This window comes from Strigops habroptila, chromosome 14, assembly GCF_004027225.2.
Source record: "Strigops habroptila isolate Jane chromosome 14, bStrHab1.2.pri, whole genome shotgun sequence".
Lineage (NCBI taxonomy): Eukaryota > Metazoa > Chordata > Aves > Psittaciformes > Psittacidae > Strigops > Strigops habroptila.
The window spans coordinates 8,501,620-8,554,689 of NC_044290.2; the positions used below are offsets into that span (position 1 = coordinate 8,501,620).

The window sequence follows — 53,070 nt, forward strand, 5'->3', positions numbered from 1 at the left end:
TGCTGGGGTTTCTCCAGCCCTCTGTGCCCGGGGGCCATACCCTTGGGCTAAGCTGCACTAGCAAACCCACCAGCTGATGGTGGGTTCCTGGGCAGAACTGGCCTGGGACTCTTCCTGGCTATGGTCTGAAAGTCAGCATCAGCAAGAGACTATTATCAACAGCCCGTTTGGGTGCGGGCCCCCTTCCTTTTGGTGGCTGAGAGACTTTTAACAGGACAGTTGTGGCCAGACTGACCTGGTTGGCCGTGCCATGGTTCATTTTCTAGGAGCCATGTAGCCTCTTCTAGCCAGAGCTCCTCCCCTGGTGTTCTCCTCCTGGTGTTCTCCCTTCCTTGCGCCAACCAGCTTAATACGTGAGTTGTCACATCAGGACCCCCCTTCTGAGTTGCTCTGGGGGTGTTTTCCCAACGTGCTTGTCTGGCTGTGTGATGTGACCAGGCAGCGCTGCCATCCTCCTCACTGCCAGCCTCAGCCAGAGGATGGTCCCTTGCCACTCAAGATGGGTGAGATGTGGCAGCCTGTATAAGACTTTTTAATGACTAATTGTTTTATTTTATATACTTAAAGCCAGTTAGCTGCTTTAATTTCCTTGTTCTCCAAGGTCTCTGCATATAAATGCTACTGAGGTCACCATAATGAGGCAAGTCAGTGCAGCATCAAACGTTACTACTCCAACTATTAGCTACTATTAGCTCCTACGTCTCTGAATGGTGGGAGGCTCGTTTTCAAAGCAGCCTCCGTGCAAAGTCTGCATAATGTGTTTGCTTATAAAACCTTGTAATTTTCAAATGGACCTAGTCAAGATGAACAGGACCTAAATGTACCATCTCCTAAAAATAACTCTGTCTTACCAGCTCCTCTGCTGATGTTGGGAGTGGGAGGGAGGCGAAGTGATGCTCTCAACTGAGGATTGCTAACAAAGTGGAAATGTAAAGCCAGTAACTGCTGTTCTTCCTGATCTGTTCATGGCTGATGGTATCTCCCAAACACTGGGTGCAACTGTGCTGTGGCGCAGCATCTCTCACGGGCAGGATGGCTGGGATGGATCCTGACAATTAGTCATGGATTCGTTCTCCTGTACTTCACAGTTAATACTTTCTTAGGGACCTCTCGTCATTTTCAAGATGGTGATCAGCCTGATCTTGGTTTTCAGAGAAAAAAATGAAACAAGCTTCTTTCTGAAGGCAACCCCCCCCTGTAGGTGGTCTCTGGAAGCTGGAATGCTTTGCCAGTATTTCTTCGCATCAGCTCATTCATTTCAGGGCCACATTGGTATCAGTTATTTTCCTGCCATCATGTCCACTGGCTCATGTACCTGGAGTCAGCTCCAGCTCTGGGAAGTGAACAGTGCAGAGGGTCCTTGGGGCCGTGGTGTGTTTTTGGCTGCTCTGAAGGCAGCCCTTCATCTTTTTCAAACTACCAAGAGCAAACGCTGCTGCCATCTAAAACCAGAGGCTGAAGCTCTTGTCTGGGCAGAGCTGGATGGCAGCTGCTGTTAAATGTGCCAGAGTCTCTCCTGCGAGTGGGTGTTATTCATTTGGTAATACCAGTCCATTCCAGCTGAGGATCCGTCCCTTTGTTTTGTGTACAGGACAATTTGTTTTCCATTTTTGTTTCTGAAAGGAAACTGTCAAGACAAAATTCACACTTAAAAAAATTAAGGGAAACAGCCCTTTGTCTGTTTCTAACAATCCCCTTCGATGACTAAAGCTGAAAGAATTCTAGAAACTGCAGTCATTTTCTACCTTCGGTTTGGTTTTGTGCCATTCTTGCATTTTCTGAGTTTCAAATCCAATGCACCAAAAGACTTCAATCCCAAATCACCCCGATAACATCAGTGTAAACTTAGAGATAGATCTGTGCTCTGATGATGAAAATCTGATTGTGCTTTATCTAGCAGTGGAGCTGGGGCAGCAGGGAGCTGAGAGCAGCTTGGGCAGGAATCCCGTCTTCTAGCACCCGCTGTCTGAGAAGGAACACATAGAACATATAAAGCCTCCACAAAGGGGATTCCCTGGAGCAGCACATTCCCATCCTTGCTGGATCTGCCAAGGACATGATGCCAGTAGAATGAAATCAGGGTGAAATACCCTCCCCAAGCTGAAACCTTCAGTGACTGACTGATTACCTGCTTTGCTGCATGCTGGGGGTGCTCTGTCTGCTGTGGTGGGGTCTGCTTGAGCTTGTGGTCTCCCTGGGGCGTTGGTACAACAGCAAGTGCTGAGGGGATGTGGTCCTTGCCTGGGGCTCCTTCCAGCTACAAAGAGTTGTTTATTGTCAATCTAAGGAAAAGGAGGGGAGAACTTTTGAAAATAATACCAGCATGTATCTCATTTTTAGTCCTAAAAACTACGTGATGCTCATTACAAAGGAATTGATTCCTTAAATGAATGAAGCAGCGATGAGTGCTGCGTTCAGTGTGGGACTGCTGACGCTCTGAGTCACGCTTTGCTTCTTTCAGGCTCTGGCTTTTATGCTTCATTTAGGACACCAACGTCATTAGCATTCAGAGGCTGCTGCTTTTTCTTCTTCTTATTATACTGCTGTTGTAATTTTTTTCAAAGATGCAAATAATATTTGGATCAGAATCACTGCTCATGTTTTATTACCAAATCAGGGCATAGGGTTTGCTTTCATTTGACTTGCAAGCCTTAGAAGAGATTCTAAATGAAGGTAAGGTGTGGCTTTGTACAGTAAGGACAGGCTCTTGGGGGTTTCTGGATGCCAGTTTGCTTTGTACTCCGGGGGGTCACCCCCTGTTAGCACCGGTGAGGCTGGGGACCATCCCAGCACCCTACAGAGAGAGTGTTTATGGGCAGAAACAGAGCAGAATTGTGGGAATCTGCCTATGGTTTCTATTGAGTCTACCTCTGTCAAAATTCCAAAAGTATTGATGAATTAATAGGAAAGCCTTGCTCCTCGCCCTAAGGATGGGCTGGGAACGGCTGAGCTTTCCAGGAAGATGTGTGAATGATGGTTGAAAATTCCCAGCCAATTTCTTGGCACCTTTTAGTAGGGAACTTACAGATCTTTTTCAGATACTGCTTCAGGTAAAAGCTGTTGAGAAATCAGTAGTAATTCCCTAATGAACAAACCAGCTTGCTTCATAAATTAAAACCAACAGTTGCTGCGAAACTGGGCAGATGTGTGTGACCTGCCCCAGCTGGGTGCTGCTCCAGGCACCCCGGGGATTGCAGGTTATGGTGCAAGAGAGCAGGATGTGCAGCGCTGCCTTTGCATTGAGCTGGTCAGCCCTGGGGTCTCTGCCGCCCCTGGACAAAGCACCAGTGCTCTTCTGATTGCCACGTGCATTTGCAGGATGAGGTGTTGCTGCCTTTTGCCCCTGCTCTGGGGTATTTCAGGGCTGCCTGCAGCGAGCTGTGCCAGGCCGTGTTTGATGGCATCTCTGCAGCGGCAGACGAACCATCTGGCGTTACGCTCAAACACAGCGTGGCGTTTGCTTAGGAGGGAGCCTGCGGGGATGACAAAGCAGTTCCACTGTGTCACGGCTGGCACCGGGACTGGCGCTGGGCACATCAGTAGACGTGTGTGCCAGCATGAGCCGGCACAGCCATGCTGCAGAGAAGGGACCCTGTGAGACTCTGCCCTCCTAGGGACGGACTGAGCGGCAGCAAGAAAAATGAGGGACTTTCAGGGGCAGCTGTGTTTTACTAACCCAGTCATAATGCCCCTAAAAATCCTTATTGTTCTTGCAATGGTCAACTGTGACCTCCAGCACGGGGAGGCCTGCAAGGAAAGCACTTGGGGCAGCGCAGGCGTGGCAGGGCAGGTCTACCCTCGGAAAGGCTTGATGGCAAGTGGGAGCAGTGTTTCAGGCTGGAGCAAGAGGTTCTGTTGGAGTGGAGCTGAAAAGATGTGTTGTTGTGAATTGTGGTTATGCAGCATGTACTGTGTATGAAGCTCAGGGCACAGGAACTGCAACACAAAGTGGGGGAAAGGAAACAAGCCAAGCGCTTTCCTGCCTGCTGTGCCTGTCTTGCGTTCCCTGCCCCAGCAGAGTGAAATGCAACTGGAGAGATGCACAACCCGACCCCAGAGGAAGAGCCCAAACCACCCCCAGTCCCTGTTTTACTCCTCTTTCAGCTGACTGCTCTAAGTCTCTGCTCAGCCATAGCACCCCCCTCTGAGCCTTATTTTCTACTCTAATTTTCCAGATCACTCCAGAATGCAGTAATTGCATGCAAAGAAGCAATTTGTTAAATAAAACTGTAGTATTAAATTATTTGCCATCTTTATGCACTCTTAATGCTTCATTTCTGTTTCTGAGAGCTTCTATACCTTGAGTAAAAGTTGTTATTTTTCACTGAACTCTGCAACAATGATCAAAGCTTTTATCTTTTAGGAACTCCACCTGGGGCTATGGAGAGTCAATGTGGCCCCACACCACCAACAGCCCCTTTTTGCACTCTCTGGTTGGATTACTTATTACTTTTCTGGGAAGTTTTTGTTTAAAGCTTTTATCAAGTTTATAAATGAACAGATATGTTTATCAATTAATTTTGCTTTCTAAGCCTATGCCAACAGATTAGAAATGCATGCTTATTTTTTGTCTATAGTGACTACATAGACTTGCTTTTACATACCACTTGCCTATTTTTGATTGGGTTATATGGCTCTGGAGCAAGATTTATTCATTTGTTATTTGTTATTCTCAGGAGCATTTCATCTGCTTTCCTTAAAGCTGAATTCTCTGTAAAGGAGAAGTGACGAGAAACCCTGCAGTGAGTCCCAGGTCTCACTGAACGTTGTGAGGACGCTGCCGTAGTGACAGTGCTCCAGTTAAGGTATGGTATGAACCAGGAGCTGTACCAGCTGCTGTGGAATGTGCTCACATGAAGTCATCCTGCCACAGCTATTGCAGAATCCTCAGCTTCACGGTGTAAGCAAGCCCTAAAGGACAATCCTTGTCTCAGTGACTGTGACTAGATAAGATGAGACAATGGGCACAAGAAAGGCATGTTACTATCAGCTGAGGATGAGTACTGATCAACCAGCTGGGAACAAAGAAACTTGGGCTACTCAAGGCCCCACAGAACTGCCCTGGAGTGTCCTTCCCTGTGGCTGATTCCAGGAACTTTTGGAACTGTTTCTTTCAGGAATTACTGCTTTGAGACCTTTGATTTCTGAGACTGCCCTGTTACAGGAAGGCCCAGACCCTCTGCTTCTCTCCACAAGGATTCCTTCATCTGGCAACTCTCATGTCTTCATCTGATACTTGAGATCGAAGAGCTTGAATGCTCCTTGGCAAAATGGGTGGATGGAATTAGTTCATTCTGTTCTGATCCTGATACCTACTAATCACCTCAACTGCTAATGGGCTGCAGAGCAACAACCTACTACAGTGGAATATTTTGTGCTGAAAACAGGAAGATCGGGAATGAGGGTTTGTAACTTTTTTGGATGTGTTTCTATGTTTCAATTTTTATTTTTAGTATCACCACCTTACTCAAAGTAAGAATATATGTTAAAATAAACACATTTTTGCTCTGAAATACTGGAATACGCCTCCCCAGGTTCTTCCTATCTCAGCTCTGCCCTATGAAGAGAACCCACTCATGGATTTTAAAGCCAGAACGACGAGTCTGAACCTCTAACATTGGATGTGCACAGAGCAACTCCTGCAGCTCATCCTGAAGCCAGGGCCCTGATGAATGGATCTTTTTCTTATGTGCTGTAGGAACTCTGCCTGTACAAACGTCTGCCAAGCTGTTCCAGTGCTTTGTGTCCTTGTGGCCTGCACCTTACTCAAGCTGCAAGTTTCCGGTTGGGCATCTTGTGCAGCCTCTGGATGAAACCCTTCATGTATGTGACTGCGTGTGGTGAACAGGCGAGCGCAGCACGGGGGGTTGGTGCTATTTTTATCCCAGCTGTTCCCAAAACAGCTCTCCCAGTCAGGCCGGTCACACGCACCCCTCCAGTTGCCGCGCTGCCCGTCAGAGCGGAGGGTAGGTGCAGCAGAGCTCTGCGGGACGCTGGGGACGGGGCCAGGGGCTGATCTGCAGGATCCCTCGTGCCTATCCCGCGGGTGGGATCCAGCCCTGCAGGTCCCTCTTTAACACTTCAGGACATTCCCAGGAGACCCATGACTCTGTTTCTTGGTGCCCAAGCCAAGCCACTAAGATTGCAAGAGCAAATTTAGGTTTGATGTTTATTTTTTAGGTTCAGTGTCATTTAGTACCTCCAATTGGGCCTGGAAAAAATGCAGGAATACCTAAAATAAAGGTGTTTTGAAAAGTACACGCAGGCATTCATGGTATTTTTCAGACTCAGTCTCAGGTGATGCCATCAGCTTCTACTGCAGTTAATCTCTGACCCAGCCTTCCACGAGGTTGCCATCCCTAGTCTATGCTAAGCAGTACAAACATTAAAATAGACCCTACTGAAATAAAACACCCTGGTACTCACATGCACAGAATTCTTTCCCTGAAAAATGGGTAACAGCAGATGAACTAAACTTGAGCCACCATTCATGTTACTTTGCACATCCTTGGAAGGCGCACAGCATTTAGACTGGCAAGAGTGTTACAAGAGCCCACAAAGACTAGACCTAAAGCAGCGAAGAGCAAAGGGTTTGGGGTGAGATCCCAACAGAGAAAAGAAAAGAAGTCAAATTTCCCTTCAAGTACAAGCAATTCTATGAATGTCACTTCAAGCACCAGTGTTCAGGGCTGCAAGGAGCCTCTCACTGCAGGGGACACTTTCTGAACTGCCCTGTACTATTATCAGCTGCTTTCAGTGCACAACTGTCCAGAATAGTTTAATGGGGTACACTCAATCAAAGAGAAATTGTGTGTCAGCCACATAAATGGAATAAAGCCAGTGCAGGAAATAATACATTTTGGAGGCAAATCTGTTGCTTTCTTTTACTGAAGCCCTTTGGTACTTAGCTGTAGTTTCTAATGAACAGCTGCTTCACAGAGGAAATACAGTTATTTAGGCAAACTTTGGTCATAATTTAAACATGCCATTTCCAGCAAGCCTGAAGAAATCCAAGCTCAAGGAACCTTTAGCTTTAGCAGGTCCTTGTTGGGCTTTATCTTTTTAGTTCAACCAGAATCAGCCCTATTTAACTAAGAGAACATTTGCAGGAGTTGGTGGGAAAGAAACAGCCCCTTCTCCAGTGGGATGGCTGGGCCCTGTTCTGGTTATATTGCCTGGGGTTCAGAGGTTCATATTTGGTACTTTCCAGAAAGGAGAACCAAAACACACACAGACACACCCCCTGCAAAGTGACCAGATTCGCTCAGTCTCACGTTAAGCACACACATTCATCAGCTGATTCAGGAGAGCTGAGGTGAGCCTTTCTCTGCAGCATCAAGTTTGAATACTCTGTTCTGTCCATGCAGCAGGACTGCTGTGGCTAACCTAGCGCCTGGCAGGCAGACAGGCCTCTTGTTACTGAGGCTGATGCTGCTTTATGTGCAGCTCTTTGTTTTTTAAAAAGGAAGAAAACCCCAATCCCTGCTCTTTTCTGACTAGTAATTAAAAAAGATTGTGGTATTCCAGGTAAATAATGCCAGGTGTAATGAGTTAAATCCCACCTTATAATTGTCAGACGTCCTCTTGACCATCTGTCATGGTGCCCATCACCTGTGTGACACACACAGACAGGATCCTTGATGACTCATGTACCTGCAAAACATTCCCTACTTTTTAAGTTCATTTTCCTGTAAAGGTCACCCACTGTTTCTATGTAAGACTGGTCCTTTAAATACGGTAGCAGCACGTTGCTCGACAAAGAATGCAAACAGAGAAATGCAGCACTGTGGCAACCTGATTTGTACATCAGGGCACCAGTAAGCCCTTTGAGATGGGCATCGAGTGATTGATTTCTTTTTATTAGTCTGCAATTAAGATATGGCAATGACATTTCCTCTGCATACCCCCAGACTCCTCAGGCTGTTCATGTGCCTCGTGAGAGAAGCTGAGCAGCTCAAGGCTTCCCTGTGCTCCTGACTGTGTGCATGAGCCATGTGTTTTCTCCTTCAAGTTCCTGTGACTTTTGTTCAGCATTTTAAAGGAAAAAATAAAGACAGATTTATGGTTTCTATAGCCTGTAGTTTACAAATATACTCCCAGTTCCTAGATGATCCACTGCTGATGATTCATTCTCCCACAACGGGCTGACATCCATCAATAGTGCCAGCATATACAAGAGGCATTTCTAATCATTACATAATCAAAGTTGAACAGTAAAGAACTAATGATAAGTAGGGTCTAATGACATATCTCCAGTGCTCCAGTACACAGGACAGGTTTTGGTCACAGACGTTACACACTCATCCCACGCTACAGGTTACAATATAGTCTGATATTTATGTCTAGCAGCACATATCTATGGTACATGTAGTACCAAGTGTTTTGCCCCAAGATGAGAAGCAAATCTATGGCTTCTAGCATGTGGACTTCCAAGTAGTTACAGCTTGTTCTTAATTGGGGAAAGAAAGCCAAAGGAAATCATGTGCATAGGAGTCAAATACCATTTTTAGGAGTGGGAACTGCATGTGTATTATTTCAAAAGGGATTAAAATAGCCAAGGACTAAGGCACACTAATGATTAATGGTCTCTTTCTGTGAGCTGCGGACACGTCCTACAGAATCTGGCCCTTCTGCAGTACAGTTTGGCCCAGCACGTTTTAAAGGCACAAACTGGTTGGTTATTTTCCTTTACGTTGTGAATCAACTATGTCACGTGTCTTGAAATATTAGCTCCTGTTTCTGTAGTGTGGGATGTACACACGTAGCTCTAAGGCAGCCGGACCCAGCGAGCAGGGGTGTATCCCCACAGCCGGCAGCCCGAAGACGCTGCAGTGGGCGCTCACACCATACACTGAGCCGGGTGCCGCAGCTGGAACAAAACCAGCCCAACATTTATGTTAAAGCCATTCAGCCTTTCTGACTGTCCTTGCCCACATTCTGTGACTGTGCTACTTCCTAACCCCTGCCTGTCCCTCCGGCCAGCGGCTGGCTGTGCCACTGAGCAGTGCCTCTCCTCAGCAGGAGCAGGCAAGCTCTTGATGGAGAATCTTGCAAGGGGGGTAATTATTTAACACCCACTCTGCGCTGGCCAGTCTCAGCAGGGTAAGGAGAGCCTGCAGCTCTGCAGCAAGGCTGGCACTCTGGCTGCCTGATGATCTGCTGCTAGAGAAGCTCCACAGGGCCCTGTGGGTGCTGGGGAAGGCTGAAACCCAAGAGGAGCTGAGCTGGGGGCTGCTTCACGCTCCACCCTCGCTTGCTGTGTGGCAAAAAATGTACAGGCTTAACCTCTGTGTGCCTCCCACCCTGGCTGCACCAGAGAGAGGAGCCTCCGTCTGGCTCAGTGGGCTTCTGCAGCTCTTAATTGATTTGTGCTGCTAAACAGCCTCACCAGAAATGAGTACAAGGTGTTAAAGAAGGATGCGTTAGTGGGAAGGATCCTGCTGAAACAAAGCTTAGATAGAAAACACGTGCGTGCTGAGAGTGCACCCTCTCCCCAGTCCTGCTCCCGGCCCTGTGCAGGGTGATTAATGCCTTACAGACACACTGGCTGGTTTTCAGTACCTCTGCCTTGTCCTCGAGCATCCCTACGGCCTGACGGTCCCGCGGGGTTTCGATGCAGGAAGGAGGCCAACCAAGAAGCTGAGTGGCACCATTAATGCAGCTGCCCTATTCCAGCATCCTGCCAACACCACTGATGTGCCCATTAAGGGTGTCTTTTCCTGCACAGAGAAAAACAGTACAAGGTATTACTATAAGAAAACTTGAAAATGACATAAGTGAGGAACTTCTGGGAATTCCTCAGGTTTTTCCAGCTGCAGAGGAGGGTGAAAATTGTCAGCTATAAAAATATTATAGTTTATGCTGTTAAACAAATCATCATTTGTCAACAGGTAGCTGAATTCTATCCAATTGTGCTGGCAGAGCCAGAACTGATTTTTTTCCCAATACTATTGTATAGTTAACAGCTGGCAGAAAACTGGCAACCGAGGCTGTGCTGGATGAATAACCCTATGAGCCTCGGAGCAGAAGGCACAGTATCTCATGGAGCAACTGCAGCTCGTGCTGGAATGTGTTGAACAAACGCTTGTTAACAATCCGTGCACAGGCAGAGAACTGCTTGATGAAAAAGTACTGGAAAAATGTCATTTAAATAAGACACAGATTTCCTCAGGTTATCAAAAGAACAAGCCAGGGTTTATGTCTATGAATACTAAACTGCAGCAGCAAAGCAGCAAATGTTAGCATTTCTCACTCATTGAAATGGAGAGTCTGGTAATAATGAGTGAAATGTCCCAACCAGTTCTAAGATAGGAAAGGCAAGCCAGAAAGCCAACAGGGAGAAATGTTTTTATATTGGTTTCACAGCTCCCAAATTCTGCTGGAAAATTTTCCACTCTTCCAGATGTTTTCTGGGGGAGAGGGAGAGAGATGCTGTGATTTCGAGTGCTGTGCTGCTTCTAAGCTGATCAGACCACACTGCACCAGCTGGGAGAAGGCAAGGTAATAAGTGAAAATGCCCCACCAGGACATACTGCCTCGGGCTGGAGCTAAACGCCTTGTACAGCAGCGTATTACTGCCCTGTGATCTGTACTTAACACTGCTCTGGTTTGGTCTCTGCTTTGCAGGCATTTTATTTTTATCATGGGTAAGAGCAGGAATGTGTGTGTCTCTGTGAGAGAAAGAGCATGGGGCTGCAGGCTTCATCTCACTGCAAATAATATTTTGGCAGGAAACCTGCAGGAGATTAAATTAGGGGCCTAGTGACTGAATATTAAAACATTTCAAACTCTGAGTTCCTTTAAATAAGCAGCTACAAAACAAGGAGGCAGTCTGACAAAATTAGCAGGTCCAAATGCTACAGGAATCCACCACGGGTCACTTCTTTAGTGATGCAGATTTAAAAGGACCTTTTCTATTATTTTTATTAGAAGCCGTGGATGTCAACATGCTATTTCCTCAATGCATTTTGGGTCCAGATTAGCTAAAGTTTTAGATGTTGGCAGACTTGCTACAATAGAAGGGAAATGCCAATGGAATAACTTTAAACATGATCCAATCCCTGATGATTCATTGGATGTGTTAAAATTTCCTTTGAGACCGTGTAAGTAATGCAGGGACTGGAGTGCAGAGTGCCTGTGACTCAGCTCTCTGCGAGGCAGCGGGAGGATGTCAGAATTACTCACTGGGACAGGAGGAATCTCATTTATCTATTTATAGGCAAGGCTGAGATGAGCTTGTACCATTAAAGAGCTGAGTTTGCCAGTTCCCATAAGGGGAGGAGGAGGGAAGGACCTCACTTTAGTTGTGGAAATAAAAGCCTCAGTATCAGCCTCCTTTTTCCCCCCATTTCCAAACCTGGCGACTGGGCTGCTCCACGTTCTCGCGCTCGCAGCAGCCTGTGCCACGAGCAGAGCAGTGCTGTGAGCCCCTGCCCTGCCGTGGGGCACTGGGATCGCCTCGTTCCGTGCCCAAGGTCGGGGAAATTCCTGCCACTGCAGGAGCATCGCTGTGTCATGGATCTGCCTACAAAAGTGCTTGTTAGAGGCCAGTGCCCACTTTGCCAAAATCCTGCCTGCTGCACGTTTCTCTTTGAAGATGTAGAGCATTATCCCCTGGCTGGGCATTTGACTGACGGGACATCGGCTTGCGAGGAGAAAGATGGTGACATTTTTGGATAAAAAGCAAGAGCTCAAACCCACAGCAGAAACAGAATCAGCTAGGCTGGAAAAACCTTTAAGATCATCAAGTCCAAACGTTACCCTGGGACTGCCAAGACCACCACTAAACCGTGTCACTAACGGAGTGATACTAAAATGTTTTAGTAGCCCTGGTTCTGTAATACCACCAGCACTTCATGGCACATGCTTTGCTGTAGCTTGCTTGGTAAGAAACACAGAGATTAGTACTTGGTAGGGGCAATGCAGGTCTTGGTCATTCACTGCACTGCTTCATCGCTGGGAAGACATCTGTGGTGGTGGTGTGGGCTGCTCTTTTCAGAGCCCTGCATGTAACCATCACCACGGCTGCCTCCTTACCCGTAAAGAAGTTATCTAGGAACACATGGCTCTGGATTACTGATCCAGTCTCTCACTATTACAGTCCATTACATCATATCACGCTTTTTGGCAGGCTATTGCAGCACTTCATTTTAAATTTCCAGCCTTAATATCATTTGTTCTTGTGCCAGCATCATAATTTAGTTTAAACAATTCTCTTTTTTCTCTGATCTTTACCTATCAGATGTATTTACTGAAAACAATCCTATCTCCTCTAGTCTTTGTTTTGAGAATCTAAACAAATGAAGCTCTTCTAGTCTCCTCTTGTTCTAAACCCTCTGATCATCCTCAGTGCCCTTCTCTGTACCTGCTAATCCTCCCTGAACATGAGTGAACCTGTATCTTCTAGGATTGTGTTTGCCTTTCCATATCAGATCAGTGGCTCACAGTTATCCCTTGGAGCAAGTAATTCTCTATGGTTTTTTTCCACCACCCTGCTTTTGTCATTCTCAAGTGAGTAACGTGATATTCTACTTATTAATTTCTAACTGCACGTCTTTCTACTTTGTCTATTCTATCTCAGACAAATTCTGTCCTTCACTTATTGCTGATTGATGTCCTGATCCTCCTCTGTATTAACAAAGCCTGTGTCCTCCGCAAGTTTCTTTACTACATTCCTACTGCTGAGCCAGAATCAGTAACGAAACAAGTAAGACTGGCTCAAGACTGACCCTTGAGGAGTTCCACTTATTAACTGCCTCTGTCTGGCATTTCTCCTTTCCACAGAGCTCACTGTCATTTGCTTTCAGTTCTGCATTTGCCATCCACACTAATCCCCACCTTCTCAACTTCAGCTACTAATTTCCCATGTGGTGTAATATCAGATTCTCGACTCAAGTCTGGATGGAGTAAATCACCTGTATTTCATTTGTCTAGGAAAAAAGTATCAGTCATCAAAGAGAAATATGAGGTTAAGCTGAGCTCCTTTAATGTGCCAGTTCTCTCCAAATCCCGGGATGGAAATCTGCCAGTGCACCTTGATCTGAGCACACTGAATTCTTTAAGCTTTTCTTTCCATCTTACATGTGATAATTTTTATTCCCTTACGTATGTTCCTACTAGAAATCCTGTCTTTGCCCTGCTGTTCAGTATGATCACCTCTATTGAAAATGCAGGCAAAGTGGTTTTAATTAATTTTTAGACCATATGTAGACTGGTCTAATCTTAACCCCATTCTCACTACATAGTGACCACATTTCTTCTCTTTTTCTCCTTTTTATTTATCTACCTGAACCCTTCTGCCATCTGTTTAATTTCCTTTTCAAAGTCTGAGTCACGACTCTACTTTTGACATTTCTCATTCTACCCCTACATCTCCTGACCTCTGCAAACTGAAGCTGTATGACCGAGGCAAATAACTGCCTCCAGTCTTCTGCCCCAATACTCTTCTTGATGCTGCCCTTGTGGCAAAGATGACAGAATAGCTCATAAAGCAGGTCCAGAACTGCTGGGCTGAACACGTCACTGCAGTGTTCAGGACCTGCTGCGTAAGCTGCTTAGTGAGCCCTGTGGCAGGGTGATGGGCTCCAGCAGAGAGCAAAGCAGGTGCCTGTTCCCTGCCGTGGTTCCCCTCCAAACATCTGATTTCAAGCCCTGTGAACTGAACACCCTCTTGCTGATGAGACCTTCTGCCCATTCCTTGTCTGCTCTCATTTAACACCCCCCATGGCTTTGGGGCTGGTTATTTATCCCGCCAGTTCTGGAGTGTTTCCCTTCAGGGCTCGTCCTCCTGCATGTTCCAGCTAGTTTTGGAATCCAGTTTCCAACACATTCAATTCCTCAGCTCTCCAGTGCAGCTGATTCCACTAATTAGTTCCCTTAATTTCTCAACATTTGTCCTTTTTAAGATGAATATGTTTGGTGTGTGACTACAGACAGTGCTGGAGATTCAGCCCTAATGAGGTACCTTTAAAAGCTCCTGTTTCTTTACCAGAGTCTTCAGAGGCTCTGGGTGACTCACAGCTTGGTGCTTTAGAGACACTAAAAGATCTGCACCTGCCTTTCGGTGTGTGTGAGACGCTGTATGACCATAACACTCCTCAGTATTAACCAGCATTTTCATTTTATAGATAACTGAGACATAAAGAGCCTGAAGATCACATTTCAGTATCAGAACATACTACACTGTACAAGGAATTAGCCAAGTGCCTAAGGTGAAGTACAAAGCTTCCTAACCCCACTGAGATCACTGCAGCAGTCCAACCTTGCTCAGTTGAAAAGCAGGTGTCTGTGCCAAGCTACTTGCTTTGAATTCTGCCTAGCTCTTGAAGAAAGCAAAGCACAACCAGGCTGCAGATCGCCCTGTCCCAGACACGCAGCCCAGACAGGCAGCAGAGCCCCAGCTGAGACTGTACAAGGCTACCATTAGAAAAGAGGAGCTGTGCCCTCCAGACACTGCTAAAACATATTACTCACCTCAGCCCATTTAAAACCCCAAAACCCCAGCCCTTACTGTCACTCAGGTTCTCTGTATTCAAAGTGGGATTTGACCCTCAGCAGTGGGCCACTGACCTGCTCACCGGTTTTCCCCACTCCCTTGGAATCCTCTGGGATCCTGCCCAGGACACACATCCATGCTGTACCTGCCTTCTCAGCTGCACAGCCCTTGCTTCCCAAAACAGTGTGACACTGCCACAGCACTAAGGCCATGCTGCCATCCCAGGCAGGTAGAAGCTACCTTCCACTGGCAAACTGCTGCATGCTCAAAGGCTGTAGAAAGAGACGAAGTGGCAGAGCAAAGCTCATTTCTCTCCTTTCCTCTCCATTAATATACTTGAAAATACTTTGGAGTGGGAGAAAAATGTGCCCCTTTCCCAAAGCATGTCTGCCTTAAATGCCCGCCGCTCTGCTGGGCACCTACTGACCTTGACAGTGTCACAGGACTCGTGTTTTTCTAGAAGAGGAACCTCCTTGTGAACAGGCTCTTTGCTTTGGGAAGCACAAAGCAGGCTTGTCTTCCAAGTGTCCAAGCCTCCTTTTCACTTCTGTTTATTCCTTCACTAGCATTTATTTTTGGCCCTGAAAGAAAAACCCAACTCCACATTAAAGGGATGGTGTCCAGTTAAACCCAGGGGCTGCACCACCCTCTGCTCCCCTTTGCAGGGGAAGGCAGTGGAGGAGACCAACAAAAAATACAAGAGAAAAATCTATTGCCTGTTGGGCACAAAACTGCTTTTGCTTTCTAGTGAGAAGGCAGCAGAGCATCCTCAGAGCAACTGGTCAAACAGGCCAGAGCCTGGATGCCTGAGGCTTCTCTGTGATCACAATAACAAGTCCACAGGACACATTTCCGTATGTGCTAGAAAGCCCTTCCAGCTGGGACTGCTCAGGGGAGCAAGACAGCATGTTCCATAATGTCACACTCAGTTTGTGGTGGGTCTCACTCTTTGGCTACCCCAGATGTTACAACATCACTTATCAATGATAGCAAATCAGAAAGACACCCTTTCGAGCCTCTCCACAATGACCCCACAGACCTTTTGGCTACCAGAGAGTCAGCACTTCAGGACAAGACTTCTTATGCTGTGGGAAAGAGCTTAGGAGGGGCTGCAGGTGATGGCTGCCTCCTGAGACCAGTGCCAGCTGTGCACACACTCCTTCCCTGCTCAAGGCTAGTGCTAAGCCAAACAAAAGCATTTAGGCTACCAGCGGATTACCCCTCACCTGTTTGACTTTGCAGAGGAGAAGTACTCACAGATCCAGTGCCAGCTCCGCGCCTGTCACCTCCCAGCACAGAACTGCAACTGTGTGTGGCCCAATGCAGCTGCAGAGGGGCCGTCGAGGGGCTCATGAAGCTCAAGTCCGAGGCATAAAGTTCAAGGCAGAGGTCCTGTGCTGACAGTGTGTGTGGTCAAGACCAGCATTCCTTCAGGGAGAGGCAGAGGAGGAGAGCCGGACTGCATCAAGAGCTCTTTGGACTGGATCTGCAAGAGGAAACAAGCTCACTTTAGCAACAACCGCATTTTGGGCCACCCATCAGCATTCAGCATCTCATGCCAGATACCTGTGCTCCCTTCCTATAGCACACTGACTGAGTTGGGCACCTGAGAACAAAGTTATTAAACCACCTTACTCTCAAGACCTAGTGACAGCAACTGCAGCCCTGTTCACTGAAGTCAATGGGACTCTGGCCACAGGCCTGATTGCTCTCCTTCCTACATCAATACCTATCTTTTAGGTCCATTGGCTTCCACAAAATTAGAGCTGTCAGGTCTTGGATGTCCATGAGGGCATGGCTGGGCCAAAAGAAATGGGGGTAGCAACACCTGGACATGATAGAAACTGAAACCTTGGGAAAGTCTGGGTCTGCCTTGCACACACAGAGCAAGTTAGCAGAATATTAATAACGCATCACTCAGAATAAGTGCCTCTGGATGCCTGGCTGACTTTGGCAACGGGCACTTTGAGAAGGATGAAACTGCATTTTTGTTGCTGAGAATCTTCCTCCAGTAATAAGATGTGCCCCATGGGATGCTGGTAACATCGTGGTAGTGTCTGCAGAGAGCAGCTGGGGGTGAGGGTCTTAAACTGCTAAACTCTATATGCCAAACACTTACCTCTGAATATCACAGTCCAGACACAGGATTTGCAAGCACAGAGACAGCCACAAGTAGGATGTTCTCCAAATAGCCCATGAATCTAGAAAGAGAGAGAGAAAAAAGAGATTTTATATTCTTTACTTTGCATATAAAACATCATTAAAATAATGAGAAAACCAGATGCATTGTATCAGTAACTGACAAATTAAGAATTCAGTCAGGGTTGTTGAGGAACCCACAGCCTCCCTGCAATACCAATAATGAGTATTTATAGCCTACTATGCAAGGAAAGCATCCAGAAAAGCTGAATGATTAGAACGTAATATAGTCATCCCAAGGGAGAAGTCTAGTGCAAGGTGCAGGCAGCCAAGATCTCACACCATCTTCTTGTCTTGAATTATAAACTCTATTGTAAGTCCTGTTCATGTATTTTGTACAGAATGTCTTGGTTCCTCTGCAGCAAATACCCATTTTATTCCTGCTGAATTTCACTGAAGTTACCAGATTTATACTTAAGCTCAGAGGCAGACCCATATTCCTGCTTTATATATAAATCTCTCAGCTGCCTATTCACAAGGATGTGCAGCTTGGCAAAAGAATGACTTGACAGAATGAGCTGGGTGGCAGAGTAACTGTTAGTCTTGATGATATTACCAGAGCATCTGGACAAGTTACATGCAGTACTAACACAAGGTATGAGCTCTTGAAAAAGCTAACAAAGGAAATACATAGGGTGGGAGGTAAGGAAGAGCCACAGAAAAGAGAAGTAGCTGTACAACATCACATAGCAGAGGCAGGAGCAGATCCCTTGTCCCTCAGCCCTCTCCAGCTTCATGCTGCCTTTTAATACTTCCTGTATCTGCATGTGGATGTGATGTACCTTAGGTAGAAGCTCAATCCAGAAGAAGAAAATACTTCTCTTCTTATTTGTCAAGAGAAGCAGCTTTCTGTTAGTTCTGCCAACAAATTCTTTCCCGTGATTAGTACCTGTCTCCTGTGCTGAAGACATCAGTCTCTTCATGGATCAAATCCTAATAAAACAAAGCTCTCTCCTTAGAACAGAACATGTTTTCCATTTTTCCTGCTAACATTCCTCCTCACAATTGCCCTTGTTTAGCCCTATGATAATTTTATGATGCAGTCCCAACATAACTCACAGTACTTCCCATTATTGTGTGCCACAAGTGTTTACAGAGCCATTTTTGTGGTAGATACCAGCCTTTAGACATTCCACATTTCCTGTTTCACTGGAGCCAATCGCACACTGCTCAGTACTGAAATGCAAGTCCCTGATTAATTTATACACAGCAAAGTACTTCAGTCATTGCAATGATAATGTAATGGAGAACAGCCCATTAGCAAAAATTCACTGTATCTAACATGGACAAATGATTTTCTTTTCATGTTTCCATCAGTATTAAGATCCATTAATCATCTCTAAAAAAACCCCTGCCCTGATCAAACTGCCTTTACACTTTTCCACTAGTACCCTATGAGATAACTGGGCCAGCCTTCCTTGCTTTCTCTCGCAGCAAAGAAACCTCTCTTACATGCACAGAAGAACGGGGTTTCACCACCGCATGGGACTTCACAACTGGTCCAACTCCACTAATATTCTCTTTCTAGAATCAGAATAGCCCAGTTTTAACAATAAGAAATCAAGATTCAATTCAGTATGTTCTGAAGGAGTGAAAATTCCTAGCAACAGTTGAAAGGGAAGTGGAATTCATAAATGCCTCTTTCATCTTTATCAAATTACTCTTCGGTGCAGTTACATTTATTAATAACAACATCCCTTAAACCACATTGTGAAAATCCATTAGCAAGAAATGCTTTAAAATGTTCAACAGGCTGTAACTGATGATTTATCAAAAGCTAAAACAATTAAATGCTATAAGCAGAGTGGGCATTTTTACGGGCTAAGGAGCTGGCCAGAGGCTGTTATGATATATTCAGAAATGGACTGTTTGTATGGCGTAACTCCCCTTTGGCTTTAATTCCATCGCCTACATTAGCAAGGGGTCATACAAGCTAATAGTATTCTTAGAGTTCTTCTTCATCTCACTTCCGTACGTACTCCCCCCTAAAAATGCTGATGTTCATTTCAAAGTCATCACCTGCAGTATCTGCTCTGAGGTACCAGACTGCTGCTCTGAATGGGGATCGGAGAGAGGGAACCTGTGAGCGGATCACTGCTCGCAGAGGAAGCTCTGCCTCACTGCAACAAACCCTAACAAGCAAAGCCCTTTAAGAAGCTGTTTAACTACCCCCATGAGGCTCAGACTTACCAAGACTGACCTGGGAGCCATCACCGCATTGTTTTCTCTTTCAGCACACCCCCCATTTCCCCTGCAAGTTCACATATTCCTCTCTTTCATTTCTTCACTTGTGTTTTTAAAGCTCAGTTTAAATGTCAATCACTGCTCAGTAATCACTATGGAAGCACTAGATACTGAGCCTAAATTCAGGTGAGGGGTTTGTCAATCTTCACACAACACATGGCCGGGCCTGGCTGTTGTGCACACCCTGCACCACGGAAGGTTTGTTCAGGTCCCAGAGGGTCGTTACAGATGGACTGACTGCGTCGTCCTTCTCTCGGTTGCTTCCAGTTTGCAGCAGAGAACAATAATGGCACAGAGAGCTCGGCACTGCTCCGTGCTCATTCCCCAGCCGTGACTGTATCCATCACAGCCTCCCGCTGCAGCAGCGTAAGGAGGGTTTTGACGACGTTCTCTTTGTTGCTGCAGAAGGCACAGCCCGAGCCGGGGATTACAGGGAGAGGGGGCAGGGGCAGGAGATGCAGTCGCAGCAGGGAGCAAGTGAAACAGCAGCTCTGGGGTCTCAGTCCACTTTGTGGGCTGCACACAGGGTGTCTGCGTTAGGGGTTTGCTTACTTGCTGACAGATCAGCCCGTACAGGTTCTCCTCCCAGATTTGATATTCCCTAAATCTGTTATAAGATGCCAAGGCAGGGTCAGATGATTTCTGAGGCACACACAGTGCAGCCCAAATGCAGCCCAATCCCTCTAGAGTGAAAAGTTCTTTGCACCTTTAAGGTCTTAGATTTAACCACCCCCAGGGTAATAGACAGACCTGTAACACAGATGACCCTGTTCATTTGTTGGGTGCAACGGTGGCAGATCAAATCAGTGGCAGAGTGTATCTTGTGCAGTCACACACAAGCCTACTAGTAGAGTGTTTTCTGTCCCAGGGGAGACTCTTGACTGAGCACAACTAGAAAACACATCATTACATGGGCCAGAGCACAGAGGTCTGCAGCTACAGCTGCCTGGTGCTTACCTGGTGAAGTGCAGCACATGGAGCAGGAAAGAATTTAGGAATCAATTGTACGTTCCCACCCCGCCACATCCCTGCTGCAGAGCTTGTGGCTTGCAGGCTTGGACAGAGGAAAAGACTAAAATTTCCCAGGTGTAAAGACAGACTGTGTGGCAGGAAACATTGAAAACTGGATGTCAGTGCTCGAGCTGGTGGGCCCAACTCGTCCAGCCAGATGAAAGCAGTCCGGACCAGTGCTGGTGAGACAATACTTGGCATCTCGCAGGCGCGATCATTCTTCACGGCAACATCCCCCTCCTGGTTCGTTTTCTGCTTTCTCCGTTGTTGACCTCCAGTGATGGAGGAAAGGGGCTGGACGTGGAGAGGAAAAAGAGAAGGCAGTGGATGGTGCTGGGAGCAGGAGAGGGGCCTGTAGGAATGGGAAAGAAAGGGAACAGCTGTGGGGCTGGGAGGGAAATGGAGACAGGGGAATGAAACAGATACGCTTCCCCTTTGGGAGGATGGGCCGAGCCAGTCTGAACAAAACCGGGCTACAATGAAAGGGAGGAAACCAAAGAGAAGAAAGATGGAACAAGGGAGATCACAGAGAACAACAGGAAGCAGTGCTAAGGGGACAGAGATGAAGGATGGGGCTTGTTGGGGAAAAAACAAACAGAGAAAAAAACTTCGGGAATATTGTGTAAAAGACAGAGAGAATAATAAGAAAAAGCCCTATAAAAGTGCCAGTTACCCAGCTGCTGTAAGTGAAACTCCAGCACACTTCAGTCAACACCACACCACTGATCAGCAGCAGGGGAGGAGGTTTTTTAATTGCTGGAGGGCTGTTTTTTAATTGCATGGAAAGGCTTTCAGCAGCACAGAACATGAACTCCAGCTTCCACTGAAGTCAAAGGGCTTTAGAGGTGCTTACAGCCACAGAAAAACAAGACTCAGCTTGATTAAGCCCATGAGACAAGATGCCACATCACGACCTTGAGAACAACCAGCCTGTCACCTTGTCTGACTTGCACCTTGAGACATGGGGTGGTAACACCAGTGCATGGGGAGGGGGCACACGGCCACCCCTGTGCCCAGGGCGACTGCCCCGCTCTGCCTGGCATTGGATTGGCTTTGGCTTTGTTCTCCCTGATGAGCACTGAGCTCCTTGATTTACGTATCTAAGCTTGAGCTGGGTAAGAGGCATCCGCTTTGCTGGTTGAAGCGAAATGTTTGGCTTATTGGCATGGCTTGTTTGATTTGGCTCTTAGTGCTCAGGCGGTGTTATGAGAGAAAGCAATAAGAACGCATTAAATACTAGGAAACTACATTAAAACAACATGGAGCATGCAGTGCAAACCAAGAAAAGCAAGGGGGCTGAGTATGGAGACTGCCATTCCCTCCTTCAATCATCTCTTCTACATGAATATGGAGAGTGTTACCGTGGAGGGGTGGAGGGCTGGTGGTCACTGCATGGCTGGGCAGTGCCAGATCTCTATCCAAGGTTGGCTCCTTCCGCCAGTGCCAGCGTGGCTGCTGAGGTCCAAAGTGGGGGCATTATTTAGCTCTGATGCAAGTTGACAGTTCCAAAGTACTGAGCTCCCAAAACTGAAGGCTCTGTCAGAGTTTTGCTTCAGTGCAATCTCCCAGAGAAACACGTGTCCATCCTCAGCCATATGTCCCTTCAATCTATGTAAACCATCATTAAGAGAAGTCTGTGCTCCACTGCTCACCTAAAGTGTTCTTCCTCTCCAGGTTTGTGGGTTGTGTGCTGTATGCAACCTGTGTCAGGCTGCAAATACTGACTGGATTGTCGCAGATGTTGAACTTAACCCATCATCTTCAAATCCTAATTCACCTCAGCAACACATCTCCATCCGCTGCTACGGCTCACTAGGTGCATTTCAGCTCTTCCACCGCTTGCTTATGGCTTCTTGCTCATCTCTGCAGCCCTTTGCAAACCTTGAGGCTTGTTCCACACAAGTGCCTTTCCTCCACTTGCAGCTCATCACACCCTGGACAATCACATGCCTCAGCAGCCACCCGCCCACTGTGCAGGCTGACAGCAGCTCAGCTCCTACACAACCCTGCTGAGCTCCTTCCACACCGAATCCTTCACTTGCCACGCTTTTGCCAAGACATCATTTTGTTTTGACCACAGAATAAGAGGCAGATCCCCACCGCCACAAGGAGGGACTGAGCAATGACACATCTATCACCTGTCCAGGCCAGTGCTCACTGCTCTGCCCCAGCTTTTGCAGCTCAGTCACATTTCTTGGTCTCTGCTCTGGTCTCCAGACAGGACTCCTGAGGCCCTGGGATCATTGATGTGCCCGTTTTGCAACTGATGTGAGCAACAGCTGTATTCTTGCGTTTCTTCTGCGCCATGGAAACCACAACTGCACGCTATGTCTGGGCAAAAGGCAAGGTGCTTACTGGGAAGCCTGGATTTCCTAAGGAAACAAAGCTTTACGTGGGATCACAGCATGTGTGTGTGCGTGTGAGTAGTTCTTGAACATGTCAGACAATTTCAGCGAGACAGAGGGTTTCTCAAAGCTCAGAAGCTCCCAGAGGTGCACTGGAGATGACAGATGGAGGATACAGACACCATTAGTATTCCCCGAGGAGAAGGCAGCAGGGAATGCTCCCTCCACATCAGACAGCAGAGACGCCACAAGGGTGAACACTGCTCATTAGACCCACGGATCTTGAAATTACACGTTAATAATCTCTGTGTGCCTGATCACCTTCTCCTGCTGCTGCTGCTGTCTGGAGCTGGGCCCTGCACTCCTATTACACTAACAGCTTTCCTCTCTCACCTGTCCATCACCCCAAGGCCTCAATCTCTGGCCATGAGGGTCCCTAAGTATTATCACAAAATCAGTAACACAGAGAACAGCGAGAGGATCAAGGCGCAGGGTGACGGGCGCTGCAGCGGGCGACCGCTGTCCCTCAGTGCATCCATTGTTCCTGTTCAGAGAAGCAGCTTCAAGAAAGTGGTGTAAATTACAGGAACTGGATCACTGGCTTCAACAATGTCAGCACGTCCCTTTGAGGGCATTCACTCCCCTACACCATGAAACGACAAGTTATTATTTAACAGCAGACCTCACACAGAGGAATGTTTTTCTGTATTCATGACCTCTAACAAGTATAGCAATTGTTTACCAGCCTCTGAGCAATCCAGCAGTAGCTATAATGTAATAATTATAGAGAAACCTTCCTAAAAATATATTTCTGGTGCATCAGCAGAAGTCAGCAGGCCCCTCCAGCTGGCACTGAACATAGGAGTTAAGCCCAATTTGAGAATCAGATTGTGCACTACATTTTGTGCAGCTGTGCCAAGACTCCGGCAAGGAGCTCTGGAGCAGATGCCTTGTGGTGTTGGAGGAAGGACAAGAAGTAGCGGAGAAGCAGACAGGGGTAGCCACAGGTTCTTTCCTCAATGGTTAACAACAACGGGAAGCATCAGGCCCATTTTCAAGCTGAGGTTCTGGAAATCAGAGCACTAACGTTTTCTGAGCTGGCTATCGACCTGTTGGTGTCTAGGTTTAGAGGTCCAGTCTGAGCCCAAGCTGTGCTGGCATTTTTCATGGAGTGAGATTATTTATTACTCTATTTCATCCCTACACTCTAGAATAGCATCTGGAGGTTCCTGCAAGAATCATTTATTCTCTGTGCTCAGTGTTAGCAAACTCCAGCTCATGTTTGTGAGGAAGGATCTACAAAGGCTTCAGATGCTCCCACCTTTTAGCAGAACCACCACCGCATTCAGAGCCCTGAGGCTGACCTAACCCCCTCACTGCTACTTCAGCTCTCAGACTGTGAAGGGCAATGCCAGGGCACAGACATTTGTTTTCTTCCTCCAGCACTGCTGCAGTGCAGCATTTCTGGAGGTGAGCTGGATCCTTCAGAGACTCTGTGGTACCTTGGTAGCCCCTAAATGCTTCTGTGCTTCCATTTCCTCACCTGAAAAAAAGGCCAAGATGAAAACCCCTCAACCTAGGGCTGCATTCAGGTTTGGAAAACACTTTTAGCACCTTGAAAGAAGGTTTCTGTGGAAGCCCAAACCGTAATTTATTGCTTCAATTAAAAAAGCGTATGTTTTACAATCCACAGTCTGTTTACACTTCTGCTTCTTACAGCTATCTCTCTACAAAGAGCTCAGCTCTGGTAGCTCATGGATTTGGCACAGCTTGTCGAATGAGCCGTCTCACCACCCTTTCCACGACACACAGTGCTTCTGTGTAACTTTGCAGGCTGTGTTTGACTTGTCTGAACTTGAACAGTCACCACTGATTGATTGGCTTCTAAAAATACCCACCCGCCATGGTTCGAAGTCTAGAGAGCTCTTGTTGATTTAGATGGAGACCTTCCTGCTGGCCAGAGGCTGACACAGAGCTGACACCCGGGTGCTGCTCTGCCTCTGCCCTCTGCCTCCTCCCCAGGGAGGGACCAGCAGAGACCCCGTGTGCCGGGCAGCACCCAGCACACAAAGCCCTGCTCCACACCTGACAGCTCTTGGTACCGACGGGCAGAGCGAATGGCAGGATGAAAGCAGCCTCACGGGTCCCTTCCCTTCCCGCATTCCCATTTCCAGACTTCCCCTGCTGCTACTGCTAACAAGCGGGATGAACTGCAGCTACCACAAGCCCAGGAGGTGCTGTAAGTGCTCCCACAGCGATGGGAGAGCGCTGAGGGTCAGGTATGCAACTGCTCAAGAGAAAGGGATGGCAGTGTACCCTGGAGAAAGCTGCAGACACATGATTATTGCTGCAACAGCCACCAGGAGAAAAGCCAGGCTACAGGCTCTATTAGAGGCAATGGATGTTGTTTTATAAACCTGTCACTACTGGCCATTAAGCACCGCCGCTGCAGCTCCTACAGGCCATCACCAAGCCAGCACTAAGAGAGATCTCCATCACAGGGTGTGGGGCCAGGGCATTTGCACCCCCAGATTACTACAGCTGAAGCCTCAAAATGCATTTTGGAAAGGGAAGGGCATGCAGGGGTGGGGGGAGCCGTGGTTTGAGGAGGGGAGCCCAAGCAAGCAGCTGAAAGCTTCCACAGAGGAAAAGCAGAGATCATGGATACACTCAGTCGGGAGCAAAGCAGTGTCTGCTCATTCCAGCAGAGATGCATTGACACCGGTGTGCTGGGTGCTGGTGAGGAATGTGGCAGCACAGGTACATCTTGCAGAAGATGTAAAACCCAGACAGACCTTCAGCACCACACACCACCACGGGCAGGTCTCAGCCCCACTGATCCCTCACCTGCTGACGTGGAAGCTGACAAAGGCAAAGCAGAGTACAGACTAATGTATATGCTGGAGGTTGCCACGTTACTGGATGCATCTTAACACAGCAGGATCTTTTCTAAATGATGTATTATAGCTGAGCTAAAACCTAAATAATAAAGCCTACTTCTGGCTCTCTGGAAGATCACAGCTAGACAGCTGCCTATGGAATACCAGGCTAATGGAAGAAATTAATGGTATGCTGGGAGCATACGGGACTGGAGATGATCACTGCAGCCAGACTCCCCTTTCACAGCTTCACATGCAATCCCTTTTGTCTGTGGGTTCCACAATGGGATCCTGACCCTGCTGTCCCAATGCAAGCTCTTGCAGAACCCAACTGCTCTGAGGCCCAGAGCCCTCCTCATTTACAGTGTAAGGGTATTCCATGATAGTTTATAGTCATTCTTTTGACTAAAGATTTCCTCACATTTACATGACATTCTTCCTTCTGTTGTATCCACAGGAAGCAGTGCCCTCACTTCACCTCCACCACGCTGAACAACCCATGCTCCTTTGGTTACTCCTTGTAAGTGTCACCCATCGTCCCAGTCACCTTCCGAGTCCCAGTTTAGATTTATCCTCCCAAAGATGATGATGAGAACTGACCGTGGCTTTCCAGACGAAGGTTCAGCTGTTCCCTGTGCAGTGGCAGGAGCACTTCCTCATCTTTTCTGGCAATGTCTTGCCCGATAAACCCTATGATCTCATTTGGCTTTTGTGTTAAGTTTTAAAAGGAGTATAAAGCAGGCTCTCCAATATTTCACTTCATTTTATTTTAGTGTTTGTTATCTGGGAAGAAAAGAGTAGTTAAACTGCCTTTTTAATTAAATTCCTTTAAATCTTGGAAAACAATAAAGAACAAACGATAGCAAACAAAGTAAGACAGAAGAATTACCATGTGTATGCACAGAGGTATTTTTTCCCGTAACACATTTATATATAAATCTCTCTTCCAAAAACTTGCAACATTTCTCAGTTGCTCAGTCTGTCTCCTGGGCAACTTTACACCTCACAAGAGGAGCCTTGTGCCTCCGCTCTTTAGTGGTACATGAGTCTTGTGAACCCTATTGAAATTCTCCTCTAAATAAAGAGTATTCCTAGTTTCTTGAAGGTGAGAAGAGCTTGTGGTCCCGCATCCTTTGCTCTTTGTTTCTCTCCATCTTCACACAGCTTATGAAAATAAAAGGCTCTGAGCAGCAATAGCTTCATTAAACCAGGGGGCTTGAGCTGTGGTCCCTTCAGGCACACAGGCTCTTTCTATAGGCCTGTGAAAAGCTCCTAAGAATTTGCATGAGCAAGGAGATAGTAAATAGGCTTAGGTTTGCGTAAAAGGGTTCAAACCTGCAGTGTCAAATGTTTAGAGCTCCATAAAATGAAAATAAGGTTGGAAAGCACTGGCTTAGCCTAAATATCCTGACAAAGGTCCTCTGCCATCAGCACAGCATCTACAGGATGAGACGTGGCAGAAAGCGTATCTGTCTGAGGGCTCAGACCCATAATTCAATCAAATCCATGGCGCAATGGTTCTGACCATAACGAGACATCTGAGCCCAGAGCTGCACCCTGACTACACCCCACGATCCGAGTGGCGGGAGCATTAGCCCCAAGAGATCAGGGCAGCTGGAAGCACTGATTTGACCAAGCTTGTCATCTGCCACTGCTACAGCTGGTGACAAGTAGCACAGAGCAGATGTAAAACACTGCAGGTTACTGGCACTTAGACTCACAGGGCACTTTAAAAAATCATGACATTAAGACGGGAATGTGTTTGCCATTTTCACTGGAGCTGAATGGGGAATCAGGAAGATGTTGGTGTGAGCTGCTCTCAGTGACCCGTGCAGCCCCAGGCACTGCATTACTTTGTGACACGGTTTGTACTGCAGCAACACCTCTCTCCAAAACTAGACCTTTGTGGTAGCTGATGCTCTACAAGCACAGAGCACTTTTACTGCACGTTCAGCCTGTTTAAGGTACTGATTTCAAACATGTGAGACCACTGGGTATTGAGGCCACTTCACTGTCTACCAAACGGCTCTCAAACACTGCCTGCCACTTGCCCTTTAGGAATATCTACTTTATTTCCTCTACAACTTGCCTAGTTTCCTTCTTTTTTTCAATTGTTGTTATATTCCTTTTTTTTTCCCAAAAAAATCAGGAGACAATGCTCTCTGTGTCTCCTTCCTCAGACACCACCGCTCGCCCAGGGACCTCTCAAACACCAAGGCCAGAAACCAAGGCCAGGAATTGTAGGTTGCAGGGAATCTAAAATTGGTGACTTGTCAATTTTAATAGCTTTTAATTTCCCAACTGTCTGCTTGGGTTACACACATAAAACTTTTAAATAATATGCCTTCTCTCTCTCCCCACATAGAAAACCACTGTGTTTCCCTGTCCTCCTTACAGTATGTGACCTTTAGCTGCTCTTATCGAGTCAAGGAATTCATTCAGCTTCTCAGCAGCTCCAACCACTGACTCTCCATTCACATCCCTCTACAGGCCCCACCAACTCCTTGATTTGTTTAGAAAGATTTATACTTGTGTGCCCCTTCATTTCCTTCCTCCTTAGGCTTTGATTTACCATCCTGGCTTCCTTATCACTCTGTAGCACTTCCTACACATTTGCCTTTATAGCTTCTCATTCTCCCTCTTCGAAATCACCAAGAAGTTGTGTTTCCTTAATGGCAGTGGCAAAAATTCACCCAGCAGAGAGGCCTTTGCAAGGAACTGTGCAAACCTGAGCTCCAGTGGAACGTGAATGGCATTTTGCTTCTGACGCTGGCCCTAAGCACAGGAAGGACTTTCAACCCCTATCAAACTTCCTTACGCAGTTCTCAGACCCTTGCCTGCTTTTACATTTCCTGTGCATTCACTAAAGAAAAGCTTTGTGCCCTCCACAAGCCATGAGGAAATACGACCTTTTTCACCTATTTTCTAGGTGACTCTCTCCACAAAGAGCTACCCCAACCCAGCACCACTTTCTCCGGCAGAGACAGTGCCACAGCTGCAAGATTTTGCTCTTCATGTTTTCCCCACCTGGTGTTTGTGATCAATTCATTACACAGTTTGTGTTACCCCATTATAGAAACAGGACTAATGGAAAAAGGCAAGGTCATGATGGAGAGGACTCTGGCTGGGTGACCACCACCCTAAAGGTCCCCACTGGGGTCTCTTAGAGTCACAGATGCACCGACCTGGCGGAGAAGGATGGATCAAAGAAAGCCCAGCTGCTCGCTGGCCAGACCTGAGCTTCATGTTCCGGATCTTTTAACTCAGCCTTTGAAGTTACTTTCACATTTATTCACCTACTCCTAAATATCCCCCTCTGCAGGGATTAAAGCTGGTAGTAAAATATCTCACAAATGTTTACGATCACAATTACACCTGTTCCTAGAAGAATTTCACAGTCAATTGAGTCACATTATTCTTTTCATATTGGCTTTTCCTGCCCTGGTATCCAGATTTCTCAACCACATGAACCAAGTGAGAGCCCTGCAGATTATGATTTCAGAGTATTCTTTAAACTCAAATCCTCCCCAAATACAGACACACAAGTCAGGCAGAAAATGAAACGTCATTAGTTAGCTGAACTGCAAAAAAGAGGGAGAACTGTAGTCTGGAAATATTGCCTCTGCAAAGGACTGGGATGTGTATGGCCAAGAACTCAGGCCAGCTGCTATAAATGTTGCAGAATCCTGGATTAGATCAATTTTCCCCAAATTAAGGCATTCCCACTTTAGATGACACAACTTTGATGCCTTCAGGGGGAATTTCAGTTACCAGTGTGAGTTAATACTGATCTGGATACGACCAACACTCAAGCACGCAAGATGCTGGGCAGAAAATCAGGGGAAAATTTTAAGCTTTCTTTGGCATTTATTCAGCCTGAATTTCCCAACAGGAAAACAAAAGATCGGCACTTAGGGGTGAAATTCCCCCATGACACAATGAGGCTTGCCTGTTAAATAGGAGTTACGGCACGCACCGTCAGGCCATTTGGAAGTAGACTCACAAAGCCTAGCTAGACGCAGAGATAGGAAATAGAGTCATACTCCTTCACACGAGGCTGTTGAGAGTCCCCATCAAAATCACCTGGAAATCCCAGGTGCTGTAAGGAGGGGAGAGTCTCCATGTGTAAAATATTTCTGGGCAGAGTTCAGTTTTACTTGAGATCACTGCCTATCAACTCCTGTAACCTACTCCAGCTGTTAGTGCCAAGCGGCAGTAAAACTATATCCATGTTCACTCAGAAATTATCCTGAAATGCCTTCGTGCAAAGGGAAATAGTTTCACATCCTGCACATCAGATTTCACATGGGAACATCTTTCAGATTTCCTATTGGAAAAATCAAGTCCTATAGGAAATGCTAATCTAATCTAATACTGAAGTTCACAAGGATCACTCCCCACCTTTGAATGCCCATGAAATAAATAAGGCTGATAAAAGATTATACAGTCTAACTGCATGAAAGAGCTGACAGACAGCAACGGCGCTAAAACTCTTTGCCACAGAGACTGGGATACCACAGGTATATCCTCCTCTAGTTCAAAGGAAAATACAGCTTATCTTTTCCATTGGGATACAGTAACTTCCAGCAAAATGCTCAATAGTTGTAGCTGTGTCCTGAAAGTCTAATTGCACAATGCAGTAAAAATAGATGCAACACTTACAAGCACTTACAAAAACTGTACTGCAATGTCTAACAACACTGCCAAAAAAACACAATGGCAGGCCTTGGTCCTGCAAAGCCCCACATCCCATCACTCTGCATTTCCACACATTTGGAACAGCTTTTCTAAACTCAGGGAAGCCATCCACCTTCTGCGGGATCAGGGGACTCCTCTACTTGCTCTGTCAGTGGAGAATTAGATCTGCTCACTCCTATATAACCTTTCAAATAATATTGAATTACCTACAAGTTACTAAAATTAGACCAACAAATAAATTACTTTGTAGCTGAGCTGATAAAATGTGACTGTTTACATATGATTTAACCCTAGAACTAAGATTAAAGACTACTTCAAACAGAGTCTTTGCCCAGTATGTCATATAAAATTCTGTTTGGTTTCAGCAGAGCTGAGAGTGACTTTAACAACCTTGTTAATCACAGATCAGGAATGGAAAAGATCCTATTTGGCATCAGGTGTGCCATTAATAACAAGTGGGGATGCAGGGGAGCTGCAGGAATGACCTAGCTTGGATGCCAAGGAGAAGCTCTGAGCGCTGGAGCTGTGCCATGTCTGTGTGCAGCAGCACAGAGCAGCGCTGGTGCTTCCACTCACCGGGTCACCTGCAGGGACAGGAGCTCGGACATCTGCCTCGCCTCCCTTCCCAGCTCCGTTCTCTCTGAATGCCTGTAAGCCTGTGCTGAATCCATGTGAAAAGGCAGCAAATACCCCTGGGAATCCAAAATTTCCTAAATAAGTGTTTTCCAGCCCTAATGAAGTTCCCTCCCTTTTTGACGGTTTGTGTCCTGGATGAAACAAGGCATGAGGCTGATGCTCCTCACACCACCTTTCCCTCGGCAAGGCCACCACAAGCATTTCTTTAAGGCCACTCTGAAGTCCCTGTCCACCTCTGGGCTGTGCTCAGCACTCAAGAGGCGCAGGAGGAGGCTGAGCACCGCGGAGCTGCCCGTGCTGGCCCCGCATTGGAGCTCCCTGGCACCTCCTGCTCTGGAGCCAACAGACACCGGCCACGGCGCTCCCCAAGGCCGGGCTCAGAGCCAGGCACCTGGGCACTTCTCACGATTGCCAGCATCTCACCTGGACATTCCCATACCTTCTGCCCTGCCTCCCTCCTGGGCATTCCTCTGCAGTGCTCCATGGTCCTGGAATGACCACCTGATACCAGTTCTCCTCCCCAAAAGCATTTTTCTGCTGGGATGGGAAATCAGCTGCTCTCAGTTTATGCAATGTCTGGTCCATGAGAGACCTGCAGGCACTATCACCAAACCAGATGTGGTGCAGAAGTGTGCTGGAGTAGGAACAAGGTCCAAGCCTGTAGGATCCTGAGCCGTCAAGTGAAGCCTCACAAGGTCCTTCCCACTCATCCACAGGCTCTCCTGGCCCCACCAAACTGCTCAGGGGCAGAAGAAAAGATCTGCTCCACACTAAATGCATCTAACAATCATTTTTAAACACAACTGTAGAGGCTTTGCCTGAGCAGCCCCCCTCATCTTCACCTCCTATGCAGCCCCAAGGTCCCCCAAAATGGATCAGAGGGACTTTGCACATCAGAACAGTCTCATCACCAGTGTGCACACAACACTGAAGCCAGCACAGCTGACCTGACCACGTAAGCGTGAATTATCACCCAGTGGTTTGTGGCAGGAAAGACAGAGAAGACAGGGAGGATGGACATTTCTTTCCCTGTGATCTTTTTAAAAGATGTTTGCCATAAATCTCTTAAAGGTAAAAAGCAGAAGAAAAGATCTGGAATTCTCCCTTCTGCTATGCAGAAGATAAGCTGTGATTCAGCATTAAAGTCCTTCTGAGTTTTTCCTAGTTCCCATTACCACAGTGCCCAAATATCCCATTGTGAAATGAAGTCTCCCCCAGCGAGGTGCAGTGCCAATGCACAAGACACATCAGGGGATTTATAAAAGAGAAGAGCAGTCCTGGCGCCTGATGTTCTGACAACGCTGTGCAGCCGACCTTTGAAAAGCAATTCCAGAATCCTTCTCATCAAAACAGAGGCTCCTAAAATCACTTCTCATACTTTATAATGTTGGTCAGATCTCTGTCCTGTCAGTTTTGCAGTGGAATTCAAGTTTATGATTCATACTCCATAGCCTTTAGTTGCTGCAATATAATTCATGCTTAAGATCCAGGCAGAGCATGCACAGAATTCTCTTCCCACTTACACTGCATGTGTTTTACATTGTTGAGTTTTTACTGTATATTCCATGCTATTAATGCCCTGTGTTTCTACAGCATCTCCCAGGTGAAGGGCTCAATGCATGTTAGAAATGTAAATGAAGCTGAAGAATACCACCAAGACTGGCAGAACCCCCATTCTGTAACTACTTGGACCTTTAAGTTGTCTTGTAACTACTGAGTGGTGCCTTTCTGCTCTTGCATGAAGCCCGTGTTCTTCTGCAAAAGGCTGCCAAACTAGTGCAGGACCAGACTAGTTTATCCCTGCAGCTCCTCTGGCAGGCACTGGGTAAGTGACTCTGAGGTTTCTACCCTTTTCACAGCACAGAGCCGGGGCCTGAATGCACCCATTTCCTTGGGAAGCTCTGGAAAGGGGCAGAGCTGAAAAATCCACTGCTGTGCAGCCAGCTCCAATCCAGCTCTTCTTTCCTACAAGTCCAGAGGGCTTTACCAGCACACTTTTGTCAGTACCAGAGGAAAAGGAAATTCTCCTGAAGGTGCTGTGAAATAGTAAGAGGCTGGGAGCCAGGACTGAGTGTGCTGACAATGATGTTTTCCTTGCACAGAGCTGCCATGTACTCTGGTTTTCCTGGATACTTCTTTTTTTCCTCATACAAATTGTGCCTGGCAGAAGCAGTAACTTAAATATTCACCTAGGATTCCTAGATATCCAGCAGCCAGGTTAGGGGTAGCAATTGCTGGACTTCTGGCAATCCTGAATTTGTCACATACACAGGGATCAGTGCAACACCACACATGTGGCGCTGGAGATGTGAGCCTGCTCTGTGCTTCTGCAATAATCCCAGTGTCTGATATTACCATGCATGTACAGATCAACTGCACAGATCACACACCCCAGATGCTTCCTGCAAATGCCACATTCACTGTGCCAATTAATCAGATTTCTGCAAGAAAATATTTACCTCAGGTTGACTTTCAGCAAGTCTTCTTGTGCCTCGGGGTGTCAGTGGGATGCTGTCATCCATCTACAAACTTCTGCAAACGCCTAGGACAGATATCATTTCAGTTGAATTAAAAAGGTCACCCAAGAGCAGCACAAGAGCACAACCAGCTCAATCACACGAGCTGTTTGCCAGATCTTGTTCCTGTGTGGTGTTCTCAAATCTGAGTCTCTTTGGATTCTGATTGGGCTATCACAGTCCTCACTATGCCCTTGGTACTCAGACATACGTTCAGCTTCGGTTAAATTTGACTTCTTGTTGTGTTATGCAACTGAGCTTTACTCGGTGTTATCTTTTGATTGACTCCTCCACTATTCCCCTCCCAGCATACTTATCTGAGGCCAATGACAGCCAGCAAATACCTACTAGAACTCTTGTCTTTGGCAGTGCATCCTGGCAGTCAGTGTTTTCAGGCAGTTTGAGAAGTGGGTGTCACTTACATTAGCTCACTCTCAAATCTTGACTCATGCATATAATCCCTCCTGCAAATTCTAGGCCATGGATTTTAATAGAGTTTCCAAAGTAGGTGTGAGGGCCGCTGGCTGTGCTAATTTAGTTCCTATTGATTTATCTTGTCTCCTTTCATGGCAGCAAATTGTAAATGCTTCCTTTGCTTCACTCGGTGTTTGCTCCCTGTGTGACAAGTCTCTAGCACTGATGGAATGTGTTAGTGAAAAGTGCCTTGATGTCTGTTTTCAATATCGCAGAGACAGAGCCATCATCTACTGACAGTCCCACTTTTGGAGAGCAGCCTCATTCAACCTCTACTTACTCACTCAGAGAGGAAAGCTGGGCCCCATGATGTGAAGGTTCCATAGTAAAAGACACAAACCAATCTCCTCAAGAGATGAAATAAACCTGCCTTTAGGATTGGAGGTAAAACTAAACGACTGCCCCATCACAGTTTTTTACATCCCCTGCAGCAGAGGCTAAAGTGGTTACAGCCATGGATTTCTTTCTCTGAAGTCAAAATCAGTTGCTGCAGGCTCCTTGCGGTCAGCAGCAAAATGCACCCTCCAGTGAGTCTCCTGCTGCACGCCCCAGTCCTTTATGGATTCTACTTTAAAGTTGAAAATCTAATTTTACCTTCAGTTAGAAGTGGCTAAAAACTAATGGCTCTCGTTTTGTCTCCAGCTGAGCTCTTTCTACAACTGGAACAGATGTGTTCTTTTGAAGTTACTGCAGTTTCAAAGGGGTGAAAGGAGAGCCTGACTCTCGGGTTCACCCTGAGCCACCACCTTCCTCCAGGGCTTTGATCAAAACCTTCCAGGTAACACTCCTGGTTAGCTGGTGGCAAGTCCTTATGCATTTATTCCCTGCAGACCTCTGTGGCAGCTGGAGGCAACTCGGACTGGGCAGAAGGAAGAAGTGGTACTCGGGAAAGTGTGTGCCGTGTTGAAGGTGTCCATGCAGAAGCTGAGGAATTCACATTGGGACCCTGTGCCCATCCACTGCTTTAAGTGACAGAGCTCGACTAGCAGGAATATGTGGCCAGAAGCTAGGAGGCAGATGGAAGAACAGGATCTCCCTCTTCCAGCAGCAGTGAACTATAGTATGGCTCAAACCACATCAAGAAATCACACTTGAATTCCTGTTCTCACGAGTCATTTAGGCACCAACCACTAAACCTGCTCGGGGTGGAGAGAAAACCAGGTATCTAACTTGCTCTCAGTACTGGAAGCAAAGAAGTGGAAGTCCATAGCATGGGAATGCGATTCAGGAAAACTGACACTTGGTTATTCCCAGTAAAGGCCTCTCAGTCTAGCCTTTCACGTGTACATTTAAAGAGGTCTTGATCCAGTCCTAGCTCTCTGTCTCACATGAGAAAGGCCTGTGTTCCACGTGCTTGTAGTTCCCACTCATGACTTGGGTACTAGTCCCATGCTTCTTGCAAATACAGCAGGAAGTATTCCCTTTAGGGAAGGGGACACTTAGATGGTCCTACATTTTCTCTTCAGTTATAATTATGTGTTACATTAGTGTTGTTTTTAATGAACAAAACAAACGACTTAATCTTTATAATTACACATTTGAACACACACACACACACACCCCCCCCCCCCCGTTATAGATGCCTCTGCAGCGATGCTTCCCCTGCCTCCCTCCCTGGGAATCCCAGCGTGTGCCCCTGAAACAGATACACCAGGACTGGCATTTGCCAGACTCAAATCCACAAACTTCTGGTTGTGCCAGTTTGTGAATTACAGACCTGATGTCTGCAAATGACTGGTTTTCAAATGAAGGCAGCCATCGTTTCAAAGGCTCAGAAATAAATATATCATAAATCAGCATATGTGGATTTTATTTATAAAGATCTAATTGAATTTTGTTCTGTAATTTCAATATGCACTGTACACACACAGAGTGTGTATTTTTTCTTTCTCTTTCAGACATAAATACAAGCGATATACCTTGTAACTCTCTTCCTCCATAATGTGCCTGGGTTTTGTGCTGGTAAAGTAACATCTCAGCCTTTTGTAGTTTGTTACAGTGCGCTATAGAGTTTTTATTGTATGTTACAGTCTGGTTTGGAGCTCATCCAACAAAGGGCTCTGCTTCCTTTTAAAAAATAACATGAAATACTGCATTTTTCATAACGTGTCTAAAGCCATGCAGAAATCCAAGCACGGAAAATAAACACCGCATTGCCAACAGCAAGCACTTAGCAGTCCTGTCCTAGGCCACAAAATCATGAGCTTGCCTTACAAATCCTGAGATTTCAAAGAAATGTAATTTTGGGTTTCCTCTATTTACCCGTCTTCCTTTTAAATCTTTCTGCCTGTTTTCAAGCTGCTCTCTGCAATCACCAAAGTTGTCAATCTACCTTCAGCTTTAAAGAACGCTGAAACTCTCACATAATTACAGGACAGGAGGAGCCAGAGCTTTGAAAAACAACTGTAACAGAATTTGTGGTAAAATTGCAAAAGCTGGTGCTCCTGCAGGCTGAAATCCACTACCTGGCACAGTGCTGACACATCCTCACCCCTATTAACCCTCAGAGAAATAAGCAGGAACTTATGTGAACACGTGCGGCAGTTGCTTGTCTCTACTTCCCTTTGAAAATTCCAACTTTTCAGCTTACTACTTGACAGGCTTTCTCCTACCAAACCAAATTGCATCCCCAGGCTGAAAAGAGTATTTCAAAATAACGTGAAATGTTTGCTTCAACCTAAAACATAATTTCCTTTAGCAGTTTTGGATGTGTTTTTTGTTTTCCAGGAAGCACTGAAAACCCGGCACTATTGATCAGTCCAACGCAGCATTGCTCCCCCCAGCTTTTCTGCACAACTCTTACTCTGAAAGGTGCTGTTCTAACTGCTCTGTGGTGTTTCTAGTGTCTGATGGCATGTCTCACCCTGCAGATCCATGTGGTGGTTCAGCTCTCATGGCCAGACATCACTTGCATAAAGGAAAGGCAATGGCCTGATGTCAGTGAGTGCTCGACTAAGCCACGCTCTGTGGCTGGGACTCGCCAAGGGGTCGGAGCTGCACAAAGGGATTTTGTGCTGTTGTGGGTTTATATACAAGAGTTACATGGAGTTACCACACCTCTACAGGAGACTTCTTACTTATTGTGTTTGTTAAAGGGTAGAAAGAGGCAACATACCCTCTGCAGCGGCACAGCACTGGCTCCTGCAGGGACGGCAGCTTGTGAAGGCCTGGGCGGGATTCCCATCCACCATCTATGCCCAAATCCTTAAAGTTCATGGGATGGGCTTGCGTATGAAATGCTTGGGCTTCCCTGGTAAAACAAAAGCATTTCATTGTAGTCAATAAGGCAGACAAACAAGCATTAAATGATGGATCATGTCTTGTTCAGCCCAACCTCAGGCACGACTCAAAGGTGATGCAGTAACAACTCCTGGTGCCAAGTACTTCTCCTTGGCTCTGCCTGAGGTGCCTGCAGTCAGTTCTCACAGGCACCAGGAGAAACACTAAATGTGCAAAGCACATTGCTCACCACACCAGGCAAGGCTGGTTTCAGCTTTTTGAGACGCTCATGAATTCATTCTAACACCAAGATTTCAGCACAAAATCTTTTTTCCCTTCTCTCTTCCATGATTTCCCAGGGATGGGAAATGCACTCTGGCACATCTCACCCTCTCGTCACTTCCAGGGCCAACGCAAAGGAAAGGGATGGGGAGAACCAAACCTGCAGTCCTTCCACCCTTCAGTGCTGGGTTGTGGAAAGGCTTTCTGGAGAGGAAGGGAAGGCAGGTCTGTACATTTATTCTAATTCACACAAAAGGGCCAGCTCTGAACTCATTTCAGGCCTCTCTATCCCTTTCACTTAAGTATGCTCCAGTTGTTGGTTTTCCTGCTGTGCACAGGGATGCAGCCAGACGTGCAACTTCACGTGGCCTGGCATGACCATCACGGCAACCACACAACAGCACGTGTGTATCATATATGTACCCAGCGATGTGTCAAATGCTCAAGACCCAGTTGTGCACAAAAGGAGCCCTTCCTCACACAGGCAGCCCTACAGCACATGCAGGAGCACCTGGCTCCAAGCACAGATCCATTTTCAGATGACTTGTTAGGAAGTACATTAATTAAAGGGCATCTTTCATTGCAAGCAGCCGTTGCCAGTGCAGCAGAGATATGCTTTCAGTGCTGACATGTACGGGTAGCATCGCTTCAGCAGGGACAGGAAGGTGTTGATGGGACAAAGCCCACCCTTCCAGTAACTCCATCTCTGTAATCATAGCAGGCTATGAGCCAGCCAGGCATCGGTTTTCTCTGTTCCACAGTCCCAGCATTAACACTAAGCAAGTGACTAAAGACAACAGTGGGACTGCAAAGACCTCACTCTATGCTGGGTGCTGCTCATAAAGTAAAAGGCACACCTTATGTGCAAGCCAATCTGCAAAAAGTAGTTGGGGGAAGAGATGTGGGGTCAGCTCCATCTTAGATGCCCAATTCCTACTGACAAATCACCTGGATTTTGAAGGATGCACATTTACCTGCGAATTCAGGGCCACAATGCCTTTGCGGAGTGGCTCACATTAACCTCCCTGCGATGACACAGCAGGGAAACACAGGCCTGCTCCCTCACCCTCTTCATCAGATTGCACTGGTGTGAGCTGCACAGGCTCCCCTTGGCGAGGCAGAGGTGGGGTGGAGCGTTGCAGTAGGTAGCAGTACAGCTCCCACATCCATGGCCATCACGAGGGACCCGCTGGTCCCGCAGGGCACTGTGCCCTGTTCCTGTCAGCAGACAAACGCATTTTGCTCCAGGAGAACAAAAAAAAACCCAAGAAAAAAACAACTGAATTTCAGCTGTTCCTTAAATACCCCCTTCCATCTCCATCAGGTCACACTGTGAGTCAGTTTGACACATAAAAGAGCCATTTCGCAAAGCAACTATGTGCCATACAGGTGTCATCAATCACACAAAGCAAATAACCAGCTCCAATAACTGCTTGGTTCCAGCAAGGGCAAATGTCACCCCTGTGCCAGCAGTGAGCTCAGAGCCTTCCCACTCACATGGGGCAGGGTCTTCAAAGGAGATCACAGGATCTTGTGAGAGATGGGCCTTGTGCACATCATCCCAATGCCTCATCCCCAAACAGCGAGTGTCCTACGCAAGAATGATTCCTGTCCTGAAAAGACCAAGCCAAGTTCTGCCCAGCTTCCAGGCCAAAGCAGCTCCCATGTCCATGGCAAGGCTGCAAAGCTCCAGAAGCTGTCGCAATATTTACCCGTGCTTACAGGGCACTCACAAAGTCATGACATTAGCTTGTACGTGGTGCCTAAAGAGCCTGACAAGGCTGTGGGTCTCCTGGCATAGTCTGAGCTCTCCTGCTATAGCAAGTGGATGTAAGGGAATAAATTGGGGCCAATACGAAGAACTGTTCAGGAAAGTCTTGCTGAAATAGCCCCTGGACTCTCTGAAGGTTGTGTAAGCAGCACTGTAAACAGTTTCCTACGAGGCTTTAACCCCCAGCTCACAAGGGCAAACCCACAATTCAAACAGACTGCAAAAACAGGGAAAACAGAAACATGAAGTGCCACAAACCCCGAGGGGAGAAATTCTTCATCCTGTGTCTGGGCAAACACTGAAATCAGATGTAATGTCAGAGGCTTCTGCAGCCTCCTCTGCAAGGTTTCTCACCAGGTTCCCCAGCGGCAGGAGGTCAGCCCTCCCGGGAGCCTGTCCTGCCGGGATGGGGCTGGGGCAGCCTCTGGATCTGCCCTGGGGACAGGCAGGGAGGTGCCGTCCACATCAAGGCTTGTTTCTACAAGCTCCTCTTGTGCTGCTGGGGCCGTGTCCAGGTCCCAGCTGAGGGTGGGTGCCTCAGACCAGGGCTCAGATGTGACCAGGGTGGGTGAGACACAAACCTCCAAAGGTATTTCCAGCACTACACCAGCCAGCGCTCGTCTTCCTCTCCCAATATATAAGAGGTTCAACTTGTACCCTCATAACCTCTGCTCTAAACAAAGTGGCAAAACCATTAAGTAAGACAAAAGCAAGTAAAAAAAATCTGGATGGTGAAAGAGCCCACGTGTGTGGAAAACACAGGACTGACCCAATAGGGCAGGGAGCAGAAACTGCAGCTAAAATCATGTTTGGGACAGCACGGATTGGCCTGACCTGCAGCAACACATTTAGAGTGCTGTGTCACAAAAGCTCATTCTCTGCAGGCACCACAGCAATACGTGCAGTAAGATGTCAAGCAATACCCAGTGTGAGGGTGGCAGGGATAAATCCTATCTCGGGAGGAGCCAGATGCTCCAGAAGCACTTAGCCATGGTAGAAATAGAGCTACAGCACTCTCTCCACAAAGAGCTCTCTTGCTAATTGAGCAAGCAAAGGCTTTTCTGGAAGAAAAACAAATAGATTTGCAGACAGGCTAAAACAATAAGGGAAAATTTAAAAGGCTGAACAAAGGGACTGGAGAGTCAGTGGCAGAATTAAACTCCCAGAAGCAGCAGCCTGCAAGCAGGCAGCAGAGGCTGTGCAGGCTCCACGCTCCCGGCCAGCCGAGGCCTTCACCTGCCTGGTGCTGCGAAAGAGGAGCAGCAAGAGGCTGCAGGACTCAGAAAGATGTTTCAAAAAGCAATAAATGATCAAAGCCAGAATCTGCATCTAGGATTCAGAAAGAGAGAAGTGTTGAAGCTCTGCACTCTCCTTGGGGAGGAGCCAAACGCCAGGGAAAGCCGAAGCTGTCAGGGTCTGAGCTGAAGAGCAGCATGAAGGGGACCTGGGGACAGAAGGTGGCTATGAAGGCACCGGAGGAGCATGGCAGGGAGCTTGAGCCCCCACCTGTCCCTGCCTTTGGGAACAGGAAAGGTTACGTAGCTTCATCATAGACCTTTTCCAAACAGAAAGATGCAGACTTTATTCTTCTTATGGTTTAAACATCCCAACCAGCTTTAATCCCACAGAGTACAGGGTGGGGATGTAAAATCCTGAACCTTCCTAAGATCTGGCTATGTCACCACGAGGTGACAGCCAGTGATGGAAACACTGAAGGCAGTGGCTGGGCAGGGAAGGTGCCAGCGCTCCGTTATGCACCAATACCCAAACTTTCAGAATGCAAAAATTAGTCACCAAGAATACGACAAAACAAATCACATTTCTCAAGATGAGACCTGTCTACAAGTTGGCCATTGTCTCCAACACAAACCACAAGCCTTTGACAGATTTTTAAGGAGGAATATACCAAGATCCTCAGCTTCAAGGAAAATTAAGATGTGCCTAAAGCCATTTACACTGCCTATGCTTAAGCAAGATGCCTGAGTGTAAGGGTGTGCTTCTATCTCTGCGTTTCCTTTAATGTCAAAAGGAGAGACAGGCTCCTTTTAACATTCACAGATACAACCCTCAAAAGCATCATTATGGGAGCTGCTCTCCCCCGGCCGGGGAGGAGCTGGAGGGAGATGGGTGCCTGGCCTCGTAGGGCAGAGCAGAGCGAGCAGCCCCAACCTTGCCTGCTTCTGGAGGCAACTACTTAATGCAGGAACCCACCTAGATGCCGGTCTAACTGCTAAATTAGATGTTAATTACTCCCTTGATGTTCTGCTTTTCCTGACGCCGCAGTGAGAAATGCTGCCTGTTGCATTACTGCGGTGCTGCTTGAAGCCGCTTCAGTCGAGGGAGGGGTTTGGGGTGATTAAGGCAGACGGTCTCTTTTCACACACCGTGGGCCAGATCTGTGCGGTAAAATCCGGAGTCATTCCTTTGAAATGACACGTTTCATAGGTATGACTGAAAACCCCTGGCTTATTTCAACAGGGTTATTCTGGATTTACAGCAGTTAAACTAAAAGGAAAGTGAGAATTTGCCTATGCTTGAGAATTAAGTAGGAGTAATACAGGGTGGGAATTTAAAGCACAATAGTTATTACTGAATTGCTCCTCAGAGTGCAGCTGAATTAGAACAAAGATACCCTTCGTTCTGGAACAAACCAGTAGGATTTAGAAATAGGTACTCCACAGTAGTATCTCCTTGTTATTTCGTAACGCTGGAATAACAAGTATAGCAGCGAAGGTTTAGCAAGATGGACATTTTATGCTTTCACTTCTGGGCATCAGAGAAACTTATTTTTTCAGAGCCAGTTGCCTCTCCTGAGAAGAGTTTCAGTTCACCAATAATACAGCGTGAAATCCTACAGGGCTCACCTGCACCACTCCCTTGCAGCATTAGCTTCTATTGCTGAACTCCTGATTTATTTAGAATGGAAAAAAAATAATCATCACTCAGAGAAGAAACCCAAGCACTTGTAGGAGTATGGCAATGTTTTCCATACGTGCTTTCCCCGTGAGTCAGGGTCCATCCTGTGTACTGACACATCCCGCAGACTTGCACTAACTTGTGGGGCAAAGCCGTAGGTGCACACGGCCCAGTCGCGTGGAAGGCACCCAGAGAAACTGGAGAGGAAACTGGGTCCCAGGAGCTGCAGGCAGGACACGGCTTCCCAGGAATTCTTTACCCAGCATATCAGCATGCTGCTCACACTAAGAAAACTGTTTATGTGCTAGAAAGCAGCTCTTTGGTGTTGGACTGGGGACATTTTGGAGGAGCTCTGATGTCTCTGCAGAGGCTGCAGTTATAATAACCATCATCAACACTGCCCCATAGCAGTGCTCCCTGCTAGGATTGGGAAACACAGGCTTGTCGAAGCCTGAGCAGTGATTCAAACTCAGGTTGTGCATTCAAAGCACAGTGGCTGCTCCTACAAAAAGCCACAGCTGGACACATTTATTCTGGGCTAAAATGTGACTTGATAACTATCCACTTTATCTCTTTGGGCAGTTTAGTTGCACTGGCTTTAAAAGCTGATTAGACTAACATAGGACAACACTATCTATTCTGCAATGAGTTATGCAGGAGGACAGGTGATGAAATAAGTCCATCCCTAACATTAAACCCAGAAAAGCACACACTGAATTGCATATATTAATAACCAGTATATATCATTTCAGTGCTCAGAAGACCAAATGGCCCTGCTGATTAGGACAACCTGGGTGACTATCTGTCAGCAAGATTTCCACTCCCAAAATACCATTACCTAATCTGAAAGCTAGGCAGTTATTTTTTCAGTGGCTTGGACTGTGATTTATAGCATGATGTATCAGCCCGAACCCCCTGAATGATCTTAATTAAACTCTGAGGGTGAAAAATTAATCACCGCACTTACTTTATTATGCATGACCAGTAAAAAAATTACTTCAAATTTACATAATGTCTAACTGAAAATTATTTAGTAGTCACATTGAGACTCGGATTATTATTAATTATTTAACTTGTCCTTTTATCATCAGGCAGGAAATGGTCAATGTTTTGGAAACAAGTTTCAGCACGAGTAAAAGCAAAGGGCTGCGTTGGTGTATTTCTGCCTTTTCCCACAGGTGGGCAGGCTCCAGACCTGGTGCACTGTGATAATGCGAATGTCTGCTCCTCTCCCCAGAAATAGCTCTTTATCAGCACTCCAAAAATACTTTTAACAGTAATATATAACATACACTTCATGCTAATAATTAATCTCCAAGCCGGCCCTGTGTGGAAACGACTGTTCTAGGTGCTGAGCAGGATTATATGCGTGTTTCTGAAACAGGCAAAAGAACATGATGGGACAGGAGCTTCCCTGCAGATACCTGCCCTGCAGGTGCTCCCAAAAAGCTGGGTCCTGTGCACTCTGCATCACCACCATGTGCACAGGACCAGCTTTACCATCCCCATCCACTCCCCTTAGGATGTCTCCAACACTTGTCTTGTCCCTGCAGGGACACAAGCCCTGCGCAGGGATGCTTGCTGGGATGAAGCCTTATCCACCCCTTCAAGGCACCGGAGTGATAAACTGAGACTTGAAGCAGCAGGTTGGTGTCAGCCAAGCCCCTGCCCTGCTGCTGGGATGAAATAACCCCCTCTCTACTGTGTGTTGTCTTGACTCCTCCCTAAGGGAAACTTATATGGGACATCCCTATGGACCTTTGTGACTGCCTCGACCCACTGCAACATCTGACTTACTGAAGAAACAGGGTGTCCCTCTGAGGAGCTGAATAAACTCCTCCCTAAGGTCCTATCAGCACCTAAGAGGAGTCAGGGAGAGACACAGCCATGTAACGTCTCCTCAGAAACCTCCCCCAGCCTTTTCCCCATGCCCCATCTCCAGCTTTTTCCCAAGACACACCCTGGAGGCCTCTGCCAAGAGCAGGCTCTGTGCTGGGGCTGGCAGGATGCACGAGGCGGGGGCCCATAAATCACCATGCGGGACGTGCCGCGGCACTTGCTGAGAACAAAGAGGAGCATATTGACAGGTCTGCCCACAGTATCGATACATCAACCCAGAAGAGATCCCCCAAGGTAAAGACAACAACCTGCTTTATCGAGTTATCACCTTAATGAGCCAAGATTGCAAAGAAAAGACAATCGTGTGGGTTTCTGCTTTGGTATAGACCCAGATAAAACAGAATATGGACTGGCATGATCTCTGCAGAACACAGCAGGCTGTTTACAGTGATTCTCCTTAAGAATAGCAGTAAGAAATGCTGAAATTGAGAAAGCATCCCAAAAATCAGCATCATAATGAAGTCAAAAAGCGCCTGGTAAACTATCACCTGCTGCATTGCATTTGAAAGCTAATGTGGAAAATTATTACACCATGAGAGTCCTTACTACTAGTTTCATCATCTGCAAGAAATCATTGGCCCATGATAATATCAGGCAGAGATCAGCCTGGATGCTCCTTCCTATCCCACTGGAATGGCTTCCAGCCACACGCCCATGGCCTGACACTGCTCCTCATTTCTACTGACACTGCACCATGGAGCCACAGTGGCGGACTCAGCTGCCCTGAGCAACACAGACACAGGCTAAAGGCACTCCCAGCCCACAAGAACTTGAGGAGGTGCTTTAAAGAGCATGAAGGGTTTTACCATCACTTGCATCTACTGGTAATTCTCAATAACAACAATACTCATACTACTTATATCAGTTGGGAAACTGGTGCTTTTGTAATTGCTGTGCAGGCTCCAGCCTCAGTTTTTCTCTCTTGGTTCAAACACTACATTGACAGAGCAAAAAATAGTCCTCTGTGCTTCTGCTGCAGCTTTTTTAAGCAGCTGTCTCAACACTTTAGTATAAAAGGGCAATTTTTATTTCATTATGTAATAGGAATCTTTTGTTAATTGAAAACTAGATTTTCATTAATTCAAACCGTTCAATCACCACCTTGATAACAGTTGGTAAAAGGGACAGTGCGTTTACAAACTAGAATAAAGGTAAAATGTTTCATTTCGGGATTTCTAAAGGAAAACAGGCTTTCCACTGAGTTGTCTTCTCAGACGTGATAATGATTATTTTTAATTTTGAGAAGAAACAAACCAGTTTTTAACCTGGGGCTCTTCTCTAGAAGCCCCCAAAGAGGGGGAAATGCTCTCAACTCTCAGATAAGGAAACAGAGGCAGAGATCAATGAACAGAAGAGGTCAGAGATCACCTGCAGGGACAAGGGCTTGGAGATTCCAGATTTTCTGGCTATCTACTACATTACCCAGAGGATCACCACACAGAGGAAGTTCATTTAGAAGTACTCCTTCTTTCTGGTCTGTAAGTCACCAAAGTGACAGCATGCACAGGGGCTGTGTCCTGCTCCTGCCAACCTCCCTGTGCTGCAGCACTGGCAGCATTTCCAAGCTTTTCCAAGTAGAACAGTAAGTGGGAAGGTAACTCCATAAAGTAACTTACACGCAAGTAAATCCCCTCATTTAGCCCTAAAAGCCCCACCTCGTAACACACCATGTGCCTGTGCCAAAGTGCTAATGGAGCAAGGCTCAAAGAGCAAAATAAAGATCTGGAGGCTCAGACTCCACTGGAGCTGGTGTTAGCCAGCCCCGTATGTATTTATATATCAGTCTTCAGAGAAGAGCAATGCTCAGTTGTCCTCTGTGTCTGTGTGCCTGGGGAGAGGTTTCCAGTTACACAAATTTATTGCAGGGTGACAGTAACAGATCTGATTTCTTGAGAGAGAGGACAAAGTCCAGGACTCGCTGGCAAGGAGCAGAAATGTCAGCATGACAAGCTGATCCCTTACTATACCATAACTTAATACATCCTGTGCGTGTTTAGGAGGATGTTTTTGATGAACTAGCAACCCGAATTAGCAAGGAATTTTTAGCATGTGCCTGGTCTTCTCATACATCAGGTATCAGGATTCACCTTGAACGGGAAGACCATTCCCTAAGCATGACTCCATTTGCTCTAGCATTGCAATTTATGACACCAAGGTGCTTGGAGGGATGAGTGGAGAGGTGGGAATGTCCACAATTATTCAGGGAAAGCAGATGCTATCAGACAAGGCTGCATCATCAGCTTCCAGATCACACAGCTCTCTTCTGAAGAGGACAGCAGAAAGAGCTGTCAGCGCTGTCTGACCAGGATGAAAAATGGACAGTAATATCCTGTTCTCCAAACTGCAGAGGACAGTTTTGGGGTGATTTGGGGAGCTGCCTGGTCCCAGACAGTTAACTGTGTCCTTATGTAAATCCCTGCAAGCGGAGGGAACAAGGTTGGGTGATTTTTTGCTTCCAGCAAAGGACTCTGCAGGGGCAAGTTAAACACTGCAATGGTGGAATTAAATACTGCAATGATGGACTTAAACACTGCAATGGTGGATCATAGAGGGACGAATGATGACATGAGTGTTGGCAGTTTATAGCTCAAACTGCAAACGAAGAGGATAGGTTTAGACTGACAGCTTTGTTACCAAACTGTAGTCAGATCCTGTTTACAAGAATGATGAACACAACAGCTAGAGAAGTGAAACTGTTTACTTGTAGTAAACTGCTGATGCTCACAGCTTTTGCTCCATGTGCCTCTCGTGTTGCTTTCCCATCCTTCCAAATATAGTCTTCTGTGACAGCCAGGGTCTGGAAGGCTTTTAAGTAGGAGACTCTTCCCAAAGGGCACTGTGCAGTGCAGTTTGGCCTTTGCATATCACTGGCACTCAGGATATAGAAAGAAATTATCCTTCTGGAGATTAGACGGGAATCTCTTCAAACTCAGAAACAGGGAGATTAATAGCTGGAAAGAATATTACCAAACCTGTATAGCGTGTGAAGTGCCTGCTTCTGCAAGGGGTTTATGTGTGCCTGTGTGTGTATCTTTACATAGCAGGCTTGCTGGCTGTACATACATACAATCTGCCTAGAATTTCACAACTTAAATGAACAGGGTGGAGGGCAAAGGCGGCTGTGGGGAGGGAACAGAAGGATGCATCCCTTTACCCCTGTCTTCTACAAACCAGATGATTTGCTAATCTAGGGAATCCTCACTGACGTGGTAGCCCTATGTGAGTGCTGACCTACTGACCCAACCCCTGAATTCAACTCCTGATCCTCTGCTGTAGCCATGGGAAAGTCCATAAACATCCTTTCCTCTTCCCTGTGTAACATGGATTCAGATCTAGAGCTACTGTAGAAAATGAAGTAAAATAATCTCCAAGAGCCAGAGAGAAAGAGCCGTGATCTTAAGACAGAAAAGGAAGTGATGGATCTGGCAGAAAAACACAACCTGCAATTTATCAGCACATAAAAGGTACCTCAGGTACTGCCAGGGCCCATGAGGCTGCCCACGGACTGAATATGCTTTGAGAAAAGCAGCTGAACAAGCGGACATCAAGGTGACACTAAAATCTGTGCTCCTCACATACAGCACTAAGGGAAATGCTGGTCCACTGGAGTCCATGGGAGTTTTGCCATTGATTTAACTGGGACCACAGTTCCATCCTGGTCCTTTATTTCTTCAGCTGACAACACTGTAAAGAGCCTCACTAAGTTATAAAGTGGAAACATGCCCAAGGCACTGCCAGTGATGAGCCACGTTGCTGTAGGTGGTAACTAAACTGTAAATAAAGCTGTAACTCTTTGGACTTTGCCCACAACAACGTTTGTTCCTGACTAGAAATTCAGGCTTGATACAGAGCAGGGAGAACACACTGACTTTGAAAATCTCCCAGGGCACATTGACATGGAAGACCAAGCTGATGCCAGGAACACCAGTAACTGATCTCTCCATCTTAGAAGTTACTTGTGCTCTGCAAAGCTCCTGTGTATAAAATGTATATGAACAGATCAGAAAAAACCCCTCCACAAACCAAAAATCAACACAAAACCAACAAACAAGTACAATTTCTGACATCAGCTGAAAAAAGAACATGTCAGATAACAACAGCTCCCTGGGCCTGGAGATTTTCATTGCTTTCCATAGAGATCTTGCTGGAGATGAGTTGACTTGGTTTTGGAATTGGCTCCTGAGCCCACACCTCCCAGATTGATGGACTCCCCAGAAACCTTCCAAATGCCCAACACCTCTACATCTCCTGCTTTGCAAGGGAGAGCTGAGGATGATCAGACTGATAAAGTTGGCTCTACCTTCCTGCTCTCACAATCTGGGCTTTCCTGGGACAAAGTCTCTTGTTTTACTTCCCAAAGCAGCACTGTCAGGGCAGCCCAGCAGCTGCGTGAGGCCAAGCCTGGGTGCTGACCTGGGGAAGGGACAGTGAAAGTCACAGCTGCACTCTCAAGTCAGGTAACAAAGAGAAGAACGGGTCCAGCATTATCTGTTTAGGAAAGTTTCATGTTTTAAACAACAGAAATGTTAGGAAGGACATTATACTGACATTTCGAAAAGCTAGCAGAAAATCCTGCAGAATAATGAGGTTTGAAATGGTGATCCCTGAAACAAGCCTTTCTTCTCTGGCCCACACCAATTCCTGTGGTTCTAGCCTGTGTCACTCAGAAGATGGTTCCATGAGACAAGTTTAGCAGATGTCACGCTGACCATGAACACTCCTTGAGCTATGTGAGCAAACCCCTCAGCACACTGCCAGCAGTACACAAGCCTACACCCGAAAGACATACAGGTGTTTAGATCTCCTAATCTGAGCTCCAAATCTCACTCAGAGCCATCTTCGGTTCCTCATGCACCTTTTGATCTAATCCTTGTCCTGACTTGTATTGGTGATATTGCCACTGGCAACAGGCAAAGTCAGGAATGTAAGAACAAAGAAACGTACAACAGAGAGAGACCATCCAGGCCATAAAGCCCAACTTCATGAACAACTCATGAGCCTGGAAAAACCTATCTGTTTCTTCTATCTGCTGCTTCTACTTTGTCAAATAGGAGTTTTTACATCACCCTGTAACAAGAGTGGTACAGACATTTCCCATTCGGTCAATGGAAGTCCATTTGGGGTTTTTTTCTTCCAGTTTAAAAAAAACCTAAAACATACCAATGAGACCAAAATCAATGTATTTTCATCTTTCAAATTAACAGAAAACTAAGTTATTGTTAAAGAATTACTTTAATAGGCTGATGCTGATTTAAGTTAGCAAGTGTCAGCATGGCTGACGTCTCAAAGCCAAGTTTGAAATGATCTATTATGTCCATAAGAGCTCCACTGATTTCCCTGGCCTTGCACAACCACCCGGCTCCTGCGTATCAGTCACGTTCCGGACATGACAAGTGGAGAGAGAGAATTTAATGATCCTGCAGACGTCTGCTCATCAGGGCAGCAAACAATGGAAATACCAAGGCTGACTGTCCAAAGGAGGATGAAATAAGAACAAACTCTCTCAAGACTGTGAGACTCAAGATGTTACAGAAAGGGATGCCAATAAAGCACACAGAAAAAGCAACAGCTATTACTATTTACTGGGAACCCTAATTTTTCAGTAGCATCACACATAAAACGCCTGCTCCTGTTCCCATCAAAGCTAAGAGCAGAATTCCCACCGGCTGGCCTAAGGATCAGGCCCACTATATATTGTAAAGAGTTAGATCAGCAGCTTTCGACGTGTCTGGAAGGTTTTTATGATGCTGCCTAATTAATTCAGAAGCAAATAGATTATTTCTCAGGAGGTGAAAAGCAGGAATTATTTAAAAGCTGCCTTTAGGCAAACTACCAGGGAATAAGAAAAATGTAACTACTGGTTGTGTCAGATTTCATTTTCCAGATCAAAATTCATTGTGTCAGCTCCTTTTCTTTGTTGTGATTCTTAAAGATGTAATGAGAACCCTCTGTCTGTGTGTGTGTGTGTGAGTGTGTGTGTGTGTGTGTGTGTGAAAAGAAGGTGCTGCTCCACAGAGCAATGCAGCTTCACATACCCGAGATCTACTTCACTGTACTTTCCCCGCCTAATAAATATCTTCCAAAAGGGAGTCTGCAGGGGAGGGAAAGGCATCAAGGAAGCAGAAGACAGAGGTGCTTTCCTCTCATCACCAGGTCGCTTCTGCATGGGACAGGAAAGCTTTTCACATGTTGAATTGTGCAATGCAAGTGATACTATGGGCCATTATCTAAGTGGCGCACGACTGTAGCCCCTTAGATTAACTTCTGCATAAAAGAGTAATAAAGGAATCCTTATCCAGAGGTTTTATCTTCTAAATGTGTAAAGATAGGGCTGAGGGGATAGGAGAGCTGCAGATAAAGTCCCATAGTAAGTCAGTGACATGGCTAGAACTAGCCAAGGTCCTCTACAGGTAAAAACCTGCCAACAAAGGCTGCCTCCAGATTTGCAATCGCTGTAGTTTGGCACAGATCTGCTGAAGCAACTGAAACTGCATCTGTCCACACCAGTTCTGGTTCTGGCCTTGGAAGGTGGCAAATGCTTTTAGAAGTAACAGCTAGAACATCAGAAGACCAAAAAGGCAAGGCGGAAGTCAATAAACTCAGTTTGCATTATACCCTTTGAAACAGCCCAGCAAAGACGGAGAGTGATAAGAGAGCTCTCACCTTAATACATCACGTATTGGTAATTTAGAAAAGCTTATTTAGTATTAGCTCTGTGTGTAAGAGGTTTGTGCTGCTTAATCCCATCTAAGCCTTCTAAGACACCGCTTTTTAATTCAAGGTTTTACAAGGGAGAGTGTTAAACCCTACCCTGCACAGAGCAGCAAATGGGGTAGGCCCGGAGAGCAGAGGACCCCATGAAACACACACCAAGTCCAGCATGCTGCAGGATTCAGCTCTGTGGCAGAGTGCTGCATGTTAACTCCAGCAGCTGCAAGGACAAATACACAACTTCAGGCAGGGAAATAGGCAGGTGACCAAGCAAAAGAAAAGCATCTGACCAAAAGTCTTTTATACCTTGCAATACTTTTCCTAATTTGCTGCAGTACTGCTGCAGAGGCTCTTCAAAACCAATTCTCTCTGCTTTGACTGAAGGACTTGGGAATCATTCCTATGCAACAGCACTAGCAAAGGCCTCTGCATTATTCAGTCCCACTACACTGTCAGCCTTGTTGCTTCACCCACCGCAATAAAAGCCCAGCTTCTGGAAACCACCAGGCTGCAATAATAGTGTGTCTTTGCAGCAGCTTTTGGCTCCCAGCACCACCAAGGCGATGGCTGTGCCGGTCCCTACCATGGTCTAGGCTTACAGAGGAGCACTGCTCTCAGCTGGCTTTAATTTTGGGGTATTACATGGGAATTTTGAAGACCTTTAAATATTCAAACTTGGGCTTAGCCAGTCAGATTCAGAAATCACTTAGAAAACACCAGCGTTTAGGAGGGCTGGCTCAACCTCCTGTTTTTCTGGGATGCCCTCCAGGTACCTGAGGACTGTAAAGCAGAGAAAAGAGGAGAGTCAATAATTCACGCTTTTACAGGACAAAATTCAGATAAGCCTGAGCAAACCAAGCCAGCCATGCGCTCTGCTGGGGCTTAGCTGCTTCAGCCCTTACGTATTTTTGGCTGATGGGCTCCTTTGAATTCTGAGGGAAAATTAAGATGCTTGCTGTTTTAAGAGGTTTTGCAAATCTCCTTCCTTTAATTCTCCTCATGTTCTCTGTCTGGGTGTGTTCTCATTACAACTAGGAAAGACCTGAAGATCTTGTTTCCAGGTTCTTCAGTGTGGGGCAGATTTGAATTCAACTCATAAGAATGTGAAAACAAAAGAGCTAACGTTGAAGAACTTCCTTACTCACCAGCTTTCCCTAGTCTTGACTTAGTGACTCTGCTAATTTCTGTATCTTCTCACAGACAGAGAGCCAAAATTGTATTTGATAGGAATGTGCTCAAGATATTAACAACATTTTGACATATTCTGTCTATATTTGAAGAAAATAAAGGGCTGACCTAACACCTGTGGAGTCAATAGGAATCATTTTTTACTATGGTGGGTTTTAGATCTCAAGTCTATACAGTGAAGCGGGTACTGTGGCAGTAAAAGTCAGAGTTATGACTTCAGTCAGAGACGGATGAAGGACTAAACCCTCTGTGCAATTCACTGACCTCTCAAGAACATGTAAGAGATGCAAAACTCCTTCACAAATATCACACAGCAAAGTGCAGTGCAGAACATGGAGTTGGGCACAGTCACTTTTCAATGCGTCCTCCCAGGAAGTCTGGGGTGGGATGTGGAGACGGAGGGACAGGGAACATCCCTGGGCCGGGCACCTTCTGGTTGTCCTCTTTTCCAAAAAGACAGAGAAAAAATGAAGAAAAAAGGAAAAAACCCTGCCTGCTGAGAGGAGACCCTCATTTAGTCAGTATTGTGGAAGCCCTGTGGAGCAGACTAAAGGAGATTCAGACTAGGACATCTACTATGATTCTTTTATAGGCTTCATAATGTTCACAGCAAACTAATGCAAGCAAGGACTCATTTCTGCTACGTTCAACAATGTGTTTATGTTGGCAGAAAATGTATCTCTTCAAAGCCTATTAATGCAGCATTACAAAAGACAGTAAGTTACCCAAACTGGAGATCAAACCTGTTTACTTTGATGAAAGAAATGGTTAAGGGCAACAAAGGGTGCAGCAACAGCTGACAGGCCAATGCGCTGAGCCCAATCCTGCCAGTGCTTCCTCTTCTGAGGCCAAACATCTAAACATCACAAACGATAGGAATACACACAGCAGCTCTGTTATTTTTACCTCTAGTTAGGAATAAAACCCACCAGGCCATTTGTCAAGGTGCAGCCATGCAAAGCACAAAGACATTATCCTAAATGACACGTCAATAAATACCATCTCCATTACAGATTTTTGGTTGCTTTAGCCACATCTTGGCAGTCACATTTGCTAAGCAGAAAATGGATGGTTTTTAATAGGCTCTCCTGGGCGTGCTGGACAGCAGGGACACTTCAGGACAGTTTAGTACTATTTAGTACTATTTTCTCACTCTCAGTCTCCCCTGGGTGGCTTCTGGATTAGCCATGCCAGCACAGAGACACTTGGGCTGCCTCCAGGCAGGACAGCTTGCTTCAGCAGAGCCTCCTGGTTTGTGTGAATGTGACCGTGCTGCTCTCAGCAGGCAGCCGCAGCGTCTCCGGCCCACATTCCTGACACCGGGACACCACTCCCATGCCGGGATGTGCAGGGCGCAGACATCCAGGCACGTTGTGTGGAGCCAGCCTGAATAGGAATCGCCGGCACTGAGCCAGAGCTAATAAGGCTGGTGAGACCTGAGCTGACTCCTGCGGTCGTGAGTGCAGGGAGCCAGGTCAGGTCCAGCACTGCACCACGGCACTACCCTCGCCGTGAGCCAGGAGCACTGGGAACCATGGCACGGAGAGCAGCTCGGATCCAGCAGAGGTTATTAGCACCAGCCAGACTC

The 53,070-nt window shown here is 46.5% G+C and overlaps 2 long non-coding RNA genes across 2 annotated transcripts; one reads left to right on the forward strand and one right to left on the reverse strand.

Moving 5' to 3' along the window:
* Positions 1-3,327: 3,327 nt before the first annotated feature.
* On the reverse strand, positions 3,328-15,975 carry LOC115616776. The gene is made up of 3 exons (XR_003994392.1): positions 15,721-15,975; positions 9,562-9,719; positions 3,328-3,473 (listed from the first exon to the last, which is right to left on the reverse strand). It is a non-coding gene; the product is annotated as an uncharacterized LOC115616776 (long non-coding RNA).
* LOC115616775 lies at positions 3,610-6,258 on the forward strand. The gene is made up of 2 exons (XR_003994391.1): positions 3,610-4,805; positions 5,118-6,258. It is a non-coding gene; the product is annotated as an uncharacterized LOC115616775 (long non-coding RNA).
* Positions 15,976-53,070: the final 37,095 nt, after the last annotated feature.